General features: G+C 43.2%; 1 protein-coding gene across 1 annotated transcript; it reads left to right on the top strand.

The window, feature by feature from the left end:
- The first annotated feature begins 14,186 nt into the window (after positions 1-14,186).
- BMP7 (bone morphogenetic protein 7) lies at positions 14,187-60,501 on the top strand. The gene is made up of 7 exons (XM_032705262.1): positions 14,187-14,694; positions 39,116-39,308; positions 49,723-49,871; positions 53,931-54,128; positions 55,655-55,731; positions 56,356-56,466; positions 57,685-60,501. The coding sequence occupies exons 1-7, from the start codon at positions 14,187-14,189 to the stop codon at positions 57,832-57,834; spliced, it is 1,386 nt and encodes a 461-aa protein (XP_032561153.1). The 3' UTR covers positions 57,835-60,501.
- The last annotated feature ends 11,588 nt before the right edge of the window (positions 60,502-72,089 follow it).

Raw genomic sequence — 72,089 nt, 5'->3', positions numbered from 1 at the left:
TAAGATAAGTCTTATTTCTGTCATTGCAGTTCCTCGTGCAATAACAACATACTCCTTATGAGCTCAGTTTAACTTCTCATCCCCTTCAAACTCCTTTAGTGTTTTGTTCTATTTGCCACGTGGTCACTTGTGAACCATTTCACACCTTTTCAGTTACAAATAGAAACAAACCTGGTAGATTAGTGTGCGACTGAAATAAAAGTGCCCAGTGAAAATGCTAATGCTATGGTTTAGCCTCTGATCAGCAGGCTGCATTAAAAAGCACATTTCCATTTACGCAAGAGAAGGTTTTGTTAGTCAATAAATCCATGCAATCTCAGAGGAAAGAATTAATCTTACATAATTGGAGTTTTGTTTCAGGAAATGAATTTATACTAAGAGATTCAATCTCTTAATTAAAAAGATTTAGTGTGTTTGTGTTCCACTTAGCAGTTTTATTTGTTCTTTAATTTGCAGGAGTCCATACTGGGAAATAATTTAACAAAAACGCCAGGAGGAAAGGGATGTGCATACCAGGTTTGTGTGCAGACAAGAAACAGGCTCTCTTGAGCTATGCTACTAGTTTTGACTCCTAAAGACCTCTGAAAATCTCTGAACATGGTAGTTGCTGTGTCTGTAAAATGAAATTCAGCGGTGGGTTGTCTCACGTGGCTGTGAGTGCTGGAATCTATAGGAGCAGTTGGTAAGTGCACTCCTGGTATTATGAATGTAACAAAATCAAAGAAAGCAGGATAAGATTTCATGGATGGGAAACACTGCCTTAACAAGAGCCTTTTTCAAATGTCTTTCTCTGCTGACAAAAGATGAGGAAATTACTCGTAAATGCATTAAATTGTATTACAGAGGGGGAAAAAAAAGAAAGCTGCCATCTTTATATTCTGCCAAGAGGAGAAAACCAGCATTAAGCTGTAGGTACAAAAATGTTTGTATATTGAGAGTGATCCTATATCGAGCTTGTGTCCCAGTGTGGGAATTTTGTTTGCAAAAGAGTTGCCAGGATTGTTCTGCAAAGAGCATCCAACCCTCTGGACCCCCCTGCCTTTCCCAGGAACTCTTGCTGCTTGGCTTACTGCTTCTGACTGTGAAGTCTGAAAAGAGTTCACAGAGGAGCAACAGGATCAGAATTCCCTCTCACCTTTTGTTGCAGAAAAAGAAAAGGGTTTGATCCAGTCCTCTAAAAACTGAACTGGACCTCAAACAAACTCATGTTATGCTCACAAAACCATCACCTTCCGAACTCCTGGAATTAAAATTTTTAAACCTGCTGTTTTCAACCAAATATAGCCAAATATCTCTTAGACCCAATAAAAAATTATTCTGGAACCAGCATTTGCTATGACTTAGGCAAGTATTCCATAGGTCTGACTTTAGCTTCCATTGAAAACTGATGTAAGGAACCTGCACCCGTGGACACAGGCACATATTTCATCCAACCCACCACTACCAGTTCCAGGTCATGCTGATTAACACTTTTCACATAAACACACTTCTTATTTCGAAAGTTAATGCCTGCTTAGTGCAGGGTGAAAGTCTATCCAACGATAGAATCCCTTAAGAGTGTTAATTAAACAGGACAATAATAATCCACTGGTGATTTATAGTGAGGTGGATTACTAGAGCATAGTGGTTGGTCTGATAGGCATTTACTGCCTACTTAACCATTTAAGTATAACAAAAAAAAATCATTGTGGGACAAAAGGTGATGAATGTTTCTGCTAAAACAGTCCATTAAGATGATTCATTAACATTACAAAGAGGTCTGCAGCCTGTGTGCCACTTGGAGCCTTTAAAAGTCTGGGAAAGTGAGAGGCATTACCATAGGAAATGCTTCATGCTAAATGCTCGCTGATAGAATCTAAAGTCCACTTTCTGCAGATAACATCACTTTTTACATTTTGCACTACAAGGTCTAAGGATGCTTTGTACTTCTCGGTTCCTAGAGAATGTATCTTCCTAACAGCGCAGTGCAGGAGGAGAGGAGCAATAAAAGTCCCAATTCTCTGGAATACATTGGCGTTCCTCACACTTCCCTTTGAACTGATGGGCCTGGAATGCTGAATCGCTGGTTACACCACTGCGGAATGACATGGGAGTCATGAGTTATAGTCACAACAGCTACAGCTTTATTAAATGCACACCAAATAAAGCTCCCATAATGATCTTTTCAGGTCAAATAACAGCAGATTCCTGCTGTGTAACAGCAAGGCAGTGTACCAGCTACAACTGCTACAGGAATTGCGGGAGGGTTAAATCAGCGTGTAAATGTATCCAAAATAGTAAAATTAAGTTCTCAGTATTTTCCTAACAAATTATTCCCTGAAAAGCGAAATTAATGAAGCTTGATTCTTTATGGACTTACGCTGCAACTCTCACACTTCCCTCTTGGAATAACCCCCGTTGTCCTCCACCATATCCCACTGCAATGCCTCCAGCCCCCCTCATCCCTCCAGGCTCTCACCTCCCCCCTGCAAGAACAGGCAGTCTCCCTTATTCCCTGAGGAGTACCACAGCATGCCTTGGCATCTTTCTCCTAGCCATTCCTTGGCTTCTTTTGGTTTGGCAGCCGAAGGAAGCAGTGTTTTCACCAAGGAATATCAGAGCAATGTGCAAATCACTCGAGTGTCTTGCTGCTGTCAAACACAATGAACAATTGCTGAATTCTCCCTTCTTCCTCAATGGGAGCATTAATAAGGATTCCTTCCTCTACTTAGGAGCTAATTCTTGCAAACTGGTAAGGACAACTGGACAGAGTCTCTGAAACATCTACATAACCTGTGACAATGTGTCAGCATATTGGAAACTGGGTCAGACAAATAATAAGATTGTGTAGGTGGTTTCCCTAGGGAACCAGACTAAGAGGTGTGATAGGATCTCCACTGACCAGAAGTCAGTAGAATCTTGTTTATAGTGTGTACAGCACCTGTCCAGACTACCTGGTTTCAAAACAAGCTGGACCAGGTTCTAGGAGCACAGCAAGACACTTATACCAGAGCTAACACATTCTGCTTCTCAGTAGGTTATTACACTGGTTTATTTCTCAATTGGTGAATTAGCACAGCTACACCAAATCCTGGGCTGGAGATGACTTTCATGGCTTTCATTTTCACTTCTAGATACTTCAGTTGTTCAGAAATTAATTTTGGAAGTGAAACATTACAGATACTGAATCTGTAGAAGGGAATGGAGCTGAGGAACACGTGACATCAAACACAACTACCCCAAATGTAACTCCCCCAGTACTGTTCAATACTTCCCAACTACTCGAGGGATGGGGCAAGCAAGATTTAATGTGTGATGCAAAGTATATTTCCATTTTATTCTTCTAGGAAAACAAGGTACTGACTGCATACATGATCTGTGAGCTTTATTACAAGGCATGCTGGACTGGACTGACTCCATCTGCAGAAATGGCATAACTGTTTCCAAACAAGGCCATTAACCCAGTAATCATCTTTCCAATAACCAGTCTCAGACACGGTAAACATCTTTAAAATTCACTATGCTGATTAATGAATTGAGAGTGCTTAGGCGTGGTGGAGATGTGTGCTGTTGAAACACATGCTCTGCACCTCTACAAAACACCTTTAGATTCCCCTGGGGCACTTGCAAGTCTCAGTTCTTAGTCAATAATGCCCAAGGGTGCCCAGCACCAGGGAAGTGCCTTTGTGGCAGGATCAGGCCTGGTGTAAGGCAGACAGAGGAAGGAAGGAATACAAAATAGTGGGAGGTTGGCAGGAGCACAGGCTAAACCAGAAAGAGAAGCTGAACATGTGTATCCACTGGGATGTGATGAGATTCAGAGTGGGAACAAGGATGAAAGGACTGGATTGAAAGATCCATGTTTGCAAAGCAAAGGAGAAAGGTTGAAATTTCAACCCAAAAAATGTTCTCATTTTTTTCCCTCTACATACTGAATTTAACCTAATTTCAGTATTAGCTAAGAGACAGTCATAATATCTTTTTATATTTTACTCTAGATATTCCTTATGAACTTCCCACAAATCTACCCACCAGATTTCCTCATCCCAGACCACACTTCACTTGTGATCTCTTCTTAAACCTTCAAAAATACTGAAGGTAAATGCCTTACATTTGTACAATCCAGAGGTAGGTCTCAGCTCAGAAAAGCTGGTTGAGAATCTTTGGACAAAGTGCTTTTTTCCATCAGAAAATGCTAACTTGCCAAAAATAATTTTTCAAAAAGTAATACGCTGATTTCCATGGAAATACAGTTAGGCAGGTTCAGATATTTCCATGAGAAAAATCTGTTCTGAACGAGAATGGAGCACAAATGTGGATGGTACTTTATTGACTCCCAAAGTCAGAAAAATCCCCAGATGTATGCTAGCACCCTACCAAACACAACAGAGTAACGGTCTATTCTCCATACAGCTACTTAATTTTGTTCTAAAAAATAAAAATAAAATTCCCCAGGCCAAAGAGAGACTGAGTGATGAAACAGCTGGTGACTAAGTCTCACCTACAAAGCACAGGACTCCAAGCAAGCTCTTTTTCAACCCACTACAGAGCCCAAATTTCAGTCTGACAAAAATAATGTTGAAAACATTATGTCAAATGTCTGCTCCAAATCCCATAAAGCACTCCTTGGATAGGGCCCAAGTAAATACCCTAGCCACTGGATGTTGGCTATTCTGGGATGTCTCATTCTTTCTATTCATGTTTTGTTTTTTAAATCATTCTGTGACAAATCTAAAACAAATGTCAAAACCGTTAATTTTTTTACACACTAGATTTTTTCTGTTTCTGGACAACACTAATTCTCAGTGCACCACCCTTAACTCTTCAATTCATTTCTTCTCTTCTAAGTTGGTCCAAGTTGCTGGCCTTTAGAAGAGTGAGAGACATTTAGCTCTTACATAGGGAAAATTAATTTGATTTGTGCATTCTGTATTGTCCTACATCACTGATTTTTAAAATTGTTTCACAAGCATTTGGGGTCTATGAGGTACTTCTATAGGGATCCAAAAAGATAAATAAGACACATTGCTTTGGCATGACATAAAGAATTGGTGGCTGCCAAAGCCTGCAAATCAGAAAATGTTACAGATCACTGATTTATTACCAATATACTGTGTCCTACTGCTGTTAGTATAGGTTGAAAGCTTGCAATAAGCTGTTAGTTGCACTGGAATAAATAACTACCAATATTATTAAAAACTAAGAGAATCACAATATTGTTTGGAAGAGAGTAAGAAGAATACTCTGGCTCAGGAGATACATGTACAGCCAGATCCATCACTTCCAAGAGAAAGCAATTTTACACCAGTCAAAGTTAATATGAAGTTCATGTTGTTACTTTTTTCTCATCTTTATCCTAATGTAATCATATGAAAACCGGAGAAAAATATCATTTGACACACTCCTTTTTCATGATTAACTGTTATCACATTTCCAATATGACCTCTAAACATAAGAATTTCTAGTCAAAACATTAAATAAAATCTGCTTTACGTGGCATTAAACACAGAAATCCATTTATTATTTTTTTTCTGTTTAATTAATTCCCATAAAGTTATCTAGATAAATTCAGAAAACAGCCTATCCACCTGGACTTCTCAACCAGAAAGTCTCTGAGGCAGCCAATTTTAGTCAGATTAAGTTGATTTTTTTTCCCAGAAATTTTCAGTAAAAACAATCTTCAAATGTGTATTTTTGAGGAAAGATTTGAGAAAATGAACACTGTACCTTCAACACTGTACCACATCTAATTCTGAAAATTACAGCTACAGCACTCTGTATGATGCCTACATGCATATAAAGTAGAAAAATAGAATTACATTCATTGAAAACATGGGCACGTGCTCATGGAACTCGGCTACGCTGCTGTGAAAACATATTTTCACAAAAGGTTTGGTCAAGTCTCAGCTGCTCTTCCTCAGAATTGTCCTTTAACAGGAGCATTTTCTCTATCCCAAGCCCAACACAGTTTACAGTAGAGAGGAATTAGGCCCTGCAGTTTATTTCCCTTGATGTCCGAACTGCTCTTCCATACACACCAAATATAGTAAACAGTAAATGCTCAGCTTTTTGTTCTTGCCTCAAGGCTTAGAAGCAACTTGCAAATCCTCTCAATTCACTTTGCGTCCCCATTCCTTCCATTAGGCTTGCTAACAGTATCTTTCACAAAGATTCTTTTGTTTCCACTGGAAAGATTTCTTTGACGTTTCTCTCAGTATCCTGCCACAGGGCGCTGGACCTTCATCCTGGGACTTGCCCAAATCCTTCCTTTTTCCAAGACTGCACTGAAACCTTCCATCCTACTCTCCTACAAAAGAGGAGTGTGGACATTGTTCACAATCAAACCACAAAAGCTTAAAGCTGTGAACTGCTGAGCACTTCCCAGAAATATGAGACTGCCCTCAGACTCCATCACATCATGGAGACTTGAAGGTGTTCTGAATCTTGTTATTTTCTCTCCATGCTTTAGCCTTTTACTCAGAATTCTTGTCTTAATGGATGTTCTCTCTTCCCCTTCCACAATCTCTTCCTATCTGAGTCCAAATAAAGCAGCAGCCCATGCTTTAAGTTAGAAATACCCCTATAAATCCAATAATAGGACACAAACTCCAACTTCTTTCAAAAGAAACTGGCATTTCCATCTGCAAATGTAGCCAGTGTAATTCCCAAATCATCCAAATGATGGACTTTTGCTGCCCAACTTGTCATCACTTCCCAATTACAGACAGTGAGATGCTCCGTAAACAGGTTTCTGTTGAAGTGGAAGGTCTCCTGTGCTATTTTCCTGGTGTATTCAGGACATGGAAATAGCGACAGGAATAATCAGGAAGTGATTCAAAATCTCCATAGCCCACAACTGCGTGAAGAGTCAGTCTATGCTGCACGTATCCTGCAGTTACTCAGCTGGAAGAACAGGAGTTTGGTCCTTAATGGTTTCAGTTTGTCACTGTGCTTTCAATTTCTCTAAACGCTGAACAACTGAAACCTTTCCCCTGCTCATGTTAAACACATTATTCACAATGATGATATTTACCCCCAAACCAAATGTCAGGATCCTTCCGGAATGTAAAAACCTGAACTTCTCCGGACTTCATATTTTTGTTTTCATGAGCTTAACAGATAACAATATCAAGAAAAAAAATTTAAGCTCTTATGTGGAACTCGTGAGAGTCTGTTTTACAGCTCCTTGAATTCAAATAAACAAACAAACAAACATACAAACTGCTTCTTTCTGCTCTTTTCCCGACCATCCAAATATTTAGTACTCTTTATAGGATGCTAACTGTGGAATTCCATGCTTTTAAATTATGCTTTTTGGGTGCCTTGAACAACAAAAACAACAGATTCTCTCTTGCGGTCAGACCACCAAAGCGGAGTAAAGTGCAGTAACTCTGAGAGTTTCTGCCCCATGTTCTGCTCTGCTTGTCCTTTTGAAAGGGGGCTCAATGAAGAGCCTTGTTGAGACCTCCGCTGGTGCCACTGTTTATAGAGGGGGTCATTAGGAACAGTTTAGTCAGAACAAAAGGGGTTTTGTTTCTATTGTCCCGCTTGCAGTTTGACGATGTCTTAACTGAAAAATTATCTTAATAGTCTAACAGTATATATTCGCCTATGGGGCTCAGACAACTGCAGAAAAGGCTTTGGATGAATGCTGAAAAGATGCACTTTACAAAGCAAATTCAGTGCACGCTGAGCACGATTTAGGAAGCACGGTTTTTTCTGACTGAAAACTTAGAAGTCCCAGTCTCGGGAAGATAAACTCTTATAGCATTGCACTTACAACTAAAGCAGCCTCCACAAAAGGATCGGCAGTGACACCAACCACTCCACACATATCCCGGGCAGCCCGGGTTGGCTTCTGGGCAGGTGTAAATACACACACCTCCACCCGCTCACACGGTGCTCCACCAACCCAGGCCAGCACAGGAAAGAATCCCTCCAATATTATTTTAAAATCCTCCAGCATAAACGTCTGATTAATGATTTTCTGCTGCTAAAGCTCTGGGAGATTGCTTCATGCAGCCACTTGTAATGTGGCAAACCTCCTCCCTCGGTCGGACCCGGAGCTGGAACGTCCCTCAAACCGTGGAGAACTGGGGCCAAACTGTGCTACTCTGAGAGACTTGGGAAGGGATTTTTGTGGCCAGGGCTTTAGAGAATCAAAGGAATCTCCAACTTCCATCTTGTTTCAGACCGGTTCAGAAACACAGCTATAAATCATCTCAGATATAAAGTTATTTTAGAGGCAGAACCAGAGACCAAAAAATGCACATTGTGTCTCTGCAGCCCCATGCAGCTCGGAATTGGCAGCACAGAACTTCCAATTTGAGTGGCTCTAATACGTATTCAAAATAAACTGTGAAAATAATTGTTCCTATGGAAATGAAATATAAATAAAAATAGAAGCTGAGACCGTATAAGATAATGTTGGACCAAATTCTGTTTCCTGCTTATTTAAATGCACAAGATAAGCTTCAACAGGAGAGAGACTGCAGGGTGCAGCTGTTGTATATAATCCTGCTTCCTACAGACCTGTAAAACCAGCAGTCTCCAAAGATCTCTCTGCTCCAGCAACACAAGTTTTATGATTCAGGGGCATGGTACATATGGTTTAGCATACACACCCCAATTTTCCATGCAACCTCCCCTGTTAGGATTACTAATACTTGTGGCATGAGTAGTTTGTACAGCAGCTGTGCAAGGGTTATGCAAGCATTTATGTACACATTGGAATAAAGGCACAAAATAATGGTTCTTTTGAGGTATTACTCTGCACCTGCCTGGAGAGAAAAAGTAAAGCCATCCAAATTCATCCCATTGCACTTTACAGGTCAGAATCAGTTATCGTTGTTCCCCCTGACAAAAATGATCAGGTTTTATATGCTTTTTGTACAGCATAAAAATATCAAACTTCTCCACCTTTAGTGAATGCAAACAGCAGAAAACTAAAAAAGTCGTAAAGTATATGTTAACAAGAAGAATCCTGAATGTCTGATGGTGAACTGCAGAAGCAAAGAACACCATTTATTGTAAGCAAATGTAACAACTAAGCAGAATTTCAGAGGCACATTTCCAAGGTGCTGCAGCACGGCTTAAGTCCTCTCTGAGCAGTGACGTTCGAGCGCGTGCCCAGCATAGTTTTTGACAAATATAAGCCTGAGATTTCAGATGTTCAGATTACAGTGTTACCAATGAAGGAAATGCTTGGGTTTGTGCCAAAAAACGTCAACCAAATTGAGTGTGCACGCAATAATTTAATAGTACAAAATTAAATTCAGTTTTGTTTGGGCTGCTTTGGCAATATTCGATTCCACGTTAAACAATACTCATATGGCTGTATCTGTGCTGCAGGAATATATTAGTTACATAAAGTTTGAAGACATTACTGAAGTATACTGGTGTATGCACATTTACAAATGCTCATACCAACATACAAATAAAAATACAAAATACAGCATAGGTCTATATTCAAGCTGTAAACAGATGTATGGTAAATGTAATACTACAAATGTTTCAACGACACAAACTCATTTCTAATGTTCTCTGGAGTAAATAGTAATAAAAGAATCCCTATGGACATCCAGTTTTGTGAAGATCCAGTTTTATGAAGTCCTTTGAAATGCTGAACTGTGAAGGACTGAATTTTGTCCACCTTACTCAGTTGACAACCATTAAATCCAGTGCTACAGTCCCATTTCATAAATCCAAAGATCATTTTCTATTTTAGCTATCGTTACCATCTCCAGAGGAAATAACGCCTTTGTCAAACCCTAAATCACAGATTTAATTTCTGACTCTCCTTTGATCAACAGCAATGAGAATCAATACTTAATTTTTAAAACATAGTCAGTATTGTCCAACCCGGCACCGTTCAACCCAGATCTGTTCAGATTCCTGGATTAGAGCTAATATAATGGCTTACCCATAATGAGATTAATTTCTTGTTGGTGAATATGTTCTCAGTAATAATGCTGAAGGGATGAATAGAAACTTTTGATAAGAAGGATCCAATATAGCATAATTAAATATACAAGCTAATTATCCATTCTTATACAAATAATAATGGTATTATTTTTGCTATGTAAGTGTTTTTCATGCTCAGGGCACAGTGAAACAGTTCAAAATTCCCCAAACACATGCTATTCTAGTGGGACTATTTGGAAGGAGAAAAAAAGTTTGCTATAATTTAGGACTCTCACTTTGTTCAAGACAAATGAGAGAAGATGCAAAACAGAATGGAAAAGAAACATGGTTAAAGTTAAAAAGAGGACATCAAACAAAGTAGGAAGACAAGGAACTCGACACTGATTCCACAGAAAAGAGGAAAAAATGCTTTGTGTCTGATTTTTGAAAAGTCATTAAATGAGTCTGTGAGCAGAACCCATACTTTTTACCGCCCATTTGGTAAAACTGAATGCAAATGCCCAAATTCTGCCACTGGCACACGCCTTGTATGGGCACAGGATGATGACAGCAGCATATACAAATTCACCTGACACAGACCCACACAGTTTTGTCCATTTCATGGTTTTAAATCAGACCCTTTATTTATCTCCTAAATATGTGCCCGCAAATACACCGACTTCCACACAAATGGCAGTAGTTGGTACAAAAATCAGATAAGACCGTACACACAAAACTCAAAGAGATCAAAAAGTTACTCAATTGGTAATGTGGCTTGTGCAGAACCTCAGAAACATTGGGAGTTTGTTTTTATAGAAATTATCTGGAGCAGCAAGTGCCAACAAATAGGGATTACTTCATCACCAGCATTTAGTTTTCCTTCTCAAGAAAAGGAGGATAGACAAAAGACACAGAGAAGAGGAAGAGGAAAAACTGGTTTCTTAATTGATCCAGGAAGGAGGAGGAAAAAGACAGTGACATGAAGGTGCCAATATTTCAGCACCCTGTGTGGAACTGATCCTACAGGAAGCAGGATGGGGTTTACACAGCAGGCAAGAAAGGAGGGAAGAGAGAGACGTTGTCCATGAGAAAAGGTACAAACTGGATTGCCTTTCTGTTTGAAAGGTATTTGAAATTCAAGCTCAGATCTGAGGGCTGAACCTCTGCAGTTTGAGCTGCATCATCCTTTGTTGTATGCAGCAGAATAAATGCTGCCCTTTGTTGTATCCCAAATCAAGCTGAAGCCAAGAGCTGAGGACTTCACATCAAAAACTTATTCTTTAACAAATTCACTTTCTCATCACGCACTGCTAGAGTGATTTTGTTCTGCTATTTTAAGAATACATGCAAGCAGTATTCCCATTTCAAACTATCAAACTATCAAGGATTTATTTAATGCTGTACCAGTGCAATACAATCAGCGAAAATACTGTATAAAAGAGAAAACTTTCCCAGTTATTCCTATGAAAGCACAGTTGCAGCACTGCCCCTCTTTAAAGAGTACATCCTGCATTAAATCAGGATGTAGCTAAATGTGGCCAAACCCAGGCCACTTAGACGGAGTAAGAAAGAAACAGATTCAAACATCACTTTTTCAAGAAATTTGTCAAATCAAGAGGTTTCAAGGTTTACTTTTTATCCTCTGCTGTTTCTTTAATGACACCTACAGCTCCAACAGCAGCTACCTAAAGTGTTAGCGAGTCAGGAGCCAAAACTCCCATACTGTCTTTTTCTTTTCTTTGTCTTGAAGCATGTTGCCATTCCAAAGCATAACACTGACCTGAAGTTTAGCCAGTTTTTGAAAGGGAGCTACAAGTAATTCAGGTGCAAGTAATTTAGGCAGCAGAGACACCTGCTCTCCACTCCACTGTTCCAGCCTCACAGATCTTTTCATCTCAAGGTCCATGCCAAAGGCAAGGCTCCTTGTCCTACTGCTGCTTGATGAAAGGCCAACACTCACAGTTCTGGAAAAACAGTCTACAAGGAACAAAAAAGGAAGAGAAATCAAGTTGTCTGCAGCTGAAAGGGAGAGCAGAGTGACACCAAATCATCTGTCAGCCCTTCCTACTGCAGCCTGACCCACACACCCTCTCCTTGCCCCCAGCTGTGCATTCCTGTGGCCTCCTTAGTTCCACCACAATATGTAGTCAGTCAGAACAAGGAGCTGATCCAGCAGAAAATTAATTCAGCAAAAACAAATACATAAATGGTTAAAAAAATACTTTAAAAACAAAATAAGTTTCCTGACTTGTGTGTAAGTATTGGTACCAGCATTGGAGAGAGGTGGGGTTGCACAGCTGAAGGTCCAGGCTAGGGTGGGATGAGAAAAATAAGTTTTTCTCAGGGGGAGCCTGGCTTTAAATCAGCTTAAATTGATCTAGAAACCACACCCTCGGCAAGAAAGAAATTTAGGCAAATATTTGCCTGGTTAAGAGCAGGTTAGTGCTGCTTCTCAGGAAGTACAAAAGATGCTGGAGAGTTTGATCTTAACTGGGCAGCCAAAATGCAGCTGCTCAGGTACTGGTGTTTTCATTAGTGGAGAGCACTGGGACAGCAGCTACAGGGGTGATATTTTGAGCAGCCCCATTGGCACCAGTGAGTTGAGCAAGTGCTCCCATGTTACCTTAGGTGGATATGGCTTCACAACCTCTCTCCCCCCACCATTTTCCCAGAGCTTAAGCCATTCCTAAACATGTGTTAGGATTGAGCCAGGACTTCAATGCTGGTTCCACCACTACTTCAATAGTGCCATGAGTCATTTTGATGTGATGTCTCAGTTTCCCTGTTATTATGAGGTGCACATGCATGTATACAAACACATTAAATCATTCATCATGTTTCCCATGCAGCTTTTTGACTAGTTATCTGCTGTTCATGCAAGGATTTGAAACATAAAGAGCTAAAAGAAGTGCTGAACATTAGTTTCCAGAACAGTTGCAGGATCTGGTGCTGGATACTACTGAATACTGCTCTTCTGAAAATATCAGATTATTCACCTATTAAAAAAAAAAAAAGTCAAAAAACTGCTGAACTCTTTTATTCCCTGCCCCTCTTCTTCCTCCTTTGTCTTAGGAATGAATCTTAATGTCAGCATAAACTTAGTGTGCATTATATATATATATATATATATATATATATATACATATATATATATGGTTTCTGAAATTACCTCGGGGGGCGATTCAGTGACCCAAATAAACTATCCTGTCTTCCCCATGTTTTCCAAGTAAGATTTGGGAAGCAATAGTCTACATTTGTTATCTGATATTGTTGTTATTATTATTTACTGTTGTAGCAGATGTGTACCTGGACTAATCAGGACTGGGGCTCCATTACTGTAGATGTTGCATCCACTGAGTTAAAAAAGCCACTGTTTTAAGAAGGTGACAATCCACCTCAGGACGGTATCCCACAAAGGCGTGTACCAGGGAGCAGGAGGAAAAAGGGAAGGCAAGGGTAGAGGGTACTCTAGTGTCATAAACCACCCGCATGCACAGGTTGATGGTTCCAATTCATCTCACCCCTCGGATTTCTAACGCTTCTCCATTAACTCTCCCCGCTGCCAGCTGGAAAAAGTGACCCGGGGCTCTGTGCACACAGACATACATACGTGTCTACGTGCGTGAATGTATAATCACCACGTTTTAAATAATTTAGTGCTCTTGGTTTTGTCCCGGCCAGTCTCTCCTCATCTGTACTTCTCAAAAAAAAAAAAAAAAAAAAAAAAAAAAAAAGAGTGGAAGAGAAAAAAGAGTGTGTATGCGTGTTTGTGCAGACAGACGATGTACTTGCACCTATAAACTCTGTGGGAGTTTGGGCCCCTTCCTTATGCATAAACCGCCCTCCCTCCTGGGGTGTCTTCTCCCTAATGACGTTCACGCTAATTTAGACGCTCGGGACCGGCTCAGCCTCTCCCGGAGCCCGCAGCCTCCACAAACATCCTGAAAAGCAACCTGAGCAGACGTCCCTCCTCGAGGCAGATCCAGGGATTTTTCTCTCCCGGGCGGTTCAGGAGCTGGCGAGCGAGCGAGGGAGCGAGCGCTCGGGTTTTCCAGCGCCTGCTCCTCCCACCAGAGACACCCTCCCGCCGCTCCCCGCCGGGCCGCGCCGCTCACACGGCTCCGCCGCGCCGTGCGGGACGCGGGCACTGCGCGGCCGCTCCCGCCGCCAGAGAAGAGCTCCCGGGGAAGGGTCCATGGGCCGGGGCCGATAGGAGCCCCCCGCCGCCGCCTCGGGCCATGAGCGGGCAGCGGCGCCTCCGCGGGGGCTGAGCGGGGGCCGTGCCGTGCCGGGCCGTGCCGTGCATGCCGGCGGGGCGCGTCCCGCGGCGGGGCAGCCCCGCGCCCCCCGCGCCGCCCCGCAGCCCCCGCCGAGCCGCGATGCCGGCGGCGGGGCGCGGGCAGCCCAGCCCCTGGCTGCTGGTGCTGGGCGCCGCCGCCCCCGCGCTCTGGCTGCGCTGCGTCCTCGCCGACTTCACGGTGGACAACGAGGTGCACTCCAGCTTCATCCACCGGCGGCTGCGCGGCCCCGAGCGCCGCGAGATGCAGCGGGAGATCCTCTCCATCCTCGGCCTGCCGCACCGCCCGCGGCCCCACCTCCACGGCAAGCACAACTCGGCCCCCATGTTCATGCTGGACCTCTACAATGCCATGTCCGTGGAGGAGGGGGCGGCGGGGGCCGCCGCCGAGGACGGCGAGGGCTTCTCCTACCCCTACAAGCCCATCTTCAGCACCCAGGGGCCGCCCCTGGCCAGCCTGCAGGACAGCAACTTCCTCACCGAGGCTGACATGGTCATGAGCTTCGTCAACTTGGGTGAGTGCCGGGCTCGGCGGAGCCGGGTCCGGGGCAACCGGGCAGGGAACCGCGCCGGGGGGAGGCTGGAGCGGCGCCCTGGCCACCAGCGGGAGGACGAGGGCTGGTGGTGCAGGTGGCCGCGCTTGGGAGCTGTTTCCCAGCGGGTCAGGTGGGTGGCAGCCCACCTGGGCAAAGGACAGGTAGCGACCCTCGGAAAAGCGGCTCCTTTGCCAGGTAGTGGTTAAATGGCACCAGCGTGGAGAGGGCACTGACTCCGCATCACAGCATTTGGACAGCCACAAGCTTTCTCCACGCTCCACCCTGCGCGCCGACACACTAAGGTCTCCCTTTGATAGTTGCTGCACTTCAGAAATTGGGTTTGCAGGTAGGAGTTACACAGGACGATTAGCAGGTCTGTTCCACATCCCACACTGCCGAGGAATACACGAAACCCAGGCAGGACCACGGGTCCCGGCACAGCTCCCGGTGCCGGGCTGGCTCTCGTGCTGGATGCGGAGCCACCAGGGCTGCCTGGACGGATAGTTCCCTGCGGCATCCCAGCGCCGCGCTCCCGCGGCCGGAGGGGCTGAGCCGCTCGCACATGTTTTCCTAATGGCTTGGGAGGGATTCCACAGTAAATCCTTATTTACTCCTGCAGCTTTTCCTGTTGACCCCAGTTTATGCCGCTAACTCGCCTCTTTTCACAAGCACATGTGGATGGGTTTATGCAAACGATAGAGAGTTGGCACGCTTTGTATGCGCCTCGCTAGGCCTCTCTAATTGGATGCCACGGCCCAATCTGATTTCCATTTGCTCGCTGCAGATTGCACACCCGTGTGGACTGACTTGGCCGGATTTGAGTAAAACGTTGTCAGGGTGCGCGTTCTATTTTAAATATGTAATTATAGACCTGGTTCACTCTATCCCTTTTTAGACCTCATCATGTGCGGCTCTTAAACCACACATGTACAGACTGGGTGCCTGCAAGTTCAAGGCAGAACCTGAATTGTATTTCCAAAACAAGATCCACTCAGACTTTGTCCCAAACAAAGGGAGACACAAAACACAAGAGGAGACCACCTCTGGCACGTAACCTGCTAGGGATTACAGACCCCCATCTCCCATAAATCCATTAGCACCTTTATGGATGTCACTGTTCTGGACACTTCCACTGTCTGGAACTTCAGAGGGAACAAAGATTAAATCACCACCTAAATCACCACCTCTCTAATCCCAGCACTTTAACCAACTTGAAAAGATCAGCAGCTGTAAAGGCTCTGTGACACACGTTAATAATTATTAGACACGGTAGCCATCCCGGCACAATTCGTGCATGATAAGGAGACACAGGACGCTGTGGGAGATCTCTAGTTTGCATGAGCTGCACCTCCTTATTAACTGCCATAAGCTTCACAGTGGGAAGCTTGGAATTACATCTGGCCCGGGGGCTGTGCTCTATGAGAGCTGGTGCTTTCCATTTGGAATTACAATGTTTGTCTAATCAGTGCTGGATCCTTAAGCTGATGAGCAATGATACATTTAAAATCAAATATTTGAGCAGTCAAAAGTACCAATGACAGTCAAATATTTGACTTTAGAGATAAGAGAGATCTTGCTAACACTATTCTCTGTGATTCTTGGGTCCTACACCGTGTACAGCCGAGTGCAAGGACAGTCTCGAGCAGAAGACAAAGGATGTTGAAGTAACAATAGCAAAATTCACACTTCTCTTTCCATTTTGGTAGAGAGGAGAGAACATTTATGAAACATGTAAGTACCTAATGGGAGGGAGTTTAGCCCTGGGGAAGCAGCTCTGCTCCTCAGGTGTAGTTATCTACTGCATAACTTTCATCAGCGAAACTGCAGCGCTCCCATCCCATGCTTCCAATGTAAGGAAAATCTCCCTGTCAGCCCATGGAAGAGGTGCACTCTTAATGTTCAGGTCACTACTTATTTTGAATTCAAAGGAGTGGAATCGATCCATAAACTGTGAAATAAAACTTACATTTTGGATATGTCTTTGCCTACATGAGAACTCTTTACAGAGCAGGTTTCACCTGTATAAGCTGTAAGAAACCAAGAGTCGACGTGATGGGATGGCTGCAGTGGATATTTCATTCGTTTCGACCTACCAGGTTTTATGGTCAGCTTAGAAACCCCAGAGTGTTCTTGATGCAAAATACTAAAAGATCATTTTATTTAGATGCTGTCAGCGTCGTCAGTGAGCAGTAAGAGCGCTGGCAAAATCCAATAGTTTTAAGGACAGGTGGAATTACTACCAGCAAGGCACATTTCGGAGGTTTATCTGTGCTGTTTTGTTCCCTTGTCAACAGTGCATGCCAGGACGAGTTTAAAAAGGACATAGATCTATAATAGCTTTCTTCATCCCTGTGCACACCTTTCATCCCATTATAGTCATCGCTCTTTCATCTTTATAGGACAAAGACAGGCCTGTTTATGGACGTTTTAATGAATTAGAGCAGCCACTCGCTCCCGTATATAGTCAAACACAACACCTGCTTTGAGACGTACAGTTTTCTATGACATTCAGGGAAAATTAGAACATCTATTGTAGGACTGAATTTTTTTGGAGACTTTCTACAGTGACCCCTTTTAAAGCAGAGCTGAATTTCCTAAATGCAGACTGTAGTAAGCCGTGTCCTACTTTTGTAAGAGATACTCTGTGAGCATTGCATTTCACAGGTAGGCTTTTATTACTATACTAGAGCCATCACAATGAGGAAGTGTCACAGTGTAATAAAGTTTCATTTCAGAATGGAGGAAGTAAAAGCGATTAAAGAAATAGTACTTTTAAATTTCATTCAATAAAACATGTTAATTCCAGGCTTCCAAATGCTAATTTATAAAAGCACTTTTTTGCCTTATTCATATTTTTCATTTATCCACTTTCACAATTTCAGAAGGAAAAATATTAAAAAAAAATTACGTTGCAAGATTTACTGGGATATATAGTAAAAAAGCCAACGACAAACCCCACACACATTGATTTCTATGGAGATACTGTGTATATTTATTCTAGTGAATTTATACTGGGTATTGGTAGGGAGGAACCAAAATACAGGTGCTCCGTTTCAGGGAGCTTTTTACTAAGCATGTAATGTTACTGTAAAATCTTGACAATTAATTAGATTTAGATTTATAACCAGTTAATTCACAGGCTACATTTTGTCTTAGCTTACACCTGTGCTAAGATGGATGGGGAATGGATTTTTGTCAAGAATGAAGTTACATGTAAATTAAAAGAGAATTTAGCCACAGTGGTCTGACTAAGTTAGTTAATTACTGGCTAATTTTGTAAAATTTATTACTATAATTTCACTATTTAGAATTTCATTTCTGTCCAAGTACAGTTTACAAGCTGAACCATTTTAGGAACTGAAAAAATGCAAAGCATTTTTTGCACAAGTTTAATTTCAAGTTTATAAACAGCAACTAAGGAGTAAACATCCTCTAGATGACTTAGACCTTCTCTTCTAAAAATAATTGAGTTGTCCTTATGCCGGTAATCTTGCCTTGGTAAACAGAGTTGCTTAGAATATTTTTAAAAGAGTCAGCACAAGTGATATGCAATTTGTTAATTTGTCTCGTGGTTGATTATAAAATGAACAACATTGTTTAATCCTGGCAAAAAAGAAGTGGGGGGGGAATTAGTCATTCTTGGAAGGAGCACTTGAAAGTGGCTTTTGTTAATATAAATCAAGAAGCTGAAGAGCCCCCAAGTTTCCTTTTATTTCATACCATCTGGCTATCCTTTTTGTTGACAAGTGTTTGGCATAGAGAACCATCTCTTTGCCCTTTAATAACAGGCTTTAACACTGTAGGGTATTAGAAAAAGATTCTATAACAGTTAAAAAATTTCCTTCGGGGAATACTTTATAAAGTGAGCACGGGCTGCAGGCATTTGCAGCTGTAACCTGGCTTGTGTTAAAATTTGGAAGGGGCTGCCTTGCATTCCAGCTCACTACAGGCCTTCATTGGTGTACAGCCAAAGGTTAATATAGATGTCACACAGTTTTTCTTTGGAGAGCCTCAGATATAAGAGTATGCGTACAGCTGTGTTTTTAGTAACCCTTTCATAATCACTTCTTTTAAACCTCATTTTCCTGCTTATATAAATCAAAGATTTTCAAGGATATTTGACCTGGATTTGAACTTATTTGATCTTCACATATTTCCCACTTGAAACAAAGCAGATTAAAAGTTAGCCCTGGATGCCTGGTCCCGATCACATGGCTTGTCCATACATTAGTCCCAAGCCCTTGGTGTTTGTTTTTCTTCCTCCTCCACCTAACGCTGCTAGAAGCTCTGAAGCCTGAACAGGTACATCCCATAATTGTTTTGGGCAGTGTGGATATGTGCAACGCTTGGTGGTAGAACATTAGCTAAGGCAGAAAGCTTGCAGCAAAGTGAAGGTATGAAGGACACTGATGTGCAGCAGGTATTCTTTGAATGTACAGGCATGTTCTAGAGAGAATTCAACTAATTTCTAGTGGCAGAACAGAACAGGAACTATTTACCTCTGCCGTGCTGGTGCACTGGTAGCAGAGAAAGGAGCAGCTGAGGACAGATGTCCTTATGCAAGAAAAAAGGACGTGGAAGTTGTCACCGCCCCCCACGCCGCTCGCACACAGCGGATTTGTCCCAGAGCAGGATCTTTCCTCCTTTCCCACCCAGGCTGTCCCTGGGGTGGGGGGGGTGAAGCCCCCTCTGTGAGCTGTCGTTTAAAAGCCAAAACACAGTGGCTCCTAAAGTGCTTTTGAAGGAGACAAGCCTTGATGGCCAGGTCTTGAGATGCTGGTAACAGGAGCTGGGCACCAGTGGAGCGTGCTGGACCTGCTCCCACCCTGCTCCCACCCGCGCACTCATGCCCCCAGTTGTGGTGTGCGTGTTGTGTGTATGTTGTGTGTGTGTGTGTGTGTGTGTGGTGTGTGCTGTGTGGGTGTTGTGTGGGTGTTGTGTGTGGTGTGTATTGTGGGTGGTGTGTGCTGTGCATGTGTGTGTTGTGGGTGTGTGTGTTGCGTGTGTGTGTGCTGTGCATGTGTGTGCTGTGTGTGTTGTGTGTGGTGTGTATTGTGTGGGGGTGTGTGCTGTGCATGTGTGTGCTGTGTGTTGTGGGTGGTGTGTGTGTGCTGTGTGTGTGTATTATGTGTATGTGGGGGCATGTTTGGGGTGTGAGTGTGTGTGTGTGTTATGAGTGTATGTGTTGTGTGTGTGGTGTGTGTATGCATGTTGTGTGTGGGGAGTGTGTGTTATGTGTATGTGGAGGGGGTGTTTGGTGTGTGTGTGGTGTGTGTATGTGTGTTGTGTGTGTGTGTGGTGTGTGTATATGTGTTGTGTGTGAGGGGTGTGTGTGTGGTGTGTGTATGTGTGTTGTGTGTGAGATGGGTGTGTGTGTGGTGTGTGTATGTGTGTTGTGTGTGTGTGGGGTGTGTGTGTGTGAGAGGTGTGTGTGTATGGTGTGTGTATGTGTGTGGTGTGTGTGTGTGGTGTGTGTGTGAGAGGTGTGTGTGTATGTGTGTTGTGTGTGTGTATGGTGTGTGTATATGTGTTGTGTGTGAGGGGTGTGTGTATGGTGTGTGTACGTGTGTTGTGTGTGAGGGTTGTGCCTGTGTGGCGTGTGTATGTGTGTTGTGTGTGTGTGTCCCTGCAAAGGAGGTTTAATGGCCTCTGGGCAGGCAGCACAAAACCAGGCGCTACGTTCTCCTCTGGAAATAAGCCCGACACACATTTTCGGGTCGTGGGGGGAGAGATGTGTGAGAGAAGGTTACACAAGTGGTTGGAAACATTAATTAAAAAAAAGATTATAACTATTAAAGCCCGGTCAGAGCTGTTGACAGGCTCCTTTTAAATAGGACACTGCGATGTTTTAGTTTAATACATTCTGGCAGTGTCACCGGGGTTAAGGCTAATACTGGGATGTGTGGATTCTGTCATGTTATTGTCAGGAGGAATGCAGGGATTAGGTTTAAAAGTGGCGGTGGGTGAGTGGTGCAGCTGTGTACACTTATTATAAAAGATTTAAGTCCCACTGGTAAAATCAATATATTAAATTGCAAGAGCCCCTGTTTTTAATTAGTTTAAATCAAATATACTGTTAGTGCCATTATGGCTGCTATCCCTTGAATCAAGTGAGGAAATGCTAATATTTATATGGAAACTGTTAATTTGTGGTTAAAATGATAACACATTTAGTTTTATGCTTCTAAATTGTTCTAACTGGATGAATACCAGTGAGAAGTTGCAATGGTAGATGAAGTCATCTGAGCAAGAACACAAGTAAGCAAATTTTGATAATATGCCAGATAAACAGACTACCTGTTGATATATAGCATTAAGAGACTATGATTTTTTAAGCCCTTTCCAATTTTCCTCTCTGGGGCCTGCATCAAAGTACTTATGTGAATTAACCACCCATATATAAAAATGCATATATTATTGTATATAAATAAACTATGCTATTATATATATATCTTCTCTAAATGGAAGGAACTTCTAAAGAAATGAGAGAGCTGTTTAAATTAGTTTCAGGATGAATATTTTCCTTCTGCAACTGTTTGAAGTAAATGGGACTACTCACGAGGACTAATCATGGATAAAGTTCTGCACACGCTTATGTTTGGAAAAATGGAAACCCAAGAGAAAATTCTTGGCTAGGTCTTCATTGGTGTAAATTGTCAAATTTCTACTGGAGCTGGCCCTGTGGTCTCATTTATACAACTCTACGTCCAAAGTAATTCCCATAAACTCCCTCTTGATTTACACTAGCACCACTGAGAGCAGAGTTGGGCCAAAGAAATGCCCCTGTGTTGAAATAATGAGCATGCAGTAGTTTCTGCTAGAGCTTCACACAGTTTTCTCTCCTAATCTTGAAATTGTTTCTGAGGGAAGTTTCCTTTGCTGCAAATAATCAAAACATGAACTAGCTCCTATTAGTCACTGCTTATCATTATTAGCCCGATCCATGTTGTTGAACTACAGCTGAATTCCCATCTTTGCAACAAACAGAATTTAACAAATAATGTTTGACAAAAATGTGAAACTGATATTTCTTAATACAAGACATATTTCATATGGAGAAACTTCAGTGCTGAAAGATTCCTGGTATCAAAATATCTGAATCATAGTACAAATAAACAGCGCCTTGTAAAGACTGCAGGGCCGAATTCCGTGCTGGAGTAAGTCCACTGAAGTCAGTGGAATTGTGCCAGCAGATAAACTGCCATCTAGATTTTTTCAGTGTTGAAGATTTTGTCAGTAAAAATCTTTGCTACATAAAAGGTTGCAGGTAGCAAAGTTTGAACTGATTCTGATTCAAACAGTCCTTCTGGAAATCCTTATTTTGCTGATAAAAGCTACAAAGATTCCTGAGCCCCCCCTTTATTTGGGTATGTGTTCTACAATTCCATTATTTATACATAAATACACCTGATTTACAGCAGGTAAAATAAAAGCCATCTTGGGTGTAATCCCTACAACACTGTGCTTTACCCATTTTTTTTAAACATTTGTATCATCTACCTCTAAGAGTCAGTGAAAATCCTTTAGTGATCCAGACTGAGTGGATTGAATTAATGGCAACTTTGAGACTACAAGTTTTAGTGTAATTGCTTTATTGTCTTGGAACCAAGATGCTTACAATCCAGTTCCTGTGCAAACATGTTTAACGTGTGTTAATGTGTTTCAAAACCAGATCCTCTCCGCAAAATTCTGCTTTTCATTAATTGACATCAGTAGCATGGTACAGTATTTCAAAGCACTGGCCAAATATAAACTGTGTTTCTAATTTCCTTACTTTCCTGTGTTTGGAATGCCAATGTTAATTTGTTCCCATGGAAGAGTGAGATCTGCCAACCACAGTTTTATGTAAATGGCTTTACAGTGCAGGGCTGCCAACATTAAACGATACTTAGCAATTTTCATGACATTTTGTATTTAATGCTTGTGTGTGTGTGAGAGAGAGAGAAATAGAGCACAAGCACTGATGATCAAGACAAATGTTTGAAGAAGTGTATCCTTTGAGTAACTATTACTTAATGTTTCTTCTCATTTAACATTTTTTAATAAGCTATCAGATATTACACAGCATATTCCCTGTGCCTAGAAAAAAGCTGTTTTGCAGGGAACTTTGTTGCTAACTATCCAAACAATTCCCCCCACCTAATAATTTTAGTTATTTATTAATAGATGAGCAGATGGACTTTAGTTTGTGTTGTTCCTCTGATCATTCGGAACTAGACAGTAAGAATGTGATATTACTCAGCATGAGAAAATGTAAGAGCAAAAAAAGCTGCCACAACTAAGGAACAGGGGAATTAACAGATTTTGATTAAACTGCCAACAGATAATTTTTCTTCAGAAGAAAGGAGTAGCTAGATAAAATCATTTGCTTTCTTAAAGAAAATCAAGCATAATAGTTTCTTTAGTGGTATGTCTGCCTTTGTACATGAAACAAAAGTGAAGTTCCCTTTAAACAAGTTTATTTTAAACTGATGTTGGTAAAAACAAGGTCTGTTTATGTATTTCTCCTTTTATTCCTGGAAGATGTTCAAAATACAAATTGTTCATGTTTCAGTAGATTCCTCTTAATGAGTGCTATGGTTTATCTCTCCATTTCCCTGGTTTATTGGAACAGGTGCAGTGTCTGCCATCTGTGCCAGCCCTGTGCTATACCAACAAACAAAGTGTTGTTTTGGTTCACTGGATTTAAAAGTCTCCTGAGAGTAAAGAAATGAAAGAGAAAGAATTTAGAAAGTGCCTAGTGAGGGAAAGGCACTTCAAGTAATGTGTTTTGTCACTCAAATCTTCCCGTAAATTACCTTAAGCTATTTCTAAACTGTTTGAAAAATTTTATCCGTCAAGGATTAAGTTTCTGTTGCATCTTGGAGGTCCCACACTATTCTTTATCATCTTTATCCTACTGCAGTAGCTTCCAAGTTAAAGTCTTTTGTTATCAGGTTGAATTAAATTTTACAGGAGTAAAAACTCTTTTTTTTCCTTTTCTTAAAGTGGAAGAAGCACGAATTTTCATTTTTTCAGTGTTTCTGCTTCCACCTCATTTGAGGGATCCTGCAAATAGCCATCCAAGTTTAAACAAGATTATGTTGTAATTAGACAGACAAACTCATAATTATTTAAGGGCTAAACCAACAACAACAACCCTTTCAGGTTCATTTTGACAGTGTTTATCCAGTGTATCTGGAAAGGCTTACAATTAAAGTGCCTGAAGGGTGGGGATGAGATTTTTCAGCATGCAGTCAGTGCTATCGGGTCCACCTGGCCTGGGAAACTATGCAGGCTTTGTAGCAGAGAAAATCCTTCAACTTAGATCTTCATGGCACGCTCTTAAAAGCTGCCTTCTTTTAAAAATAAAAGAAAACAAGGAAAAGGAGGGGAGAGGGAAGGCGCTGCTTCCCTCTAAGCAATAATTAAAACGACCAAGTGCCCCTCAGGCTCTGTGTGATGAGGGAGCCCCATCGCTCCGATAATCTCCCGGCGCATCATTTTTTAAGGTTTTCCCTGTTGTACACAACTGCCTTTGGAATGAGCACAAAGTTTCCTCTCGTCAGGCTGCAGCCTCCCAGCGTGGTGCTGGGCTGAATCACACCTCCACGGACCCCACTGATGTCACCAGGCAATATCCTCAGCTGGAGCAGCCTGGCCCGGGGCCACCCCGGTGGTGAAGTCACCACCCCTGACACCGTCCAAGGAGCTGGCACAGTGTCCTGTGCCCAGTCTGGGGGGCTGTAAATCAGGGTGAGATCTGACTCTCTCACTGGAGCCACTGGGCCAAATCCTGCCTTCAGCCACCACGTTTCCCTGGCGTTGTCAGGGCCGTGTCGTTTTTACCAATTGTTCTTCCCACAGCACAGTGGCAGTATTTAAAAGAGATCAGAAAGAACTCTGGGAGAACTACTAAAAAATGCTCATAAAATAATACAGCGTCAGTAGCTGGGAGTTATAATTCCGATGGAGAGACAAGGCTCTTCCTGAGGATTGGGAATAGGGCTGGTCATATTTCCCTCCCTGTCTACCTGGAACACCCATTGACTTTAATGAGTCTTTTGGCACCCCAAGGGGAAGCAAGTTCAGGTCTATCATTGAAATGGGAGATTAAAAATTACTGTAATTTAGCAATTCCAAATTCTAGTGCTTGCAGTTGAGTAGTGTTCAAATTGTTGTGTATCAATATTTCAACAATTTATTTTCATCAGCCAAATATCTATAATGCCATCAGTGATAACCAGTCATCACTAACAGGAATCATTTCCCAATTGTATTTGTTCTGCTCACATGCTCGATGCTAGCTGCTCCTCCCCGGTTCTCAAGGTTAAAACTTATTGCTTCCATCTCTAAAAATATTCTGAACAATTTAATCTTGCTACTTTTATTTGTTTATTACTCTGCAGTCGTTATAATCCCACAGGGACTTTTTAGATGTTAATAAAGAATACTGCACATCACTTTTCCTGAAGCTTGTGTGGCACTATAAACATCATGCTGAGTTTAAGTTCCCCTTTCTGACCATATCCTTAAAAAATCCAGCATTTGTTAAGAGAAAGGAGGGGATTTTTTTCTTTTCTTTTTAACAAAAAGAAATAAAAGGGGGAAAAAAAAAGAAGTAACTTTAGCCTCACAATCTGCTAGCTACATAAAGCAGTAAATGTTCAGCTGAGGCAGGGAAAAACCAGAACTGCTAGAGACTGGTTGTTTCCTTTTGGAGGAAACAATAAACGTGCCCACTTGTATTTTAACAACATTACTACTGGGCCCCCTAATTACACAAATATACTTGTAATAAACTGCAGAAAAGAAGAACTGAAAAAGAATCATTCAGCACAGATCTTTGTCCTCAGGTCAAAGAGAAGCTCTTGGGTAACCACTCTAAAATCCTGGCTCAAATCAGAAGATGAAGATATTTCAGCACTATGTGATGAATCATTTGTCTCCTGAGACAGGTGAAAAGGAGAAGCAAATCAGACATGCGGTGTAAAACTTCTCTCACTGGTGTGGACACAACTTTGACCTCTGAATACAACAGTTCCTGCAATCCAGGGCATGCATTATAATCAAATTACCAGAATATTAGAGTCCATATCCACGGAAATCTCTGACTGTTACACTACATTAAAACCTTACACAGGGAATACAGAAATACTCAAAAGAATCCAGAAAGACGCAAAAACGCATTCAAGCAAATCCCAAATATTTTTTTAGAAAACAGTAACTGTCATTTTGCTCATTAGTCCACAACTGTGAGATGGGAGCTGTTTCACTGAAAATATACAGACAGAGTAGGGGGAAAATCTAAGTCAGTGTGTGTCTAATACACTGAAAGTCTTTCCTGCCTGTGTTGGCAGTTGTAGTCCAACAAACGAGTAGTGACTGGTAGGCGAGGGACCGAGCTGGAGAAGGATGATCTGTGCTCCTGCTCCTTCAGAGATGCTTTCATAAACCCCATACACTCATTTCTGTGCTATTTTTACCAGTTGCACGCAACAGGACGTGAACTGCGTTCCCTTCATTCATACCAAACCCATGCGAGGACACGAGGGCGTATTACAACAGCTGATCTTTTACCCCAGAACTGCAGTTGCAAAATTGCTTTTGAAGATACACAAAAACCCAAAACAAAACAGAAAATGCTGTTGTTAGGGGCTGACTCAGGAGGCTGGGATGGCCCAGCCCTAGTGAGAGGCTCAGTGTCAGGAATCCAGCCCTGATCCACAGTGTGGTATGCAGGGCTAGGTGCTGCTGATGTCACTGATGGGCTTATCTCGTACCAAAAAAAAAAAAAAATTCCTCTTGTATAATAGGGATCGTGGGTGGCAATTAAACCGAAAATAAATCTTTGCCTCACCATCAGATGCCGTTTTGCCTCAGGCATTGGCCACCAACGTTTACAGTGCAAAGGGGACAGACATGTGCACACGCTCTGTACATGTATATGTTTGCCTTCCTGAGGACATCTCTGAAATAATGGTTTAAACTTGCCATCACTGTAAGACACTGGTGTTTTACATCTGCCAACGGAAATATATGTCGATGTCATCAACTCCCAGATCTTTTATATTCATAGTTCTCAGGCCTGTATAGAGTTATTAGAAGAATATACAGCCTCCTGCCTGTTTCTCAGTAAAACTGTGTAGCACAGCAAACATTCCTAGAAAGCAAAAACATCTCACACATAAGCTAAGAGTCCCATCGCAGGCAAAAGGACAGTGGGAGATGTGCAGTGGCCAGCAGGGAGGATCATTCCAGGCAGTGACCTCCTCTCCTGTGTCCCAAACTCAGTGCCCCACCTGAGCTCAGCTCTCTTGGCAGCACAGAGGAAACATGATGATCTCAGAGAAAAATGTGAACTAGGTCATGAAGTCACACTTGCACAAGCGAGGGCACTCTGCAGTATCTTTTTAAGCAGTAACTGAAGTATCTAATGATTATTCTCCAAAATGTTTCCTCCCATCCCTCCAAATATTGTGTTTCTGTTGAATAATCCTGGTTTATAAACGGTGTTAATATCACTGGACCTCCCACACACAGAACACCTGAGAAACGTGCAATAGCTGTAACAGCCTGGGTGCAGGGCAAGCACTGCTCCAGCAGGGATTTCCCCTCCGGGGCAGCCAGACCTTTCCCCTGAATAGTTTGCTGCCCCCTAATCTCCCAGCACTTGCCTGGTCGAGTGCTGCAGATGTTTGTTAGTGCATAGGAAGCTCGAAAAGCCTGGCTGATCATGGTCTTAGGGCACAGCTCAGTGTATACATTCCAAGTTGAAATAGTGCTGATTACAATCAAAGGCTGAGATTCTTATCTGATGGCTTCGTGCCTGATATCGACTAGTTATTTTGTAATATCCCACAAGCTGCTTTCTCAACAAATCCAGAATCTGGGATTTCAGCTGAGAAATCCAGCAAGTCGTATGGGTTCAAACCTGAGAAACTGGTTCTTGAATTATTTTCCTTTTATCACAGTAAGCCACAAGAAAGGCTGGATTCCCTGCGACTCCTGCCGTGTTCCTCCCAGGGAGCCTGTGCAGGTGTAGACCCACACTCTGTAGTATTTGGGGGGGATGCTGGTATTGTTGTGGCAATACAATATTAAAGGAGGATTAATTAGATTTAGGCTATTTATTTGGGCAGCTGTTCAGTAGATGAAAGGAAGCCTGATGCAATTGAAATGAATAAACCTTAAGAGGCCAATGTCCAGTCACTTCTCACTCATGTCCCTTAGCACAGTCAGTGCAGAAATGGGCACATTCCTTTGGCAAAAATGAGGCATTTGAAGATTCCATCAGCTGAACTTTCTCTTTCAAGTGTTGCCAGTAGATGCACAATATATACATGTGCTTTTAAAAGACTTTTATTTTGAACTCAAGATGTGAATCTATGGTATTAAGGAAAGCAGAACAATCCTTTATTTAGCTGCACCTGCACCTTAATGCCTAATGAGTTTAGTCTGATGGAATCCAGACCTCAGGAAGGATTATAAATTCTCATTTGATTTCATTTACTTCTAAAATACCTTAAACCAGCTGTACCAGTCCAGAATCCAGTCCTACTTTCTCTATCAGTTTTGCAAGTGTTGTTGAATCTTTTGCTGTACTAAGTAACTTTATGCTATATAATGATACAGCATTAGTAATAAGAAACAGAGGGCAGCTTGAAAAAAATCATGTAGTGGAAGATAATTAGCATCTTATAAGCTTGGAAAGCATCAGATTATGAGCACAACTTTCATAAAGTTCTTTTTGCCCTGGAAACAAGATTTGGAAAAGCTGAAAGTAGGTTGGTAGGCAATATCCTCTGTGACTGGGCAGTGTGAGGCAGAGGAGCCCAGCCATGTGGGTGAACTCACTCTCCAGGCACCACTGGTACATTTACCCATTTCTGTCTGTTTTGTATAAACACATCAGAGACACTCGGGCAGTGACCTCCCCAAGATTACTGACTCAGGCTGTTTGTTATGAATAGTATCTAATTTATCAAATACATTTGAAGACTTCTTACTTTGCCCCAGTGCAGCTACAGGAATGCAAGAGAATAATTTGATGCTGTTGCATTTCTGCATGGAAGAGTTACTGTGTGATGATTTGTTTCTAATTTGCATGTCCTCTGCACATGCCTCTTGCAGATCAAGGTGCCTGTGCTGCAGGCTCCTAGCTTCCTCCAGAGATGTTTAGTCCTTCCCTTGTGCAGACACAGGGCAGGGAAGCCCTCCAGGGATGAGCTCCCTTCCAGACTGCCACTCACTGTGGGCTGTCTTCCTTTACCTGAGCTTAGGTTAGAGCTGGCTAAAAACACTTCGGGGAAACTTTCTTGCCTTCTCCCTGCTCTGAAATTTGGTCCAAGGTGAAGAACTGTTTCACACTTGGAAGCTTTCAAGAATGACCTGAATCTTCTTATTCAAAAATTTGCATTTCATGCCAAATAGCCCATTTTGGGTTTGCCTGTAGCAGTCTCTCACTCTGCCTCTTATCTCCCCTGGCTGAATACACTTTGTTTCTGACCAGATTTGTTCAGCCGCTTGTCTCTCCTTGCTTGGGCCTGGGAATGTGTTTCCATTTGCTGAACACTGTGTGTACAAGCAGACAGGCAGGCTGCTGGTTTTTGCATCAGTGATTTTTTGAGAGGCCTCCAGCCTCAGAGCAGGTTGCAGGAAGCACCTTGGGCCCCATTTGTCTGCTGGTTGGACTGGGGGATTATTTTTCTCAGTGAACCATATTGTCACTAACTTTTCTCCCTTTTTGTGCTCTCCAGCCTGCTCACCCTTGAGACACCTACCACGCTGCTTTCTCCTCTAGACCAGTACTGCCCTTCTCTGTGCAGTGGATGCCATCTCAGTCTCCACTGTCCTGATCCTCATCGTGATTCCTCCCCCTCCTCCCCAGGCTGCCACTATCTCCCTGACCCTTGGATGCACTGGCTAAATGTGTGACTTGGAGTTCACACCTAATGCTGGCACAGCTTCCCTGGGAAACTGGGCTCACCAGACACAACTCCCTGGTTTCATAGCACCAGGGAAGCAGCCTTGCTGCCCCCTGCATTACAAGAAGAGAGCAAGCAGTGTAATGTAGTTGTCTCTGTTCAAATGAGAAAAAGAAAAATGTATTCCTGCATCTTTACATGCCTCCCACAGCTGCACCCAGAGGATTCAGTGTTGAGGGGATGTATTAGACAGCAGCATGTCTCTGCTCTCAGGCTGTGTTATTCCATACTGTGCAATACAGTACAGACAGAGAAAAGAAAGCAGGAGCAATGATGAGCTTTTGCCTGTCATTTTGCTCACTGCACAGTTTGGCTACAGGGACATTACTAGAGGGGGTGTAGAGAAGAGCTGAGGTTGCCCTTGGTGGGCAGGAGACACACAACAGTCCTGATCTGTCCATGCAGTCTGTCAAGGGTAAATACCAGCACTCTCCCAGTGCCAGCACGAGAGCTTGAGACATTTGTGGTGGCCACAATGCTGGTCAGTTGGGAGGACACAGTAGGAGACACATTTTGCAGCATCACCACAGTCCCCAGCTTGCCTCTAGGTCCCTCTGGAAAAATGCCACCCCCAAGGTGCTGGGAATGGGAGAGCTGCTGGGGCAACTGTCCTTCCCCATGAAAGGAGGAAGGGAAACAAGATTTGAGATGCTGGTGTGGGAGGCCCTGCAGGAGATTTTCTTACAGTGGATTCCTGGAAGAGGAAGGTAGAGATACAGGGAGTCTGTCGAAAGGAACAACTTCATGAACTCCCATCTATTTCTTTCCCCTGTCACCCGCCCGTATTCTCCATCCCTTACACCTCCCAAATCCCACAGCAATCCTCAGTGCATTACAACAGCTGAAGATGGATTGCAGCTCCATATGCTGCTGTGTTTCAAGTGATGAGTCTGTGAATAAGGTATTCTGAAGAAACACAACTCTTCCCTGCTTATTTAACTTTGCTTTCCCCAGATACACATACAGACACAGCAAACAGCATCAGGATTCGCACCACGATCAGTCTGTTTACTATTAGGAGACTTTCGTGTTCACAGAGCAGTCCCACGTGTAAATTTTTCACAATACCTTTCATCTAGTCCGGCTCTGCTTTCAGCAGAGAAACCACAGAGTAAACTGGTACCAATCAGGGCACACTCAGAAAAGAAAATAGATTACCTACGCATAACCTGCCCAGATATTTTTTAAAGAACATCCATTCTTAAAGAATAAATAGTTTTACCGTCCAGCATTGCCCTAAAGTGTCTGCAGAGAAATCCCAGCAGGGAATGTCTCCAAATGCAGAAGGCAGCATGCATGCTTCTCTCTGTCCTTTTCCTCCCAGTGAGTATATTTCCCCTTTACTGTCGACCCTACTAAGGAATTTTTACTTAAAAGGCTCCTGGTTGACACATGGGGCGAGAGGATGTGGTGACTCACAGCATCCTTTCATCCCCACACCGTGTTCATGGCTCCCAGGGAAGCAGGTGGCTCCGCATCGCGCTCCAAAGCCCTGCCTGATGTGGGTACAACACTAACCCCAACACTGGGAGAACATCAGGAAGGGAGAAACACCAATTTCTGCCCTGAGCAGTCCTTGCTAGCTGAAGTTTGACTTAGTCAGGAAGAACTTGCTGCTGCTTCGGAGATAATTAAACCCATCTTCCCTCGCCCTGCTGTTTGTACACGCACAATGATACCATTGTTCAGAGTCATGCAACACATATGCTGACATTAAAGTGTTTAATCTTGTAGTACAGTATTCCATTATTTTTTGGACATCTGTACATGATAGAAAGGGTACGTATTAAGGGATTTGTTGACAAAGAAATGGCTAATGCTGATACATGTGTGGACTGAAAGGATCTTTCCAAGTTGTGTTCGGCAGCAGGGAGGTTGCTGCTTCCCAGGCCCGGCCTGGCACAGATGTGATATGCACTGTTGCTATTACCACTTTTCAATTTATAACAAGGAGTCAGTGTTTAGAAGAATTTTGGAAGCTCCCTGCTGGGTTTGCGGCTAGGTGGTCTTGCTGGCAACACCACCTTCATGCTGAAAGCTGAAAAAATGAAGTGATGGCTAAAGGAAGAATATTAACTCCAGAGGGTTTTTTTTTTCCCTTTTTGAGGCAAAAATGCTTACCCCAGATCACTTTGCAGAATGAGCACTAAAGAATTTCTAACCTCTGGGTTTGGGGATCAGGATTTATAGAGCCTGGTTTTCATCTCATTTGAAATTAGTGCGTTAGTCCTGCTTTCCACCCTTGGATGGGGCAGGACTTGCTCTACCACACACTGAATTTACCATGCAAGAAATAGTTTATCACCTTCACCTCCCTCTACCTGGCTATAAAATGGGTCCATGAGCACCTGGGTACAGGTTCTCTTCTGCTGAGCATTGCCTTGGCTCAGAGCAGTCCCTACTGCACAGGGCAGATGGGAACAAGCCCATCAGGACAGGGCTTTGGCAGATGAGCCCAGAGTCCCCAAGTGCCTGGGGGTGCTGGGCCTGTGTCTGAAGGAGGGACTGTGTTTTTAGAAGTGTCAGGATGGCAGCAATCCCTGGCGATGGGATGCATTAATGAGTTATAGAAAAACCACAGGCTATTTTTCTAGTAAGCTTATCTCACAGACCAAAATCAAGGCAGTATTTGTTTTGCCTTAGGTTTCTCCAGAAACCTGTGGTAGCTTTTAGATGACTTGGAGAGCTGCAACTATTCAATGTAAAAAGCCCTCCAAATACTGTTTTTATCACTCTTTAAAAAAAAAAAATAAATCTCATCACACAACCCAGGACATTTGTTCTACTCCATTTATAGAACTTCCAATTTATAATCTTCAACTATTTCTTCAAATATTTCTTTAACTGCTGCTTTAGCTGCCTAATGTCAGCATGTAAATCTTGTAGCCGAGAGAATGAAACAAATGAAAACCAATCACAGAACTTCACATTCCCAAATTCTTGCCATTATAAATTTCCTGCCACTGCCCCTGTAACTCTTGCTGTCAAGCACAATGAGGAGGGAAACATGTGCCTTCGCAGACTGTGGCCTGGCATGACATTATTGCAATCTTTTTTATAGTCCTCCTTTTACTCAGAAAAATATAAGGACTGACCTCGCACTTCTTGCTCAGTCAGGCATCCTGCTGAGCCCAGTAGGTTCTTTCAGCTGCAGAGACCACTGGATCCTTCCCTTAATTGGTTTCCTCCTTCTTCAACCTCAGTAACATAAGGAGAAAAGGCCTATATTTCATAAATACCATGGTTTTATCCACCAATTTAGAGACAAAGAAGTGCAATTTATAGAGGGAACATTTAATGCCTGTTAATTAGAATCCCATCAAGAGGTCTCGAATTTGGCATCCCGAAAATTTACAGCCCAGTTTCACAACCACCACAGGCCCAGATTCCACGGGATGGCCCTGGCCTCCCTCCCACCATGTTGGGAGGTCCCCAGTCCTCCTGCCACCACTCTTGGGCACTGTGGTGAGCTGGGAGAGGACAGGATCCACGCAAAATCTCATCTGGGGAAGGGAAAATTATTTTCCAGTTGAATACACTTCCCAAGGGAAACAGGAGGGTGAGGCAGCAGATAGGAGCAGACCTTCCCTCTGAAAGCAGAGGCTGAAAGGACTCGTGGACCCCAGGTGGAGCTGGTCCCAGGGCAGCTGGTTTCTGAGAATCTCCTGCTCTGCACTGAAACAATGCAACAGAGTTTCTGAAGTTTAAGCTTTAATCACAAGGGGTGGTGATGGACGGAAATAAAGGTAAATTTTCCCAGAAAATTCAAACAAGATTTTGCACTGGTGGATGGAAACAGTGTAATGCAGAGTGTAGTTTGCCCTTTCATGGAAATGCTAAGGGTAGGATCAATCCACTGGCTCTCAGGACAAGCCAGGCAGCCCCCAGCCCCCTCTGAAGAAACAATGTCCATTTTCTGTAGCTCTGCAGCTATCAGAGGGAAGGCAGATAAACACCTTCCTACCTGCTAAACTCGCCTACATGACTTCGTCCTTGGGGCAAGGCAGGTACAGGTAGACTTCAAAAACCTACTAGACCTTGATGCCAGCGTGTGGCAGATTTTTTTTGCCATCCAAATCTCTGAGGGGTTGCTTAGGCAACTGCTGATGGCTTAGCAGCCGCCTGGCTGAGAGGCTGAGGCAAGGGGGTGTTGTCTTTTGGAATCTATTTTCCTTTGACTTATCTTTTAGTCTCAGGAATTCAGGACCTTTAATCTATTCGAGATTAAAGTCCTTTACAAATCCCTTCTGGCCTTTTTTGGGAGTAAAGAAGTTACAGACACCCTACTGCACATTCCTCCCCGTGCTTTTTTTCATTGTAAATGAGAAACAAGTAGCTCAAATTGTAAGCACTACAATAAATGAGACAACTACTCTTAAAGGGCCTTATAAAAACAATTAACATATTATCAGGCAAAAGTGTTAACAAGAAAATGTATGTTTTTACTTGTTTGTATATTCAGAATATATTCCAAGTGCATCACCCAAATGTGCCAGGGAGGAGGAAGTATGGAATTACCAAAGCTTTCCCAGTTTGGCAGCCTGAGCACAGAATCTATTCATGTAGTGTTGACTTTCTTTGTGAAAAAGAAGTTTTGCATCTTCAGAAAACAAGAGTGTAAAAATACCTGGGTGGGTAATTGGCCTCCCACGTAATCCATTGAAATTAGTGGAAATAATTTTTTTGACTCCCCTGGAGTTTGGATTAGCTCTTAAATGCTTCCATAATAGTTGTTATTTAACACAGTTAATTCTTGGAAAAATATTGCTGTGATTCACTGGTTCTTTGCTGGACACATGGAGCTGGTGATTGACATGGTGCTACTGTGCTGGGTACAAGGGCTGAACCAGGGTGTGTCGAGAGAAATAATAATACTGCAAGCTATGTCTCAGCATAATCTCTGCTGTCACATGTCATGCCTTGCCTGCCATCAATCCATATTACAAACCCAGAGGTCCAACCAGTGTTTACAGAATTAGCTCAGGTCAGCTTTTCACTTACCAGCAGTGATTTACAAAGAAGCTGAAAACAGTTGGGGCGCTTATTTCTAGTCTCAGCGTATTCTGCTGTGAAAATAGCCAAATGTGGGATCAGCCCAAGTTTAAGTTTTATGCTGGTGTGTAATTTGCTTTAGAAGTTTGGGCACCCTGGGGTGTTCAATCAGGACCACAAGCTTTTCTGTCCAACATTACTTTTTTAGTACTTGTTTCAACTGTATTGCTCCGAGTTCTTGATGTCAACAGCTACACCTTTTCATCCCTGCATCTTGATGTTTCCAAGTTCTATATCTGAAGAGAACACTTCAGGCCACATCAAAACAAGTACCCAGTATTTGTTGGCATTTTATCTCCATCTTTCCCATATTTTCTGATCTGATACCCGACTACTTCACACCTGAGCACATGTATCCATCCTGTTTTCTTTTGACCATCCCTGTCGTTACACAACTATGCTAGTCCTGTCTCCTCTTGCATCACCATCAGGCCACAACAGAGTCAGTTTGGAGAGACAAAAGACTTCAGAGAGCTCAGAGCCCTATCTCTATCAGATAGTACAGCCTGTGCAGCATTCAGATCCTGCACAGATAGATAAGGCCAAACTTTCAAAGATGCTGATCTTACTTGCATATTTGAGACAGGTGTGGTGAAGTTGCTGATAACTACTAACTTGAGATATTGCTTGTTTTGGCTGGATCACCTTAATTGTCCTGTACATTTTGGTGTCTTGCTTATTTTCTCTTGAATCTGTTGTCCATCTCCATCCCACAGCTCACAACTCCATCCCAACCTTTCCTTTCCCAAAGGACTATGCCAGAGGAAGTGTCTGATGAGTCTCATCCACTGTAGCTCCAATTAACTGCCACACTCACCATGCCCAGAGTTATTCTGCAAATTTTGAGCCATGTGTTAAGTTAGGTCAGAATTTTTTAACAGTGTTTGTGCCTCCAAAATGTGATACTACTTCCAAGAATGAGGAGAGGCACACATTTACACATGCACCACCTGTGAGTGACTTTGGATTGTTTTTTAAGGAGAGGAAGTCTGCTGTTTTCCCACAGCTAAGGCACACAGTCTGTTTCACAGCAGAATTATTTTTCAAGGGTGTTCTTCCTTTTCCTATTTTACAACCTTTGATTGCACATCCAGAGCTTTGGCTTCCTCTCCAAGCAGCTGCCTTGCCAAGGCATTTGAATTGTGAGCTGGAATTTCCAATGTTTGCAATTAGGATCTGGGCTAAAACCATTCACCAAAGCCTTTGGGTAGTAGTGATTTGTAAGAACTGTGGACCTGGAACAAACATGAGTTCAGGTTCTGTGGGCAAAAGGGCTATGAATTGAATCCAGCAGATATATTGCTTGGTGACTTTTAAGGGAGCATATAACATGTAATGGCTGACAAAACAGCTGAGACTGAGTCCTTCAAGAATGATCAAAACATTCTTATGGTATGTTGTGTCAATGGGGATCATGGATTTTATAGATCTACTGGAGAAACTACAGTCACATTCAAAGAGCCGCTGCAATTCTCTCAACTGTTTCACTGAACACTTAAAATACCACTTCCCCCATCCCTTTTTTTTCCTTAACACTACCCTTCACTCTCCCCCTTCAAACTCCTCAGGTAATTAACTGGAAATGACCCAGTTGCAGTATTGTCAAAGGTCTAACACCCATCAAACCCAGGCTCCTTGAGCGCTCCCCTGCTTACCCCGTGCTGTTGTGCTGAAGGTATTACTGGGGTCTGCAAAAAGTGCTCGATCCTATATACTGTACCATATGTTCCCAAATACCAACACACAGCAGTATGACTTAGGGATAGGATTTCAGCCTTCATAATGAAGAATCTTGGTTTTATGAGTTCGAGTCAGACCCTTAACGTTATTTTAACATAGATTTTGGTGTTTAATTATGTAATAAGATTTACTGCAGTCATCTAACAGATGTTGATTCAGGGTCAGTGTTTCTCATAAATTAGTTCTGAAAGGATTTGTTACTTCTGGGTCAGCAGATAGGTCCAGAGTGCAAAGAAAAAGGGGAAAAACAATAAACACTGAGTTGAAGGGTTTCTTGGGATTCTTTCTTCAGTTACATATCCACATATTTTCATGATCTTAATGACTATAGCCACAGGAATGTTTGCTTTAACACTAAAGATGGCTCAGGCCAAAACCCTATATCCCAACATCTGCAAAGCATGGGAAAGTTCAAACTTTGGGGCTCTTTATTTTATGACCCTGGCTGTTAATTTTTCATTCTAATATGACACATTTTTTCTAGGGCTCTGCAGAGGAAATCACTGTGAACTCTAGCAGCACCCCAGAAAGTTTCATCTTCATGTGCTTGTTGTCAGACCTTGTGTAGAAAGTGCAGCTAAAGACCAGTGTTGGCTGATGTAGTTATCATCACACATATACACTGAAAAGGTGCACCCACCTGCCTTTGGAAATTTAGCCTTCCCATGTCTTTGGAAGCAAATCATATTGGTACATCCTACTGCTAACACCCTGCCTGTGGTGTTATCTGTAATACAACTAAAACCACACAGCATTATAGTCATTCTTCTGTAGTTGTAGTTAAAGGAGCTATTTTATATTAGAGTGCTTTTCCCTCCCCCCTATAATTTAGGTGCAGACAAATTCCTTTGAGATTGAAATCACATTCTTACTATCTTATTCTATTAGGAGTAGTTTGGAGGAAAGGGATTGAGGCACGTTTAACAGTTTTGCTAGCACTTCCAGGGCAGTTTTAGCCTGCCAAATGTTTTACAGACACTGGTGAATATTCACAATATTCTCCCATGTCAGGGTATGAGACGCTGAACAATCTCCGTGAGGCTTACAAGATGTTTTAGCTAGAGGTGTAACTGCCCAACCTATAAAACCATTTGCTGAACTTAATCACCTTTGTCTTGGAAAGTTTAGAGGTTTCATACCTAAAAAACTCTCTAAGATGAATCCCAGCTATGAGTAAGAGCTCTGAAGTATTTCCCTGAACAGCAATCACACAGTGGCAAACTGTGAGCCCTGGACTCCTCGCAGAAGGGATGTGAGAGAGGAGGAAGAGTCCATGGCCAGCAGCTGAATCTTGGCCAGCAAAGCAGTGCTGAACCTGCTCCATGCTTGGACACAGCCTGGTTCCCAGAGCCTCCCCACACCCTGTCCCTGACACAGGGGAGATCCCCACGAGGTGCTGATGTACATTTGTACCGTGCAGCGCTGTAAATTTAAATAACACTTTCCAGACTCTTGCTTGAAACTCCTTTTTTTCAGGAGTAATTCCCTTTAAGTCAATGGATTTACACAATGGATTTACTGCTGCCAGAAGAGAATCAGGCCTGTAGAAAGACAAGCATTCTTTGCCAAGGAAATCTCAGAGCTAACTACTTGAATTGTGCAGTCAAGCTGCAGAGAGGTCAAGTGGACAGACGACAGGACTGGGACATATAGGAAGTCTCTGGTTCAAACCTCAGCTCTTAAAATGTCATGCAGTGTGACCTTGGGCGAGTCAGTTCATTCCCTTATACCTCCGTTTCCCCCTCTTCCTTTGTCCGACTTGTCTATTTAATTTGGAATTTGTCCCAAGAAGGGTGATTTGCGTCATGTGTCGGGCTGGGGCACTGACACCTCGCCTCCCCCTTGCTGGAGGACTGTCTTGAAGTCTTTGTTTCCTCCCAACACTGACCCCCCGCTTCCGTATCCACAAGCACGAGACCATCAGCTGTCCGTCAGGAGACAGGCAGGCCTGTCACTCGGAGGGATAACGCACCATCCCCACACTGTCCTGGGAGGGTTCTGGCACTCCTTGTTATTTCACAGTCAGGGTTGGGAGGTGAAAGAAGGTCCTCACTTTGAACATTTGCCTCACTCAGCCCTAAGCACTAAAGATCCTTTAACATGAAAGCTTTGACCCTTCGGAGCGGAGCCGCGAGCTTGCGATGAATTCAGCTGGCACCAAATGTGGGTCGCTGGCATGAAAAGCCTCAAGGACTGGAATCTGTGTATATATGTGTGTGGGTATGTGTGTGTGCCTGTGTAATTTTCAGAAGCAGAGCCAGGCCAAGAACCTGCACTCCTGAAAAGCCCCATCTGTTTCTTTCAGCTCCTTCCCACAGCAGCTTGGTTGTTATTGGTGGCAAATGTCCAGAGTCACTTGTCAAGCACAAAGCTGCCAAAAATCATTAAAACACAACAGTCCCCCACACCCTGTACCAGCCAGCTGTAAAACTGTTTCAAAGGGATTCTGATAAACACATATATGCTTATAGTAGCCCAGATAAAGTCATGTATTTCCTACGTGCTTTAATGAACCCAGTGACAGCGTGAGATGCTGCAATCAGATATTCTTGCCCTTTTCTGTTGTGGCAACTCTCAAGCGTGTTTGATGGCGAGGGGAAAGGGAACAAAGCAGGTGGCTAATGGGCTGTTTTCTGTTTCAGTGGAGCATGACAGAGAGTTTCACCATCAGCGCTGCCACTACCGAGAGTTCAGGTTTGATCTCTCCAGAATCCCAGAGGGGGAAGCGGTGACGGCTGTCGAGTTCCGGATATACAAGGATTACATCCGCGAACGCTTCGACAATGAAACCTTCCAGATTAGCGTCTACCAGGTCCTCCAAGAGCACCCGGGAAGGTGAGTGACCCACAGGGAAAACCTGATGAGAGCACAAGCACAGTGTGTTCCTTCGGGGAGTTATGTCTAATATTGTTAGAAATACTGGTGCCATCAGCAAAAGCGCCTGGGTTTGGCATCAGGTGCGTACAATGAAATCTCAGCACGCAGCTGCCACGTGGGGTGACATGGGGAGAGGTCCCTGTGAGCCTCCACGTGCCCCAGGGAGCATCCCCAGCACTCTCACCCCTGTGAGCACTCAGTAGCTGAGGAGCCAACAAGCCTGACCATGTGCTAGTGCAGGAAAACATCATAAACTCAAAGTATTTCAAGATTCCTGGAAGTCCTCCCCGCTTCCTCCTGCTGCTTATGGATCCTGGAGTGACAAAACCAAATGCTTCCTCTGGAATTGTAGCTTAATTGCTGGCCTTTATTATCAAAGGCATTCGAGATCCCTAATTAACAAAGACAGATGACACCATGCTTTTTATACTGACTGATTGTTTTGCATGTGCAAAACTACAAGATGAGTTATTAAATCCATTCCAAGTAATTATTAATGTATGCCAAGCTCCCTGACAAATCCTCCGGGGAACTTGAATAAGAACATATGTTCAATATTCTCATCTGGTTTTAGTTCCAATTAATCAGCAATCCCAAACCATTTATCCAAGGCACTTAGTTTCATTTGCACAGATTTCTTTTACATACAAATCCTACCAAAAGTGAGATTGCATTTATTTACATGAAAAGTATTTACAGTCACATTCTAGTCAGAAGTTATTCTTTAGGACTACTAAATATGGGCTAATAATACTACAGTCCTAATTTAGGTTTATGAAAAGGGGAAAGCCCAAAAGGGTAAGAAAAAAGTGGAATCAGGACTCTGGCTTTATAGTTTTATAAGCACTAATAAAAATGCGGGGAAAAAATGAAATATGACAGGAAACTTTATCAATGTTTTTTTAAATGGTGAGGATTTCTACTGGCTTTGCTGTATGGTAAAAATATTTAACCACTGATGTGTTTTCTTCCACATCTGAAATTGTAGTTTTATAGCTTAAAACTCACAGTTCTCCTGGCATTTCTAACGACACAATTATTTGCAGGGTTTGGGGTCTGTGCTAAAATGAATCTGTTTTTATCAAACAGCCATAATTCGAACTATACATTTTAACCAGGTTTTCCTTAAAGGAGAAGGCAACAAGCCACAAGTATGCATAGGACCCATTAGATGTCCTGCTTACCATAAGCATTTCAGTTTATTCTCTTTTTCTTTTAAGCCCTTCCAGAAGTAGAAGCCTCCCTATGCTGTATTTCTTAAATAGGTTATTTAGGTACAAGCCTGCAGGAATAACTTTTCATTCTTGGGAAGAGCAGAAACAATACATATGTTGGCAGAAGAGAAGGCACTAACCAGTGTGTCAGGATATTAGGGAATGCCAGAAACCTGTTCTTGGAGTAAATGACCTTCCTCATCAGATGCCCGGGAAGTTCTTCCCCAGATCCTGATGAGTGATCCCCACTAGGAATCTTACTGACAGAGTCAGAATGATATTTAGTACCTTCATTTTACAATGGCACATCCACAGGTTGGTTACAACTCTGTTTAGAGAGAGTGGCAAGGTACCACTGAGGATAGTTGTGTGGAGCAGAAAGTGTTTCTGCAAACTGTCTCCTCCACAAATTCTTATTCCTAAAGGACAAAAAAAAATGTATGCAAAGTGCAGGCATGAACCACTGGCTGGAAGAGGTGAGGAATCTTGCTAATTATACAGATGTTCCAGCCACAAGATGAGATGCAATTTTACTGCATCATATTCACCACAGGAACACTATTTTTAATGAGCGTTCGTGCATATTCCCTTTTTGCATACATTTTGGCACAGGCTATGGCGAGTTTTGAACAGTATGTCCTGAAAAAATATTCCTGTTGGTTTGGATTGACCAAAGGTAAAAATATTGTCACTAACATTTGTAAAAATATTTGCTCTTTTTCTGCATTTTTCCACTGACATTTTCCACCCGGCTCTGTCACAGACCAGTCATCCAAGTCAGTGTGTCATTGGGCAAGTGGAGAAAGAAAACAAACTCTCTCCAATGTTGATCAAAAAACACCCATTCACTTTGATGCTTCCTTGGCTGTTTGTCTCATCCCGAGCCGGCTGGAAAGTCAGACCCATCTGACGTTGTTAGCAACAAGAGCAAAACAAAGCCAAACCCTCTCCCCCACGCAGGCAGGGAAACGTTTGCTCGCCTTTGGCTTTGTGGATCCCTCTCCCTGGAGCTCCACAGGTACAATGGCCAGCAGGAAACCAAACGGGTTCCCCTCTCTCTGTGCGCTTATGATGACATAAGAGCAGTGGGATTCCCCCAGGAGATTGCTGGAAATGCCCTTTGAGATTTGAAACATGTGGGATTCTCCAAGCCTGTGCTGCTCCTGTTGCAGTGGCCCAAGGCACAGCAGCTCCTGCCAGGCTGCCCAGGGGCAGCTCAACATCATGTCACACACAGCTGAGAGCAGGACACCTTCTAGAGCCACAGAACAGCACAGGGTGCAGCTGGAAAGCCCAGGCTGAGGCTGACTAGGGATAGTTTCCTTTGAGTGTGAAGAGACCTAGGGACATGCTGAAGGCTGGATTTTCAGTTAAACCACAGATGAGCCTCTAGTTTGAGGTGTGATGATGCCCTTGGTTCAAATAAACCATTGGTATGAGCAGTTCAATAGTTAATGACTTTACGAGTTCAGACAGGTTGGTATCTGACCATCAACATCTCTTGCCTGCACTTTGTTGTCAGGGTAAAATACAGGCATAGGTCTCTCCAGACTAACAGCTGCACTCCCAGCTGACTATTTCTGAAATCCTTTCCCTCAACACTACCAACATTTGGACAGAGGGTAGAAGCTCTCCCTCATCCACCTCGGTTGTGGGCAGACAGACACATAACAAGCCTGGCAGGAAAAATGAGAGCCCAGCCCTGCCCTTTGCAGCAGATGAGATACCACTCAGACTTAGACTAATAGAAATTATATCTCTGTCAGACTGAAGATATTATTCCAGGTGTTTGTAGGAAACCAGGCTAAATGATCAAATATTCTTTTTGGCCTTTCCAAATCTATGAATTCATTGCAAGGCAAGCTCTTCAAACTGGCAACATTTCCTTCATAAAAAGGCATGTACAGCATTCTTCAGGCACACAGCATCAGTTATTCACTTTAGGCAAACAAGTACATTCATGAACAAAAATGTTCACAATATCACAAACACTGTAAAAACAGTTGACGTTTTGACTAATATAACATGTCTCAAAGCTTTCGTGTGCATAGCTCAAAATCCAGTGACTCAGGTCCAACTTCTGTTTGGTATTTATGGCTCACTCACCCAAAAGCCTGGGAAAGTGCTTTGCAAAGCCAGGACTGGCTTTAGAAGGGTGCTGAGCAGCAGGACATCAGGTCCCTGTTGTGGTCACGAACCCTTTTAAGGGGAAGCTGAAGGTGACCATCGGGAGCCGGGTGCTGCTCAAGCCTCCGTCTCCTCCCTCCTGGAAAAGGAGGCCAAAGAAACAGATCCCAGTGCTAGGAAGCACACACCACAGGGCACAAGGTATTGAAGGTAATTTATCTTGAGCATCTATGCAGGGAACATGGCAAAATAAATCTTATGGATGTGAGCCTGAGAGAAATGAACTTTGGTACTTTTACACTGGAATCATGAAATAGTTTGTGAAGCACTTTGCAAAAGAGATATCCATTACTCTCAGAGCCTCCACCTCTGTAAGCAATGGCCAAAGCAAGAATTTCAAAGGGATTTAAGTGCAGAAGAGACACACAGATATGCAGTGGGATTTCTAACAGCAGCTAAGCAGCCTGGATATGTAACTCCTACTGTAGTTGGTAGGAACCCTCAATATTTTCCAAAAGTACCCATGTAGTTCTGGGGCAGATTGTTAATCAAGGCATCACCCTCAACTTATTAACCTGAAGCTGCAGAAAACATGCAGACTGTATAGCTGCCCTCAACATCAGAGCTCGATTCTGCCCTTCTGTCTGCACCTTCAGAAGCTGAAATACCTCATCCCAGAGTTGCATCTCCTATTTCATTGGACCCAGCACTCGAACTGCAGAGTGAATCCCAACCCCTTTGAAGTCGATGGGAGTTTTGTTACTGGAAAGAATAAAACCAGGTACTTGACCAGCCTTTAGTAATTGAAATGTAGTTGTTACACGTTCACTTTGTGGCTATTATGGATTTCACAGGCTTCAAAGGCAGTGAATGATTTGAATGCTCATGTTACCAGCCCTGCAGAAAAATCAGATCTCCCATGATGCATTCCTGGGTTTGACTTGCAGCTGGAATGCTTTAGCTTGTGCTTCAAACTACACCACTGCTGCACCCAGATCAAACCTAAGCCCCTCTCCAGACCCCTTTTCCCGTTCATTGGAGTCTGTTTGCATGTTGTGGGTTGAAATGTGTAATTCTAGTAACTAAGAAAGGCTTAGGCCCACCCAACCCGTGAAGCAGATGTGCCTCTTTTTTGGAGCTTTTACAAGTACCAGCGTGATTGTTCTAGGGATGGTGCAGTACAGAAGGGAAGAGTTTGTTTTAATGATGTGCCCCAGCAGCATGACAGTACCTGCAACAGCATCTAGGAAGGTACTGACAATAGCTTTGATTATTTTTTTTTGTAACTTATAGATAAGTCAGTTGATAACTGTATTCATTTATCAGCAAGTAGCAAGGGAACTTCAGCATGGAAACCCTGTAGCTCTCCAAGAGCAGAGCTGGATCTAGTTATCTCCTTCAGACCATTCCTAAAAGCCACTGCAGCCTGCAAAACTTCTGACAAATCTTGAACTTGCTAAGCAAGGCACAGCTCTTCACAGGCACTTGAGTAGCTGCAGGAGGCATTTTGCATACCCCAGTGGGTTCTTGCTCAGCTAAGTGATGCACTAATGAACAGTGACTCAATGCTGAACAGAAACAGCTTTATATGAAGCGTCAGAGATATGTGTGTAACCTCAGTTCTCTCAGCACTGTTTTAACAAGAGGCTTCATGTTTAGGATATGTGTTGCTTCTCAGTAACAAACTCCCATTGCCACTTTTAATCAGCCTTTGAGACGTAGATCCTACCCTTCTCAAACACTGCGTAGCAAAGGCAACATAGCTACCAGAAACACACAGAATTAAGAATCTGCTGAAATTTTAAAGTTAATTTATTTCTTCCCTAGATTCAACAGAATTTATACAGATCTGTTTCACTGCCAGTACAGTCAGCTTTCAGACCAGTCCTTGGAAACCACCTCCAGCAAACTGTATTCCTACTGTGGACATCCCTTCACCCCACAGAGCCCCCGTGGGCACAGAGAGGGCTTTTATCAGTGGGGAAGGAGCGGGAAGGATAAGCAGGGGATCCCAGGCACGGGGAAGGGAAGGTGTGGGAGGAGGGCTTGCATCAGGTCTGTGTACAGAGGGTGTTGCAAACGTGCCAGGGAGAGGCCCAGGGAGATCCTGGGGCCCTCTCAAAGTAGGAAAGTCTGAAAAATATTTTCCTAAGCTTGTCTTTGTACAGCTGCAGCTGACTTTAAGCAATGACACCAAGCAAACTGAAATCTGGACACTGCAGGTTTTTAATCCAAACAGATGTCTTCTAACCCTCCCAAGATGCCCTCTCTGCCTTCTCCTCCCTCCACCTGCTCAAACCTGGTCATGAATTGCCTAACTCCCCATGCCTAACTCTGTCCTTGGGCTGCCTGTTGGAAAACTTGCACCATGCCTGTGACCTAAACAGCCCCTCTAGGGTTAGAATACCCAGCAAGAGGACAGGATTATGCTCCTGGCTTAGAGGCTGTGGTTTGCATGCTGAATCAATAAGACATTCAACACATCCATGCCTCAAGTGTTTCCCACTTTAAAACAGAAGCAGGAGGGTTGACTGTCTATTTGTAAAGCTGTTCAAAATCTATTGCAAGGTGTCACTGTGGTTATTGTTTAAAAAACTGTTATATCTATAATTCCTCAAACTATCAGGTAGGGATTCAAGCAGCACAGCTACTGGACAGCCTCAGTGTGCTCTTTGGGCTGGTGGATTACCTGACACACGCACGGGACTGCAGGACCTGTTGGCAGTGGCCCTGGCCTGGCTGCTGCCAGGACATGGCCAGGTGAGCCAGGACTCCAAAGATGCTCCCAACCCAGAGTGCTGGCATGTCACAGAAATCACCTTGTCTTGCAGTGCAATGAAAATTGCTGAGTCGCCTTTGCTGCTGCTGCCTGTCCTCCTTCTCATTTATTTTTATCCCACTTGTAAGTGCTCATTAGTATTTACTACCACTTGTCAACTGGCAGCTTAAAATAACAGGGCTGATGAGGGGGATGGGGAAAGCGAGTGAAGAAAACAGACACTGAAGCAGGGACTATTTGGCAAGAGAACTGTCCTAAAGCAGTGTAGACTTCACAGCACTATAGCCTATAAATACAGTTTCATCTCCTGTTCTCTTGCTATTGCATAATTGCCAACTCTCATGTTTTCACTGAGTCTCTCTTCCTAGTCCGTGTTCTCCTCGTGCCTCAAATCATCAAGGCAGGTGATTAAGGGAGATGCTGCACTTCTCATCTCCGGATATGTTTCTAGTGTTTATGGCTTCAAACCAAAAAGCATCCTAGAGATTGAAAAAATACCCCAACAAAAAGACAAAGAGCCCATACATACTATTTTCATGAAGCTTCATGGTTGTTAATCTCTTATTTTACTGTGTTGCAACATGGTAACTCTTCCTTACTATTTCCTTCCAGGATACTCTACTTGTCTTTTCTGTATTTTGTCTTCCCTTATTTCTCCCCTCATCCTCACTTCTTCCAGTCCTTTTCCCTTTCACTAAACACCTGTGATCTCTTTTCTTAACTGCATTCCTGCCACCAGCCCTCTACAGCCCTTTGGCAGCTCCAGCCCTTCCACCTCTATAACTCCAGCTGCTTTCCAGACACGATCTCACATGCATCCTGCCCAGCCACCCTCACTTTGCAATGCTTGTTACTTACTCACCCTTGAGTCCAGAAAACAAGTTCACTAAGGAAGTTTCAGAGACCACACAGGAGTTATATGACCTGTAGACAAATTTTTGGGAGTGCTTTCTAATGGGAGATGACTCTCTTTTCTGGCATCCGCTGCCAGACACTACCAAAGCCATCAGTAGACAAGTGCCAACCTCCTGTCCTCATCTCAGACTCCACTGACAGCCTGATGCTTGAGAAAACTGAGCTGAAAGCCCCGTGTTTTATCATTGCTAAAAGCTCTGACACTCCCGCTGATGTCACTACTTTGAACGCTGGGCCATTTTGATGTGGTCTCAACAAAACATACTTGTGGTCTGGATCCAGACTTCATAATTTGTGTAACTCTAATCTAGGCATTAACATTTCCATGTCCCAGCTTAATTTGCTGTAAAAGGAGTATCATGTGCCTTTCCTATCCCTCGCTCCGGTAAAAGGCTCGGTACAGTTTCTTACGTGCACTGAAGTTCTTAAACGAAAGGACTGAACGCAGGGCCAAGGAATCAAAGGGCTTTTCTGCCTCCTTGTTGCAGAGCCATTATTCACATTGCTCCAAGAACACTCTATGAGTACAGTTGGTAGGTAGGGTACCAGAGTGAGATGTGTACTAGAAACTTTTTCCCTCTGTGCTTAGACCTTTATCTGAAAGCTAAAACCCAAACCAGCCACATGAGTTAGACTTAACTAGCACTATCTCCTATGACAAGTCATTAGATGTGAGCCCTCAGAGCACATATTGTTTAAGTCTAAGCATAATAACATTTCTTTGCTTTGTTTACCATGTCTTGTCCAACAATGATCTCTCAAGGGCTTGCTGTCTATGAGCTGGTGATTTAACGCTGTTTGCCCTGTCTTTGGAGAGCAGGGCTTTCCACTTAAAGGGAGGCTGTTCTTTTTAAAAGAACAAGAGGTTTCTTTTCATTGGAACAGGAGTCAGTCTCAGGAGCCTCTGCTTGCAACACCAGTCAGGTTTTGCATCCCATCCCTGGCCACTGCTGGTGGGCCAGAGTGGAAAGTGCTAATCCAGGAGTGCTTGAACTTCTCCAAAGAGCATCTGACCTGGGGCTTTTTTGGGGTCCAAATGTTCCAAGTGTGTGTGTGGGAAGGACATTTCCCTTTAGTGGGTCCCTTTGATCTCTCTCACTTCAGGCTTCCCCTCCAGGCCTATTGTTTGCACATTGCTGTAACTACAGGAAAACAAATGCATTATACAATTTCCCAGACTGACTCACCGTGGTACTTGATGCCTCATGTTGTCTGGTTACCCCGATTGCATCATGTCAGCATGGGAAGCTTAAAGGCTGGGTTTTCTGAGTAATAATACTGCAGTTGAGCAGTAGCTAAAACCAAAAAAACTATCATTATTGCTAGTATCATCAACCTGCAAACTACAAGGGGGAAAACCAAGCAAGCCAAGTCCCTATGAACCAAACCTTGTGTGAATCATGACTTCCAGTTGGGGGCCATGCTTAAATAGTGCAGTACGTGAATATAAAAACTCTTTACTTCTGGAAACTTGGCCTCAGCCATTGCAATGGGTCAGTCCATAGTACTCCCTCATCCCTGGCTCCTCTGGGATGTGTGTTGTTCAGTGTGTTGTAAACAGGGAAGGGTGGGAGATGTCCACACTGCTGTGTCATGTGCTGTGGGAACAGGGCCATTGCTCCTGGGTGGGGATGAAACCCCAGGAAATTTGTCCCCCTGTTGAAATTCAAGCATCTTGCACTCCTGTAACTAATGTGTCTATGGAGAGAGGGGGTTATCCGTATTATTTAACTTCAGTTTTCCTAAGGGCACCCAGCAAAGCTGACTGAGCTCTGAAGAGCAGCTCCCACCACCTGCACTGAGCTTCTCCATCGCTGCACCACAGCCCCTTCCTGAGCCATCCACCTGGGCTGCCCAAACACTCCCCACAGGATCCCCTTTTGGTAGCAAGGAAGTGTTTCAGCAAGTTCAAGACTTTGCTTAAAAGAAAGCACTGATTGCACCCTGAGCAGCACTGGCTGGATCTGCACATTCAGCCGTGTGGTATCCAAAGGGATCCTGCTTTAGGGAGGAAACTCAGAGTCCTCCTCTTACACACCCCGGGCCATATGCTCAGGTGCTCTGCAGGAACCAATTTCAGAAATTTAACTTCATTTAAGCCATCACGGAGTCAGAAGCAGTGACACCCATTAGCTCACAGAGGAAATGCATCATCTCTTATATTCTCTGGCTCACAAAGGTTGAAAGCAAAGCTAGACAGTAAAAGCATTGCAAAAACCCCTCCATTTCTGCTTTGTGTTGGACAAAAGCCTCTAATTTCTTGGTATCTCACAGGGAAAAGAATCACTAAAAGCTATGCCTCAAATACTTCTCAGATTCATTTCTGATCACTTGATATTCCATGTAAAGAAGAGGCACTGTATACTAAGCTAAATATATATATTTGCACTGACAAATCTGTAGTGACAAAATTCATAAGGCTTTCTTTAAGCTTTGAGGGCATGATTAAAGGGTTTTCCAAGGTTGGTTCTTCATTCAAAAGGATATAATTACGCTTTAACAAGTTACCATGTTTGTGCACTGTAGGTACAAAAGCAGCTCTTACAGGGCTTGTCTAGACACTTCCACCCTGTGCCTTTGTTCTTCTTGTAAACTCTTTTTATGAAGGAACTGCACCACTATCCATTTTTTTCATCCAAGTTTTATCTCTCTTGATTTCTGATAACACATTCCTTCCCTTACAGAACCTGTCTTTTTCTAGTTTTCATTTTTCGAAAATTTGCCAGGAAACATTTTGTAAATCCAAATTGATTTCACCCCTCAAATGCATGGAATCCTCTCTAATGCAGATCTTTCTTATTTTCTGGTATTAATTCTTTACCTGGAGTAACTGAACAGTGATCTTTAAAAAAAATAAGCCATGAATTGAAAGAAAGTTGTGACCCACAGCAGTGCAGCAGAGTCTCAATCAGTTATCTGTAACCTCAGACAAACAAATTTAAAAAACCATTACATATGTTAATATATGCACACCAGTGTTCCAGCTGGCTTGCACCGGTGCTACAATTATGCATAAAAGTCAGGAAATTATGTGTGGAAAGGCTAATGAGCAGCATTGTCTGCCCAATTACCAGGTTTACATATGCAAACAGTAATTTTGCAGATCTGTGCCTGGCAAGCCTTTTTTCTGAAGCTGCATCAGGAGCTCTAAGGTTAACTGTAACAGCAAAGTAACCCAAAACCACCTCAAATCTGCTTCAGGCCATCCTCCCTTTCCTGAAGAGAAGAGAAGCTTCATCTGAGGGGAAGATACACTGAAAGGCTGACCCAGGACACTGCCTAAAGAGACTCCAGTGGAAAGCCTGGCTAAATGGGAATTATGCTTCTTTTTTTTCAGGGATTCAGATTTGTTCCTGCTCGACTCTCGAACGATCTGGGCTGCAGAGGAAGGGTGGCTGGTGTTTGACATTACTGCAACCAGCAATCACTGGGTGGTGAATCCCCAACACAACCTTGGCCTGCAGCTCTCCGTGGAAGGCACTGATGGTGAGTGTCAGACATCAGACACCAACTGCAATCAGTGAGCCTCTGTCTCAGGTACCTGAGTCCCAGCCAGGGGAAGCCCTAAGCATTCATCACTCTTTCCTCTGAACAGGATTTCTTAAGCATGTTTTTCCTGAATTTGCCTAAGGTGGAAATAGTAGTAGTATTAAAAAAATAGCCCCTAGACATATTTGAGGTCAAGGATGTACTCAGATGCTGTAACAGATTGGTGACCTGCCTGCAGTAATTCCAGTATTAGCTGTGTACACATCCCCATCAAGGTAAGAATATGCTGCTGGCTAATTTGCAGGTAGTGCAATCCAGTCAAGGAGAGAGGAATAAACTTTGCTATGTGCAAGAAGACACAACTCAGTGATGTAGAAGGCTGCTGTCAGTTGGCACAGAAGGCCTCTCAAATTCAGAAGACAGCTAGGAACTGTTTTAATTTCCTTTGCGGCAGCAGAACTTACTGGTAAAGTCATGCATGGTCTGGATTCCAAGGTCTGCAGTACATGGTACAAATCTGTGAAGTTTGGGAATGAGTGGGAAGACCTGGTTCTGAAATATCTCCAGAAAGGATGTGTTTAGAGTCAGCTGTGGAGTTTTCCTAATCAGGTCTTAACTAAAAAGTCATGCTGCTTTGTCTTAACATTAAGATCCCTCATGCTCACTTGGAGGCTTGTGCAAGGAAACCAAAGTATCCTGAATCTTCCTGGGGGTTCCCAGGACCTGGGACCACCTGGAACTGCCTGGCTGCCCCACAGGAATGGTTAAGCAAAAACCAGCTCAAAATTATAAATACTCCAGATGTAGTTATCTAAGGACATAATTTCATTCTCCGCACACTGTGTCTATGATATCACTTGCTCTTGGCTTTTATGCAACACTCTGCATGTTTCCAGTAAGTAGCATTTTGCATAAAGACTGTGCAAAGTAGTTTTGAAACAGGCAACCTACAGAGAGTCATTTACATGGCAGGGTGATTTAACTCATGTGAGACCTGCACAGAGAAGTGCACAGGGTTTGTTTTAACCTGCCCTTTCTGAGTGATCAGTGAACGCAGAAACCCAAACACAAAGAAGGAGCCTCACCATGGAAGTTAGTGGTCCCCACCCTAAAGACATCTTTGTATAAAGAGTCAAATTCAACCTGATTTACAAGTTAATCTTAACTCTTAAAGTTAGAACAGTAAAGCAAAATGACAGCCAAGTTTAACCCCTTTTCAAACACTTTGCAAAGTAACTTGCTGCTTTCTCCAAACAGATTAACAAAATACTTTAATCAGCCTGTCATTAAAAATTAGAAAATCCAACTGCAGTGTTCAGTAAGTAAATACAGAGATACAGGACCCAATTGTCTGCTTGTCTTCTGTAACTAATTTCCTTGGCAGCACACCTTTGCACTCACATTTCTCTTCCATACACATGAATTTTTCTTTCTATTTTGAATGGCAAGGACATGTCCTTCCTTGCTCCCCAAGTTTCCTTTTGGATTTAGACCAATTGTGTGCACTAACAAAAAAGCTGCTTTTACACCTGGACTTCATATGAAAATCATATGCTGCAAACACAGCAGGATTTTGATGCAACACTATATGCTTGGGCAATCCCCAAGGCTTTAAATGAATTAGAAAAACAAAACACAACCAAACCCAACTTTTCTTCATATCTGTTTTTACAGATAGAGTTCTGTAATCATGAAGCAAATACAAAAATACAAAATACAAAAAAACCCCTGACATCACAAGCACTGTCCAGATGAACTGATACAAAATAAGCAAATTTAACTGATCTTTGTATTTCTTTATAACCTTGCCAAATAAGTCTACCAACGTGTATAATAAGGATAGAATCAAAGAAGTTTTGTTTATTCCTGAGACCAGGGAACAGCTACAGCAGAAGAAAAGCTTGAGTGACTCAGTAGCCTTCAGCCCAGCAACCAAAGGGCCCCTCTCAGCAGCAGCACATGGGTTGGGTTTACTTGGTTTGGTACTTAAGATCCCATTTTTGACACTAGTAAAAAATCACCTCCAGAAGAGCACAGCTATTGCTTTTGTGGGACAAGTTTTTCATTGTCTAATGGTGATTACACACATGTCCTTGTGTTTAACCTTGCTTTCTGAGTGGGTAGGAAAGGTAGAAAGAGCATTTTCCCCAACTCAATGAAAAAGAAATATACTACTTCACAAACAGAGCATTACCTTTTTTTCCCCTAAGGCAACACTGCCACCATACTGGCCTTGAACGTGATGTGTTGGTGTTACACTGGTATTTTACTGGTCAAGTGACACTGATTGCTGCTCTAGTGCAATTCCATTAAACATCAGGATGAAGCTGGGTCCCCTCATGCATACTGCTGCTCTATTCAGAGACATGGGAAAGGTAAAATAATTTACACTGGAAAAGCCACAGCTGTGGGCTAGTTTAAACAGCTTTGGGAAGCAGAAAGGCTCATTTGAAGGGGCAGCATTCAGTGAACTCTAATGCCTGCAGGTGAGCTTGTTTTCAGGAAATAAGGCTCAAATCTGGCAAAGCCTGAGCACAAGTGGAACTACTTATATATTTAACATTGGCTGCTTGCTTAAGCACTTTGTGGGCTCAGCCACAAATGTTTAAAATGAAAACTATTTGGACAAGTTTCCAGAAAGAAGCTTAAGCAGAAGGTGAAGGAGTTGTTGATGTGTCCACATATAATTCTACGGCCAGGAGTTTCTGTATTTTCTCTTTTCACCCAAGCTCTCAGATTAGTTTTCCCATATCTTGCTTGTGAGGCCTGGTCATGCCAGGCAGTTTTCCTGCTGCCAGGGTCCTATTAAACACCTCTTGATCCAGCCCTCTTCACAAATCCCATCTACTGATCTTGGTTTTAGAAAAACCTAAAATGGGCTGCAGTCAAGGCCGGTCCATTCTTGGCCTTGAGCTTTGACTAGAGCTCCCTTTTCTGGGTCTGTCATATTTACCAATCTTTTGGACAGATCCAAGAGCAAAAAACAAAAACAGTGCCATAAAGACAATAATTTATAAGCCTTGACATTTACTTTACTCATCTTAAAAAGAGCAGCTATAGAATATCACCGAGAAATATTTTAGGTTACCTGCTTCTTTTCACACATTAATCAGAAACTGGCAGAGTAAGGATATTTCTGTCAGTGGACTGAGAGCCTCTTTCCTGCTCTCCCCAGCCAGGCTGCCTTGCAGGGCTTCTCCAGGAAAGTGTCAGCTGTCCTTTGGCACATTTGATTTGTGGCTGACAAGGCCCAGCTCTGTCCTTAGCAGAGGATCACAAAAGCCATTAACATAACTTGGACTTAGCAGCAGCACTCAGTAGCTTGGAACAGAATAATCCTGGATATCGTCCCTGCATTTCACAGCAGCACCCAGACATCCTTTGGAGGCAACAGGGGGAAATATTAAATTTCCCACTGCCACCCTCTCCTTGCCTTTTTTGTAAATAATGAATTCTACAGAGAAACCACCTAATTGTCTTTTACCAAAAATCAAATTATTTTAAAGCCCAAGATGAAGGACACAGGGATGGTTACCAGCAGTTTTGCAACAAAGCAATCAGATATGGTAGTGCCAAGATGCAGCAATAAGCAAAATGTCTCTAAACATTTGATTTTTTTCAACTAAGGTATATCTGGAACTCTGTCAGCATTCCATACAAGGCATTTTTATTTTAAGTTAATAACCTTCCAGTGGGAATTTAGTGTTCCTATGGGCTGAGTTTTATGGCTCCTTTTATAGGATCACTTCAAATTATAGGTTGGTGAACTTAAAGAAACCTCTCTAAAGAATGCAGGAAAAGTTAATGCTAAGCGGATTTAGGGTAAAATAATTATATATAGGGCTATTTTATGTAACTTTTACACGCAGATATAAAATGAAGTTTAGCTGTGCTGAGCTGCTCTCGTCAGAAGCAGCTTTGCCGTTTAAGTCCAGGTCCTTGGTGGATCAATGCCCACAGGAATCACCCTTAGCAGCCAGCAGCTCTCCTCCTTGTTATCCTGACCGTGCTGGAAAAGCTGCTGCAGCCCCTCTTATCAGTCTGTTCTGCTTCAAGGGCAAAGCATCAACCCCAAGCTGGCGGGTCTCATCGGAAGGCACGGCCCTCAGAACAAGCAGCCCTTCACTGTTGCCTTCTTCAAAGCCACCGAGGTCCATCTCCGCAGCATTCGCTCCACGGGAGGGAAGCAGAGGAGCCAGAATCGATCCAAAACACCAAAGAACCAGGAAGCTTTCCGGGTGTCAAACATTGCAGGTATGCTGTGGGTTGCTGGGTCTGTGTTTCTGGGTGTGGGATAACGTGGGAACAGTTTCTCCCACGATGTCTGCTTGTTGTCTCTTTGGTCCACCACTGGTGTTCAGTTGTTGGTTTGAAACTACGTGGGATTAGGGATTATTTCAAAAAAGTTAGAAAAAGAATGTTTCGTTGGTGCAACGTTAAATTGAGGGATTTCTTAATCCAAATGAAAAAAACCCCACCTAACCAGAAGAACTCTGTTGCTCCCACATGAAATAAATTCTCATTTTGAAATAGAAGATAATTACATTAAAGAAATGAGTAAGTCATGAAAACAATATTTCAATGGGTCTGAATCCAAAGGCTGTCCATATTCAGAGTTTATGATTTTAAGTTTAGCCCCCAAAGAGTGTAGAAGTCCCAAAAGTCTTGCATAGAAGAGGAAAACCTATTCTTTCTTAGGATAACCACAGCTATTCTGGGGGGAGCTCTGCTTCCTAATATGGAAGAAAACTCCATCAGGCATTTGAAATAGAAACGTGGCTTAATTATGTGATACCTCAGAGTAACAGGCCCTTGGTGATGGTCCCAGCAGGAGCCACAGCACAGCCACTGCAGAGGCAGCAGCAAATTCCAGCTCTGTTTCTGTGAGAGCCTCACTGAATGGAAGGACAGCTTGTGGGAGGCAGGAAGAAAAGGAAAACACAGCTTCCAACAACAGGAATTGAAGTCATATTTTTATAGAATCACAGAATCATTAAGATTGGAAAAGACCTCCAAGATCATCGAGTCCAACCTTTGACCCATCACCACCTCACAACTAGACCATGGCACTAAGTGCCAAATTCCTCCAGGGATGGTGACTCCACCACATCCCCAGGCATCCTGTTCCAACGCCTGACAAGCCTTTCCATGAAAAAACTCTGCTCAAGCCATTCTTTGTGGTACTTCCACTTGGATCTCCAGCTCAGGCTACATGTCCAGGATGGGCACACGGTTTCAAAACTGCATGAGGAGTTATGGTTGTTCAGTTCCATGATTCAGATTTTATTCATTGGTTCATCATTATCAGCCATTACGAGGAGTCTGCAGTCTGGATCCAGCTGCACTGGTCAGAAAAGCAGATTCTACACTACTTTAATGTCCCATGTTGCTTTTTTAGACCTGAAGGTGCAACTATCAGCAGTGATTCAAAGACAGGAATTTAGAAAATAGGTAAAGGGTGCCTTTCCCTATCACTCTTTTCATTGATTGTCCTTCTGTGTCGTGGACTATAATCAGAGAGATCTGTGTGTTGCTACTAGGAGGTCAGGGGAAAAAAATAAAAAGGAAAAAGAAAATAGCTATTTTCCCTGACCTTTTCTGGCTTTGCACAAGAAGGGTATTTCATATGTGGTAAACGCTGCCATTATTTTATGACTAAAATTGAAATGGTTAAAAAGGCGCCCCATGTGCAAGAGCTGAGCAGCAATGCCTCACTCCCTGCTGGGGGCTGTGGGTGCTGGGGCAGCCCAAGCTCATGGCCACCCATTCTCCCCATGCAGAGAACAGCAGCAGTGACCAGAGACAGGCCTGCAAGAAGCACGAGCTCTACGTCAGCTTCAGGGACCTGGGGTGGCAGGTAAGGGCTGTGTGTCACTGAGGTGCCTTTGCACATCACTTATCCAGCTGAGTAGTGAGATCAAGCCAATAACTGGATTTTTTTTTATAATTCTCAGGGCGAAAAAATTGTATATTGCCTTTAGCACGCTCAAGTGCTTCTGCTAAGTTGGGTATACAAATATTTAGCATGAGGTTGGCTGGAAACTCAACACCCTTAGGTCTTTTTGACAAACTGTGGCCCTGGCATTGCTGAAGGCTGTCCTTTTTCAGTTACCTGTTCTTTTAGACCTGGTTAAAAACATTTTCCTTTCTGAAAGCTTGTATCTGTGTTGTGGTGCTGGGTGAAGTGACCCTTGTGGAAAGCCAGGAGGATACTGATGAATGGATAAACGACTAAACCCAGATGTTCAGCTACAATATGGGCACATTTGCAAAGTAGAATGTGTCCCTCCAGGAAAAGCAGCTGCTTTAGAGGGCTATAAGAGAGCACTAAAAAGGCCAGTGTGCCAGATATTTATTTTGCAGGCCACTGCAACTGTACATGGATGTCTGAATGGATAGGTTTATGTGCTGGTTGGCTTTTTGTTTCACTGCTCAATATTTCTGTCTTTCTCCACAATCTAATGGCTTCAATTTACTCAAGGACTGGATCATCGCTCCGGAGGGCTACGCTGCCTATTACTGTGAAGGAGAATGTGCTTTCCCGTTGAATTCATACATGAATGCTACAAACCATGCCATTGTACAGACACTGGTAGGTGCACTGTAGCTCCTGGTACAGGGGTATATCTGATAGGTGCTGTTCAGAAAGAAGTTTATACACAAAAGAGGCTCCAAGACCTAAGAAGGAAGGTCTGCATTAGGTCATACGGTGCCTGCAGAATCTGCTCAACATGTCTGGCCAAGTGGCCTGAATTAATAGTTGGCTGGAAATTACTCTGCCTTTGCTTGCAAGCATTGACATGCTCTCTCTAGTTTGAAAGAGCCCTATGATAGGCATCATGATGGGGGTTTAGTCCCACTGCATGGAAATGAAAGAGCAAGATGTGAGACCCACTATCAGCATGCCTTGAAAGAGCTCTGTAAGGATCCACTGAATGTGGATTTGGGGGCAGACTGAGGAAGGGGTCAGTGAATCCCAAAGTTACATGCACAGAGCAGCTGGGCTGTGTATTTACTTTATGAAGTTGTGCAAAGTTGTCCAGATGGGAGCCCTAAGCTCATGACACAGCACCTGTGTTTTGGGAAACTGTTGGCTGGGGCTACCCAGCCCAGCTGTGTCACCAAAGCCACTGCACCCCCAGCTGACTTGCCTGCCTGGACACCTTCCCTACCCAGCTGGGCTCCAGGACCTCTGCACACATCTGCAGGGCACAAGGAGGCTCACTGCACCTTCTCATCGATATCCCATGTCCTGTGCACATCTAAAGACAACATTGCAAAAAATGTTAGGGAAACTAGAAGCAACTGTTTCCAAGGGATGAAATATCTGCATGTTTTTCTCCTGGTAGATTGCCTGTATTTGCCTTTTCCCCCCTTCTCCTTGGAGGTCCCACAGCTTGGAGTACAGGGGACCTGGATCCCTTGGCCCCTGCTGAGTCTTGGTGCTGCTGGGCACAGGGACAGGGTCCCCTGTCCAGGGCTGAAAGGATTGTTAACAAAACCTCACCCACACGTCCCACAGAGTTTATCGTAACTAGTACCCGCTGCAGAACCCTGACTGCTCTGACAAATGGGAGTTTTCTAATGAAAACCTGCCTCACTGAAAGATTTCCAGCTAGATCAGCCTTGGGCGCGCGCGTCAGCCTCCACACAGGCAGGGGACATCTCGAGATGTTCGTATACAAAACCAGGTGTTCCAGACGTGTCCGAGTGAGGGGGTGGGACAGACAGAAGGTTTTCTGGGAAAGAAAAACCTGGGGGAGGAGAGGGGAGAAGTGAATCCTAACATGCCTCTACTTTCATTCCCCAGGTTCACTTTATAAACCCAGAGACTGTGCCGAAACCCTGCTGTGCTCCTACACAACTCAATGCCATCTCAGTGCTCTACTTTGATGACAGCTCCAATGTTATCTTAAAAAAATACAGGAACATGGTGGTACGAGCATGTGGCTGTCATTAGACTTGTAGGAAAGAAAAAGAGGAAAGAAAAAAGTTATTTGTAAAGAGTGGGTTTGTATGGCTATGTGGGGGAGGGGAAAATTTTAGCGCTCCAGCCATGGGTTTAAAAAAATCCCAAACAGTTTTTAGGACCAGGCCTCTGAAAGATCAGACAATGGAACAGTTTCTGGATCTAAAGTGGCATTTGAACACATTTTGTTTTAGTTTATTGCAGACAATGAGCTTGTAAACTGAAACAAGCCAGAGAAACTGTTTAAAACCTAATCTGCCTACAAAATTGGCTCCTACAATACATACTTTTGCAGATGAGTCTTTCTGAAGATTGCAAACTCACCAGTGTTGATTGTGAGTTAAACAGTAATAATCTGAGGTGAGACTGTGCTGTGACTAATAAGTGTGTGTAGTTCCTGTAACACAGTTTGCAATAAAATAACTGAACAAAATATACCTGGAGTGAACAGGTATTTTGTTAGAGAGTTATTACTTCCATCCCTCTGCTTCAATTTCATTAGCAAAACCAAAGATAATTACGTGCAACTTCCAGTTCTAAAATACAGTAGCAAAAGCTGGATGTGGATTTACACAAATTCAAAGCACAGACCAGGCTAAGAAAATAATAATTAATTGGCAAGCAAAAGAACTGAAGGAAATACTTCCAAAGAGCAAGACTTCTGGGGCATACTTTTATTATCAACAGGGAAGGAAATTTCCTCTTGCAACCAGAAAGTATTTGAATTTGCTATAAATTTGTAACACAAAGCAGCAAAATGCTGAGAAACAGAGATTAACCTAATTTTTAGCTGGGGTATCCTAAGCAGTTATGGAGCTGTGTACTCCAGCTAAAGATCCCACTGCTGTTTGGAAAATGTCCATTGACTTCACTGACGGAACAAGTTCCAACACTTTTGGGAGAACATGGAGGCTCAAGTGCAGAAGGTGCTGTAAGCTGGGACATACACCCAGTACCACACAGACTAGAATCAAGCTGGGAAACCTTCCTTCCCAGGGGCAGTGCTTCTGATAAACCCTCTGCTCTGTTGGCTTCTCCTCAAAAAAACCCCACAAAAAAAGTCCCTTTCAAGAGCCCCCAAAAAGCTGAAACCAGAAGCAAGAAAATGTCCCCTTAAGGCTTTTGTTTTTCCTTCTTTAAAAGTCACAGGTTACACAAACATCACACTTAAGTAATTAAAACTCTATTAAAGTTTTTGCAAAGAAGAATACAAAGTTGCAGCAACCAATCACAAACCAATTCCCCACTTTGGCATGTGCTGGTTACCAGAGGAGGACTGGCATAAATTTCACCATGGGGATAAAAAGAAAATTCTGCCCAATAAAACAACAGGTCCACAGCACACCCAGCTCTAAATCTCCAAACTTCAAAAACCTAAACCTCCAACAGATGGGCCCAGGACATAATAAATCCCTGGAGATGGGTCTCTGCTCAGCAATGTAGCTGCAGTGGGAACTTGGCTCCGTATTTTTTGCCTTAGAGGAGAGTTAGAGAAAGAAGATAAATGAACACAACCACCCCATTCGGGACATCACTCACTGCTCTTCTCCCTTTAAGTCACAGATCAAATCCAGACCAGATGCCTCACTTTAAAAAGAATAAGCAAAGGAAGTAAAAAAAACCTTACTGTCTATGAAATAAATTGGAAACTTGCTTATGATGGTCTAATTCTAATCTCATCTAAGTCAATTGGTGTTTTCCCAGCAGTTTTCTCAGTAGCAGGGTTAGGCTGATGGGAAAGTGGAAGTCCATCCACGACGTCGGTAGGTTTTGGAGCGGGGCCTTGGGGAGCAGTTGCTACATTGGCAGCTGTGCCTGGCATCCAACCCGGGCAACTCCAACCTCTGCAGGACCAGCCTGGCTGCAGCAGGCACGTTCCACCGGCAGGACTCCTGTAAACTACCCAAGGTGACACCTTGGCCAAAGAGTTACAGACAGCCCCACGGCAGGACAACAGCTGAAGCCAAAAGACCGTCTCTCCTGGAGCCTGCAGACGTGACCATGTCCTGATAAACAGCCAAAACTGCCCTCAGTGCATCACTTATTTAGGCTGAGGAATTGAAATCACAGCGATGGGAAGCGTCTTTTGACTTTGCATACGTATATACACCAGTGCTTCTGTAAACCTCCTAAAGGAAGTGAAGGTGCTGCCTGGAAAGTGAAAAGCTGATCATGCCTAAACTTCCACTATTTAGTAGTCAAGGATTAGTTGTTTCTTTTGGGTGTTTCAGTGTTGGTGGTCACTGTGTTGGTGTATTGCATTTTTAACTTGGACCACAGTATCTTGCTGTATAGGATTCATATATTAAATATTATGTGGGGATTGTTTCTGTTTTGGTTTTTTTGTTGTTGTTTTTAAACATAATAACAAGATTTCTGTTGCTAGGCTCAACATCAGCTTCACTGTTTGTACATTTTTATGTAAATAGTTGTCACAGGCAGAAGAAGAATTATTTATTTCCATCTCTAATTCCTTTTCAATCACATCCAGGAAAGATGATTCTCGGTTCCTAAACACATTTGTTTCCTTATTTAAGAAGATATTTATTAACAGTTGGCAAAAATGCATACACATTTCTGGTTCTTTTCATAGAGCAGTTGTCAGAAGCCTTTTTGTACAAACTAGTAAAATAAATCATTGCAACTTTACAAAAGATATCCCAACGACATTGTGTATCTGTGTGGTTATTCTCCTGATATTCAAAGAACCTTTTTGGCTGGACAATATTTCATCTTGAGCCTCTGTTTTTATGTAGCTCAATCTCTATGTACGGGCAAACCCAGCACATGTTGCTATTTGGTGCAACTCCTTTGGTCCAAATACAACAGGGAGGGAAGAATACAAAAAATATGAATGTGTTTTGCAGTCTGCACTGCAAAGATCCATGATTGAATTATAGTGCAGCTGTCAGCAGCTGTTTCAAAGAAGCAGGGGGTAAATTAGTTCTGTTTACTGCTAACATAGTTCAGAGATTTAGTCATCCCAATAAAATTATAGAGGCACAAGAAAGGAAGAAAGAAACTCCAAAGAAACATCAGCCAAGAAGCTGACATTTTCTAATTTAGACTGTTTTAGCATATTTCAGAGATGCTGCTGGCATGAGGTTTCCTACTGTGGATACCACACTGCATTGCTATGGAGGCAGCTGAAAAAAAATAATGGGCTAAATCTCTCATTAACTAAACTTTATATCTTCGGGGCATAACAGCAGTTTTGGGGTTCTTGTTTACTTTGAGCTGTGAGCCGAGTAGTGCCAGTTTATGTAGATGTATTTGCTGAGCCAGAGGATTAAATCATCAGCATTTTGGAGTTAATTTGCCATCTTCCACAAGCAATTACAAATTCATAAGTAAATTTGCTTTGTGCACTGCTCAGAAGTCTAGCAAAGCATCAGTGGAAAGACCTTTACTGAGCTAAACCAATACCTCCTCAGCTTCTGTAGGCCTGGACTAATTTTAGAAGAAGGATCCTCCGGTATTTCTCATTATGGTCCCAATTCTCTGCATTTAGATCCGGTGTAAGTCAAGGGGAGTGCCAGAAAGGGGAGGAAAAATAAAATAAATCAATCATGCTGCTTTGCAGGGCCAGTCTTGCAGCCAACAGCAGCTTTACCACTAACTTCAACACGTCCAGCCTTATATCATGAAATATCAGTTGGTTTCCAGCTCTGCCACAAATACACACAACTTGCTGGATGTGCTTTGGAGCAGCTTTCCCAGCCTGGGAGCCAAAACTCTGTTCCCAAGCCGGCTGCAGCCTCCTCTTGGTCTGCAGCACTCCCGTGGCTTTGTCTCCTCATCTACTGTTCTGGAAGAGGAATTCTTGACATCAATACGTGCGCTGCCATAAACTGGCAGGGCCATAAAACTCTAGTGAACGAGCTTCAAAACAGCTAAATTTATCTGAGTAATGACATTTTAAAGCACATTTAAAACATTTTATAGATCAGTTATTTTAACTTCCTTTCAGGCCAGACTTTGAGGATGTTATGTTTGCTTAATTGAGCTGTTTCAGATCTGTTCCAGTACTGACAATAGGACCCTTTTGTCCCCACGCAGGAAACTGCCTCCATTGCTGCCAATGTTCATATAATAAAAAATAATGATTTAAATAAGCCTTCGTGTAATTTTAAGATTTCTGATTGTTATGGAAGTGTCAGCTGTAAAGCCTAAAACCAGAGAGGGAGAGCAGAACTCGGGCAAGTGCAGCTCAGCAGCAAGGCCAAGGGCTGGGGGATTTCCTTTGCTGCTGGATTCAGTCCTTTCACCTCTGTCTGCAATGGTAACAGATAAAAAACCCCAAAATTCCTCTTTTGAGTTCAGAATTTGCATCTTCTCTATGCTTTCATCCAAATACCCTGCTTGCTCACTTCCATTGCTGCCACAAACACATTATTCTCTGTATTCAGCCTTTCCTTCAGAGAGAAATTTTGCCCAATTAAGTTAAAAGGAGCCTGTTTGAAGTTTTTATTTATCAGGTAATGATTGACAAGACCTCGAGGCAAAAACTAGGAGCACTTTATACTACAGTCATTCATTACCCAAGTACAAAAGCAACACAAATGGTTTATTATGGCCACTTTTAGTTACTCTGTTTTAAATAAAAATATCTATTCCTTTTTCCTGCTTAATGCTGTGGAATTTGTATTCCTTAACCAGCATCTAAGAAACACCAGGAGTTTTGGATAACATGTTTAATGCACTGATTTGTTTCCTAGTGTGCACATGGGTTTTCCAAGGGTTTGTTGCTCCTGTCCGGGTAACAGGAGCACACTTTTAAATATTAATATTTTGAAATTTATTTATTGTAAAGTTTGCCATTTTAGGAAAAATCTTCTGTTTTCTCCAATTAATAGAATCTTGATGTATGAATTATTTCTGTAAATGAAGACAGCACAATCTTAAACACAAAGCTTGAGTTTGGCTTTATATTTAAAAGGAAAACAGGACAAGCCATTGTCAGGTTCATCAACTTTACATTTTTTTCCACCATGGAAAAATACTGGAGAAACTAGGGGAGAAAAGGGGGCTCACAAACCCTTAGGAAGGCAGCTTTGCACTTGACTACTTTTTGCAGGCATGGTTAAGCATTTAACCATTTGCAGGATAAAGCTCTACATGGGGCTGCTTGAATTAACCTCACCCTCAAAGAATTGGCTTGCTTGTCTGCAATAAAACCCAATCCAGGGCAGTCAGCAGTAATTTGGGGAATGGAGCATTTGTGCCTGGAATTGGGAGGGGTCGAGTGCCTCTATCCACTGCAAGGTCCATGGGCTTGCCCGTAATTAAAAACATGCTCTTACCCTTCCCTGGGAGCTGAAGTGACTCCTGAGTTAGCAGCTCTGTGCTGCTGATAACTTTGGGCTAATGGGCTTATTTTAAGCAGCTCTTAAGAAAAAGGAGGAGATGCCAGGACTTCAGTGGATCTGTTGTGCTTTAGCATGTCAGCACCTGGGGCTCAAGCCCAGGGCTTCAGGGTTGTGCTAAATTTCCAAAGCAGCACATACAGGTTTAGAATATCACTGCGACTGCGGGGTGCAAAAAGCCCCACAGAGGCCCTGGGAGCCCTTCAGCCTGGCTCCCCACCTTCCCTTCCATTGCATGATCTCTTCCCTAAGATGCAGAGTGGGCAGTGGCCCTGGCAGTGGCCAGACACTGCTGGTGACACCAGCAAGGTGACCTTTGGCTTGGCTAATGAAGGCAAACTGTTGCAGGCAGCTGGATTTATTCCCATGTTATTTGTTGCTGCTGTGTCAGGTGCTTCATATAAAATATGTGGAAGCAGAGACATTCAGTGTCTGGATTCGGTTATGAGGGGTCAGAGCTCAAAGATATCATTTCTCAGGTCCCAACAATTTAAGCCATTTTGTTCAGCGTTTGTAACAAGCTGTAGACAAGAGCAGAGTGGTCGGTGGCTCTACATCTGCCTGCCTTGGGCAGAAGCACTACTCAGCCTCTTTAAAAAGAGATATTTGGGCAACTTCCTAATGAGAATAGATATAATAAATTCCTCATCTTAGCTCTATATTTGACTACATACTAAGCACACGAGAAAGGAGCACAAACCAACGTGATCAGCTGACCCAAAACCACATGTGAGTTTTGCTTCCCATTTCTTTATACATTTCCTGCAGTGACCTACTGCCACTACTGATCTATATTTGGCTCCTGAAGTTAGAATCTAGCTCTTAAATCCACTGAATTGAGTTGTTCTTCCTTAACAGGGAATGGCCTGGCTGGACTGCAGTTTTAGGACTTGGTTAATTACTCCGAAGACATTTAATGACACCTCAGGGCTAAGTTTTGGAGCAGATAGCAAGTAGAAGCAGGGCCAGGTATTAGTGAGAAGAGAGTGTGCAGAGACTCACTTTGGAATGGTACAACTAGGTTCTGAAATCCATCTTGCAGGGTTCTCTTGGAGACCCAGCCAGTGGTTTTGGGGAGCAGGACTACGACACTCAGAGAGGCTGGGCCACATTGGAGCAACTTTAATCAAGAGATCTTTTTCCTAACACCAAGGTAAGACTTTTTTTTTTTTTCTTTTTGAAATCAGAGAAATGCACAAGTGATTCCAAGTTCAGCTCAGCCCATAAGTTGTTTTGGTTTCACATGACTACTGAGAAATCAACTGTAAAAGCTGGTGCAGTTATATACACACATACCATGCACAGAACATGAACTGTAAATACTGGCAGGGAGTCTGGTTTAAGAAGCTGCAGTTAATGTTGTGTCAGAAAAGCCCTTGGAACCCCCATTCCCAGAGACTTATAGTGCAGGGGGTGGGAAGGGAATAAATCCAATTTTGCTGGAGTTTTGCCTACAACTCCTCAGCCATAAAGCCTTTATTTATGGCTGTTACACAGCATGAAGGATTCAATTTGTCCTTTGTTATGAATTTCAGTGGATCATGTAACTGTTTATTTCCAGATATTTAAAAAAGAAGTTGGTATTTTGGTTTGCAGGGAAAAAAACAAAAGCTCCTCATAGTCCAGACTAGTGGGGATGTGCTTAGACTACACTTAGTAGAGGCAGGGGGTCCCAGGGTCCTGCAATTTCTTCCACTGGGCCCGCAGAAAAGGATGAGACAAGGCAGGAAAGTGCTTTCATGAGGTTGGTGTGCTTGGGGAAGAAGTCTAGGCTGTAGGTTGAGGTGTCCTCCAGTCCAACCTCCACCACCTCCATTGCTCAGTGACAATCTTGCAACCGTTTCAGTCTTTATTCAGAAATGGTCCCCTACAAGAGCTGCTGGAGGCATTTCTTCACAGGAGTAGGTGGAAAAGCATAAATAATTCAAGACACAAACTGTATCAGCTCTTCACAGCTTTGAGAGATTTCCTGTTTCTAGTAGCAGCTGAGAACAAGATGCTCAATAAAAAAATATCACAGCCAGAGAGAGATGTGTGTCTTCAATGACTCACTGCACTTTGCAGCCTGACTCCTCTGCAGTGGCAATGTGGAGTCACAATGACAATCCTATTAATTAACACTTGCATCCCTCTTCAAAGTGTTTTTTATTGGTGTTAGTCAAAAAGGAAGAAGATTGTATTTTGCATTCATTTATTTCATGTTTCTAATCTGGTTCGAGAACAAGCCTTGGAAAACCTGTTATTTGGACAAGAGGTAACAGCCTCAAGTTAAAAGGGATGGAGGCTCCTTCCTGGGAGTTGTGGGAGACCAACAGCAAATTAAGCCCACAGGTCAAATATTATGTTCTCCAGATGGGAGTGACAGTCTTTGAGGAGGCAGATCTGGTTTTCTGCTGCAGCACCTCTCAGAAAATGAAAAGAAAAACGTCTCTGTGACACTGCAGGATACTGGAGTGGCTGTTGATTCATTTCCAGACCATGTGTCAAAGACACACTCTGGTGTCTCCTCAAGTGTCCTCCTTCCCTTTGTGAACAGAGGTAGAAAGACCAGGGACTCATCAAGTCAGGGGTGCTTGATGGTAAAGACCAGGGACACTTGCAAATGAGCTTGCTCCAACCCTTCTGATGGTTATTTTCCAGCACTAATTTCAAGCCATCTTCCTGAACTGCCCTATTTTCCCAGCTCTTAGCCTGCCTTGGCAAGTCCTCACCACTGCTATGCTTTGGACACCCTTGCAGCCACATATGTGTTTTTGTTTACATGTTTTAATATATCATGGGTGTACATGCAATAAAGAACAGGAAGGTAACTTGATTATTGCCCCAAGAACGGGGGAGTTGAACCCCCACCTAGGGCTTCAAAACCAACAGTAGCTTCATCTAAAAATTAGCAGAGAAGGGGTGAAGAGAAAAAAAAAAAAAGTAATAAGCACACTGTGCTCTTGCCAGACAACAGGTTTCTATGGATCACATTGATTATTTCTGCTGATTCAAGTTACACACTTATGGAGAAAGGTAGAACATGCACAACAACTCTTTAGTTATGTCTCCAAAACACCTTCCACAGCACTTCCTTGCCCATGCCTACAGGTACCAAACAGAGAAGAAATTTAGCCCTCACTGCTCCTGCTGCCACCTGGGCTTTGATGCATCTTTTGAGGGTACCCAGTTCTAGAGCCAGGTGACAACAATAATCAATTTGATTTAGCTTTAGCTTTCAGATCTCTGTGAAGTGGTAGAAAACCCCTATGCATAGGTTACCATGAAAAAAAATGTTGATCTCCAAATCTCTATTTACATAGAGATCCTGAATCCAGCCAGATTTCAATGAGGTTTTATTGCATTACAGGAAACAGACAGCTTCCCATATACACTATGGACACAAATACATCCTGGCTGGGACACGCTGCATGTTCACCAGCTCTTTCCTGAAATCTTCAAGGTTCTACATGGTCACAGAATATCAGAGAGAGTGCACTTACTGCTCCTACTTCTTAAAACTTAAAAAAAAAGTGATTTGGGGTGATTTACTGTCAGTAGGACAGTAGTGACCTCAAGAGCTTGTTGAGGCTCAAGATCCCCCAGTTTTGTCAGCCTCTAGCTGAAAATACACAGATTAATTGGACAGAGGCATGGCAAACCCTCCCACCTCTATTCCCTTCCTCCAATGACAGTGCAGGAATGAGTAACATGCCAAAGGTCTCACACATATTTGCAGAAGAGTTTACATTTAATCAACATCTGTGCCTCCCACCCTCCTCTACATATGAGGATCTTCTGGGAAAAATAACAGAATCAATACACAAAGACATTGAACTACAGCTCTTCCTGCTTGACTCAAATTAAGGAGAGACCTTTTCTGTGCAGCGACAACTGATAAACACCGTGCCCTATACTTAGGTCCTCATTGAATGTCTACCTTAATTGCTGCTTCCCATTTGCTTTGGCCTCTTCTCAAAGGAAGCAGCACATCTAATTGCACATGGGGGGAGATGTCTGCCTCTGATCTGCCTGACCAGTTTCTCCCAGAAGTAGTTTAGGAGTGTCTCTGTTGGTACTAGACTAAACCATCAAATGAGAGCAGCTTTGGGATTCAGCCATCTTCCCAAACTAAAGGATTTTCCCTGTTCAGTAGGATGTTGTCACATTTGGCTGCCAAAACTACTTATTGTGCTGTGAGTTGTCAGCCAAAATTAAGCTCCACTGCTTCCACTGCCTGAAGTTGTACTCGTTGAGGCCACTTCATCTTTGAGAGGAAACTGCCATATCCCCCTCCTCACTCCATTTTCTTCCACCACTTACTCAATTGCATTAACAACAGCAGCAACAGCACAAAGTTTGTGGCGGTGGGACTGGAATTCCTCAGCTGAGTTTATTTTAACACATCTAGAATACCAGATATCCACAGAGCTATATATAGAGATTGGGCTACATCTGTGAAGAAGAAGAAAAAAAAAAAGCCCCTATACTTCTGAAAGCCACAAGGCCACAAAGATAGATTATGTGAATTACTGTCATTACCCAAATTGCCAGTTAAAGAAGAAACTTCTAAGAGCCATGCATTGCTCTAGCAGTTCAACTATAGGAACCACTATAATTACAAAGTATTTTAAATCATGCCAATACAAACATGATCTGGAAATGGAAAATACCGTGCTAGTCATTGCATCTGGAAATTAATGGCTGGCATGGAAATGCCTGGAACTGGTTACTCATGCTGAGCAGTGGGCACGGTGAAGTCATGTCCACCACTGCTCCTGACTACCTTTGACTACAGGCAAAGGTTATTTCCAGTCTCACCCACACTTCTGGCAGCTTCCAAATCCAAGTGTTGCTCCTCACAGGGAGAGCCGGCGATGCTGTCAAGGGACTGAGCTGTCAGCTCACAACATCCCCAAGTGTCAAGGAAGGTGTGACACACAAAGGCCAAGGGGCTACATCAGACACGCCGCCCTCTCTTGCAAGATCAAAGCAACATTTAAGTCAAATTATGCACAAAGAGGCATTTTAGTGAGTCTATTTGGAATAACAAATTTTAAGATCTTTTTACTAAAAACTTTAAGAAGAGAGTTTGTAGGCAAGTAATTGCCATTAAAGAGGTGAAAACAAACAAACAAATCTATCTTTACAGCAACTTCCACATTCAGCGCACAAGCCCCTGGTTTTACAGGCAAGAACAGCATTTCTCCCCAGTCTCTGTGCAAGGAAACAGTTGTGGGTAAACAGCAGAGAGACAAAGCATAAACTCATCCATTTACATCACTCTTAGTGTGTTAGAGCCCTGGTACACAGCAGACAGGTCCCTTCCCCAACACCACTGTCCCAGCTGCAGGTGCTCACACCAACAGGGCAATCCCACTCCTTTGCTGGGCAACATCCTGAGGACTAATCTCCAAACCCCATCAGCCTGGAGAGTGGCTGTCCTTATCTACTGCAGAACAGCTGTTGTGGGCTTCTGTCTACAAGATCAAAGGTGAGCTTATTCCAAAACTCCAGCATTACTCAAAGCTGGAATCAGCTCACTCTGGGATAAAGCTCACCACGTCCCACACAGGGCTGGGGAGCAGAGCAGCAGTATCACTCCAGCCAGAACTGCAGGATGAGCTCTGCTGTCCCAAAGACAAGAGCAAATTCACTTTCAAAGACAGAACCTGTCTTCCTACTTCTGCATCCCCTGTTCCCAACAATGTTTTTGCTCCCCTACATGGATAAAGCACCATCCACTCTTCCCTAGAGGACAAGCTACATCAGCAAAATCAACAATTTCAGGATTATTTTGTCCGTAGGGTTGGAAGAACTTACAGGAACCTTCCCTCCTGCTCTGTTCTATATTCAACCCTGGCACTGAGTAGAACAAAGTGTGTAGCAGCAGAATAAGGCACAACAAACATAGCCAATAGACAGGTTTTGCCAGCCACAGCAAGTGAGGCCACTGCCTTACTTAGTTTTGTACACAACCAGACCCAATCCAGGTCAGGATCAAAAGCAAGTTGAAAACAAAGCAAATAAAACATTAGAATAATAATTAAAATAACATTGCTCTGAAAATCCTACACAGAATCTCCTCTCCCAGGATTCACACAGTATTTCAAGCTGCAGCCTATTCACAGATCATCACAACACCTCTGTGTCCAGATTCATAACCAGACTGGCTGAAAACCAAAAGACAAAAGTGGAAGTGGCTGTTCATCTACTGTATCCCACACAGGGCAGCAGCTCTGCCTATGACCAGGCTCCTCCAGAACCCACCTCTGGCCACTCCAGCTCTACCCCCACATCAGCCACAATGCCATGTTTCTCAGCCACTTCAAATCACTGTATCATTTTATTTAGGAATACAAAATGTACAGCTTACCTTTCTAGTACCAGAGATGACCTTTTTCATTTCCACCACGCAGTCATTTCAAGAGAAGCAGGATGCAACATCAAGATGGCACCAGAATTCTGTCCTTCCAGGGTAAGGAGAGCTCACACCTTTCTCAAGTCACCAAAGTGCAGGAGCCATAAGACTTTTCTCCTCCTCAGAACAAATCCTGGCCTTTCTAACCAGATCCCCAAGACCAAGCTCTCAGCTCAACTTCCCAAGGACTGGTTCAAAGCCCTGTAACTCAGTGCTTTCTGGGAACTTCTGATTTTCACCTTATTTGGTGATAGTTTTCCCATCAGGTTTTCTCAATCAGGAGGCACCATTCCTTCTCCCCCAGGTGATATGGCTTAAGGATGGAGAAGCCTCTCTCTTCTGTTCTTACAGGCTCCAGGCCCAAAGAGCTCACTAATTATGCAATTATCCATTGCTAAGTGCATGCTGGTGTTCACCTTCACCTAATTGATTGTGTTCTTACACAACCTTTCAGAGTCTTTTGCAGGCCACAAGCCGCCACACACATATCTGGCCCCACTGCAGGGGGACTTTCTGACCTACATCACTGTGGGGACCAGGAGGAATCTGCTTCTGTCCTGCTCCCTCTCTTGGGCTCTTGCAGCCAGGCTGGCCCAGAGGGGCAGGAGTGCCAGGCATTCATTCCTCTGAGCGTGGCTTGGGCTGCTTTACACGGCCAGATGGGCAGTTGGGGTGTTTCTAGTGAAATCACTGGTTCCCTGGAAAGTCTGGTGTAAAAAAAGGTAGATTTTTCACATTTCATGGCTCATTGTAACAAGGATTGCTCCCAAAATTGTCCTCTCCCAAGCTTGTCTAGAAGACTGGGGGGCCCACATCTGCAGAGGGGTTGGGAACCCAGCCCACGTGTGTAGGCGTACTCACATGGTCTTAGGTGCCCAAGGCTGCACACAAGGAGGCACAGAAACCTTTTTCCCCTCACATGTGACTTGAAAAAACAATTGCAGGCTGTGCTATCTGTCCCCAGCCCTGTATCAGCCTCCCAAGCACTTCCGTGTTTTCCTCACAGCCGCAGCCTGTACGATCAGCACCACTTTCATGTGGTCTCTGCTGTCTTTGCATCTGGGTTCCACATTTAGGAATCCAGCACTTTGGGATGCAGCAGGGGTAGAGTGACAGTGCCCGAACCACTTAACTGGTTGTTTGCCAATCCCCCTGTTTTCTGCAGAAGGATTTTCCTCCAGTTCAAATTGATGGGCAGCGCTTCCCACACTTGCACAAGGCTGTGTTTTAACACAGAGTCTGTGAGTCTAAAGACTGCATCAAACCACACCATGTCTTAACACAATCCTTACTATAACTTAAATGATTTACACATCAGAGAATTTCAGAGCCTACTAAGGCAAAAGTTCCTATATTGAATGTTGATAATTGCTACTCTCACATCTGAACTTTAACAAGACATAACTCAGGAAGACATGGAAGGAGCTGCATCTGATGGAGTCTCGACCTCTGTTTCATTTCATCCACTGCATAACTTTGGGCAGGAGGAACCACCCATCAGTGTCTCACTTTCCCTATTTGTACAATTTTAATTTTGCAGATGTGGCAGAATTTTTGAAGGAATGGGTATGATGATAGGCTGTAAATCACACGAAGCCTGGCACTTGCATGCAGGGGGCAGAGGTTATGCCAAGGAGCCTGGAGTGATCACACTCAGTGAGCAGATAGGCATGAGGGCAAGCACTGAGTGGCCAGAGGTCCTGCCCAGTCCATCTGCCCCAGACCAGTAACCAGACTGCCTGGGGTGGGTCACTTCCAGAGCAGTAACTGGGAAACCACACAGCAAGTCAAAAATTGAAAGTGCACGGCCACCATCCACCTGTCCTCATGTAGGCAATGCAAGGGCTTCTCTCCTACTTTGCTGAATGGAAAATTTACCCTCTCCAGATATTTGTGATGTGTCACATCTCACAGCCTGGTTTACAGGCAGATCTGCCAGCTGAGGGTTTTATAGTCCCAGAAGGGAGAAGAAAGGAGTGAGCTGATCCCATTGCTATGGAGAAATGATTAAGAGGTTTTGTTGAGTAAGATTTGGAAAACAAGAAAGCGGAAATGACTGAGGGTCTTGATATATATTTCAAATTTTCAGTTTTATCAATAACTTCCTTTTTCTGCACTGAAAAACACCTCTGAAATAAAAAAAACACCCCTCTATTAAAAAAGGTGTTGTATAAATAAAGTACAGATGTCAGACATGGGGAAGACATTTCAGGTTTAAACTTTCATTAAAATTTGAAGGAAAGCTCTGTGAAGAATTTTAAAGAACATACTAATTTTTATCAGACCTTTATATTAAAATGTAGTTGTCATTTTTCAGTCTGTTCCTCATAAAAAAAACAACTTTGAACTCCTCCAGACCTGCAGTTTCTATATACCTGGTTTAAGTGTAGACACAAGACAGTTCCTACAAGGCAATGGCAAGGGGACAGTCCAGGTGGGAGCTGGACCTGGGAAAGGCTCACACAGCACCTATAGGAAAC

Source organism: Chiroxiphia lanceolata, chromosome 17, assembly GCF_009829145.1.
Source record: "Chiroxiphia lanceolata isolate bChiLan1 chromosome 17, bChiLan1.pri, whole genome shotgun sequence".
Lineage (NCBI taxonomy): Eukaryota > Metazoa > Chordata > Aves > Passeriformes > Pipridae > Chiroxiphia > Chiroxiphia lanceolata.
Note: the sequence above shows the minus strand (reverse complement) of the source record. Positions and strands in the feature narration are given on the sequence as shown.

Coding starts and splice junctions, on each gene's coding strand:
- BMP7 (XM_032705262.1), top strand. CDS start 14,187: ATGCCGGCGGGGCGCGTCCCGCGGCGGGGCAGCCCCGCGCCCCCCGCG. Junction 54,129..55,654: donor CCGGGTGTCAAACATTGCAG/GTATGCTGTGGG, acceptor CTCCCCATGCAG/AGAACAGCAGCAGTGACCAG. Junction 55,732..56,355: donor TCAGGGACCTGGGGTGGCAG/GTAAGGGCTGTG, acceptor AATTTACTCAAG/GACTGGATCATCGCTCCGGA.